This window comes from Papilio machaon, chromosome 16 (assembly GCF_912999745.1).
Source record: "Papilio machaon chromosome 16, ilPapMach1.1, whole genome shotgun sequence".
NCBI lineage: Eukaryota > Metazoa > Arthropoda > Insecta > Lepidoptera > Papilionidae > Papilio > Papilio machaon.
In genome coordinates this window covers 4756805-4827928 of record NC_060001.1, presented here as the reverse complement: position 1 = coordinate 4827928, position 71124 = coordinate 4756805, and the positions used below count along the sequence as shown (strand labels likewise).

The 71124-nt window shown below is 33.9% G+C and overlaps 10 protein-coding genes and 1 non-coding gene across 11 annotated transcripts in view; 4 read left to right on the top strand and 7 right to left on the bottom strand.

The window, feature by feature from the left end:
- Window positions 1-5005, bottom strand: part of LOC106711162 (growth arrest-specific protein 1) — a 13619-nt gene extending 8614 nt beyond the window's left edge. The window contains exon 1 of the mRNA XM_014503402.2: window positions 4763-5005. The gene's annotated coding sequence lies outside the window, so the exon portion shown is untranslated. The remainder of the gene's footprint in view (window positions 1-4762) is intronic.
- A 2481-nt stretch (window positions 5006-7486) lies between these two features.
- Window positions 7487-8557, top strand: LOC106711178. The gene is made up of 2 exons (XM_014503421.2): window positions 7487-7726; window positions 8059-8557. The coding sequence occupies exons 1-2, from the start codon at window positions 7531-7533 to the stop codon at window positions 8229-8231; spliced, it is 369 nt and encodes a 122-aa protein (XP_014358907.2). The 5' UTR covers window positions 7487-7530; the 3' UTR covers window positions 8232-8557.
- Window positions 8558-9608: 1051 nt separating this feature from the next.
- Window positions 9609-17627, bottom strand: LOC123721804 (peroxisomal multifunctional enzyme type 2-like). Its single transcript, XM_045681651.1, has 8 exons — window positions 17471-17627; window positions 16898-17073; window positions 12977-13103; window positions 11936-12119; window positions 11375-11497; window positions 10631-10788; window positions 10176-10382; window positions 9609-9852 (listed from the first exon to the last, which is right to left on the bottom strand). Exons 1-8 carry the CDS (start codon window positions 17625-17627, stop codon window positions 9638-9640), a joined length of 1347 nt encoding a protein of 448 aa, XP_045537607.1. The 3' UTR covers window positions 9609-9637.
- Window positions 17628-23199: 5572 nt separating this feature from the next.
- Window positions 23200-26985, bottom strand: LOC106711197 (peroxisomal multifunctional enzyme type 2). Its single transcript, XM_045681650.1, has 8 exons — window positions 26957-26985; window positions 26565-26757; window positions 25163-25308; window positions 24551-24702; window positions 24145-24316; window positions 23790-23896; window positions 23258-23403; window positions 23200-23204 (listed from the first exon to the last, which is right to left on the bottom strand). Exons 2-8 carry the CDS (start codon window positions 26752-26754, stop codon window positions 23200-23202), a joined length of 918 nt encoding a protein of 305 aa, XP_045537606.1. The 5' UTR covers window positions 26755-26757; window positions 26957-26985.
- A 1420-nt stretch (window positions 26986-28405) lies between these two features.
- Window positions 28406-30062, top strand: LOC106713621 (the record flags this gene model as incomplete). Its single annotated transcript, XM_045681649.1, has 4 exons — window positions 28406-28627; window positions 28941-29144; window positions 29559-29710; window positions 29807-30062. Coding segments are annotated over 4 exons (834 nt in total), but the record flags the coding sequence as incomplete, so codon positions are not given.
- A 1441-nt stretch (window positions 30063-31503) lies between these two features.
- LOC106713594 (ras-related protein Rab-2A) lies at window positions 31504-34455 on the bottom strand. The gene is made up of 6 exons (XM_045681461.1): window positions 34262-34455; window positions 33662-33821; window positions 32586-32741; window positions 32234-32414; window positions 31938-32089; window positions 31504-31701 (listed from the first exon to the last, which is right to left on the bottom strand). Exons 1-5 carry the CDS (start codon window positions 34305-34307, stop codon window positions 31994-31996), a joined length of 639 nt encoding a protein of 212 aa, XP_045537417.1. The 5' UTR covers window positions 34308-34455; the 3' UTR covers window positions 31504-31701; window positions 31938-31993.
- A 715-nt stretch (window positions 34456-35170) lies between these two features.
- LOC106713597 lies at window positions 35171-40323 on the top strand. The gene is made up of 7 exons (XR_006756312.1): window positions 35171-36603; window positions 36834-37031; window positions 37321-37457; window positions 37779-37864; window positions 38947-39104; window positions 39426-39704; window positions 40139-40323. It is a non-coding gene; the product is annotated as an uncharacterized LOC106713597 (transcript).
- A 4643-nt stretch (window positions 40324-44966) lies between these two features.
- Window positions 44967-48440, bottom strand: LOC106713608 (farnesyl pyrophosphate synthase 2). The gene is made up of 6 exons (XM_045681647.1): window positions 48364-48440; window positions 47931-48072; window positions 46842-46979; window positions 46512-46712; window positions 45875-46108; window positions 44967-45590 (listed from the first exon to the last, which is right to left on the bottom strand). Exons 1-6 carry the CDS (start codon window positions 48411-48413, stop codon window positions 45222-45224), a joined length of 1134 nt encoding a protein of 377 aa, XP_045537603.1. The 5' UTR covers window positions 48414-48440; the 3' UTR covers window positions 44967-45221.
- A 1550-nt stretch (window positions 48441-49990) lies between these two features.
- LOC106713623 (farnesyl pyrophosphate synthase 2-like) lies at window positions 49991-53588 on the bottom strand. The gene is made up of 6 exons (XM_045681646.1): window positions 53513-53588; window positions 52988-53129; window positions 52407-52547; window positions 51992-52192; window positions 51508-51741; window positions 49991-50359 (listed from the first exon to the last, which is right to left on the bottom strand). The coding sequence occupies exons 1-6, from the start codon at window positions 53560-53562 to the stop codon at window positions 49991-49993; spliced, it is 1137 nt and encodes a 378-aa protein (XP_045537602.1). The 5' UTR covers window positions 53563-53588.
- Window positions 53589-55742: 2154 nt separating this feature from the next.
- On the bottom strand, window positions 55743-60572 carry LOC123721802 (farnesyl pyrophosphate synthase 2-like). Its single transcript, XM_045681645.1, has 5 exons — window positions 60564-60572; window positions 59992-60132; window positions 59553-59753; window positions 59134-59367; window positions 55743-56111 (listed from the first exon to the last, which is right to left on the bottom strand). The coding sequence occupies exons 1-5, from the start codon at window positions 60570-60572 to the stop codon at window positions 55743-55745; spliced, it is 954 nt and encodes a 317-aa protein (XP_045537601.1).
- A 9168-nt stretch (window positions 60573-69740) lies between these two features.
- On the top strand, window positions 69741-70804 carry LOC106713575 (farnesyl pyrophosphate synthase). Its single transcript, XM_014506404.2, has 3 exons — window positions 69741-69899; window positions 70151-70384; window positions 70459-70804. Exons 2-3 carry the CDS (start codon window positions 70274-70276, stop codon window positions 70795-70797), a joined length of 450 nt encoding a protein of 149 aa, XP_014361890.2. The 5' UTR covers window positions 69741-69899; window positions 70151-70273; the 3' UTR covers window positions 70798-70804.
- Window positions 70805-71124: the final 320 nt, after the last annotated feature.

The following is a 71124-nucleotide window of genomic DNA, read 5'->3' as shown; positions in this document are numbered from 1 at the left end:
ATTCAAATGATATTGTTATTGCAGTTTTTTTAATAAGAGTGACAGAGTGACGATAATGGAGTTTTACTTCCTTTGTTTATTTTTTACTTTTCACCATTACAAAAATAACATTTCGAATTTAAATTGAAACTGAATTAAATTTGAAAATAGAAGAAAAGTTTAATTAAGTGCTCGTACAAAGCTGTGCAGTAAATAAAATGTTACTGCAAGCCGTTCTGCATTTCTGAGTAATAATATAGCGACATAAATACGATGGCCGTGACAGTGGAATGTCGCCTAACTTCAGAGAACCAGTGCATCGGAACAGGACACCGGATTTAATTGTCTTCATACTCTTATTCTTTTAAACAAACCATACGATAGTTTCTATAACCACTTTAATTGTGATTAAAAGTTTCTCTTAAATTTTTAATTTAAACAATCTTCAAAGAATATTAGAAGGTAATGTATTTGCAATTTATTTATACTCGTATACGCGATAAGTATGTAAAGAAAACGAAGACTTCAACAAGTAATCTACGTGGAATTCAACAAAACGAAGTTGATTGAAAAGATTAGTTTAAAATACTTTAAAAGATTAGTTTATAAATCGGCATAAAAATCGGTAAAAAGTAAATCTAAAAAAATATTATCCTTGAAAATCTGATGATCTGATGATGAAGCAAACATATCGAGTTTATACAATTAGCGTGTAAATAGTCATAATCTACTTAACGTATTTTTACGTTATACGACTTTGTGACAACATCACCATCTTTTATTCAGTTCACGTACAGAGTATCTCACTTGAGCAATTGACCACACTTCGAGATTTTTAAACAACAAAAACTCATGCGGGTTACTGCGAAGAATTTTAAACTTCCCATACGTCTCGGATTCCTTCGCGTGTTTGAGTTTTTTTTAATGCTGAAGTGACGATGTAATTTAAAGAAAATATTATACCGTTTGTCCTGTGAGCAAGTCAAATTTAATTTCAATTTTATTTTGAAAAAATATATGTATATTATTTAACAACATACGTTAATTGATAAAAGTAATTATGAATACAGCCTTGAGTTTTAGGGCCAGTGGTATTGGATAATAATGGCAAATTTTATATTACTTGGTTTTAAAATTACATTTGTTTTTAATAATTTATTACTAAAATGTAATAACATTTATCGTGTTACGATGTTTTGCTATCGAGAATCGCGATCAGTCCTTAGGCCATCATTATCAGTTTACATCAATTATCCCAAACACAAACATTCACCTAAATATCTCTTCAGCACTCTTCAAATCTCAATTCAACACATAGAAATAATTCTGTAAATACGACCTTAATTTCTACTCTTCTAATTCAAGGGTTTTCTTTTTTTACTGTACCTTTAAAACCGATGACATTATATGAAGTGGTTTCAAAACACATAATTCAAGTCCAACAAAAAAACAACGGTCATGCATCAAGAAAAGATTTGGGGAGACAAATTTTGACGCACATGGCACGCAGATGCAAGCCACACTTTGAACGCTACACATTTTTCAAACATTCTCAATAAATCGTGACATATTTGTTTTTTTTTTCACCGAATGTTACGATGTATTCGTGCAGTTCTAAGCTATAATTTGATATTTTAATTTTTAATGCTAATAAGGTCAAATAAAAGTAAAGAAAAATAACTAATTGTAAAAACAATAAACCGGACTGACTGCAACGCTATACTACGATGAAAAATACGCATCGAATGGAATACATAAAAATACATACCCGGGAAAGACATATCAGTTAAGCTACTTCTCAGTCGGGCAAACATAGATAAGTATTAGTGCAGATTGTAATATTAATTCTAGAGTAACTAAGTGTACAAAGTTGTTATAATTATTACATATTAACTCATAACTATAATGGTAGTATTTAATTTCTCAAAAGCCAATTGTGCTGAACAGGAAAGCAGTATCCCGAACGCGTGACCGAAATCAAAACATGCACGGATTTAGGCATCACGATGAATTTCGGCGGCACCCTCCGTAAACTGTCCATAAAAATTTAACAAAGGAATTGCCATTATTATGGCACCCCATAAAATACGCTCATAATCTTTAGGCGTATTAAAAAACATTTTCCATTGCAATAAAATGAATTTATATCCAGAACTATGTACATAATTCTGAATAAATTCCAACCAATTTTTCGATCCGGTACAAAATATTTTTATAACCTCTAAATAATTTCGTTAAACTGAAGTTCTTACAATAGTATCGGGGCCGTTGCAAATTTTAAAGACAAAAAGTCAAAAAGAAACTTTTCCCTGTAAAGTTTTTGTGACAACCGAAACTTGAGTTTCGCAAAACGATTACAGAGCGGAAAATTATGCTAATTTGAGTTACAATTCTTAGTAAATACGAAGGAAGACAACCGTTTCGAGTGGATCTATTTTAATGTAACTGTATCGAAATAGTTCTTGATTTGATTCAATCCGTGTTACGCGTGTATCTTTGCAGCTCTTAAGCTTTTTAGTCTTGACTACTATTTGATATCAACTTGTATAAGTAACAAGTATATTAAATATCCTTACATTTTGTTAAGTGTTTGGGTGCGTTTTAACGCATTATAATTTACGCTTGTAAAAATAGCAGTTGACGTAATTTATCTATTTGTAAATTGTTTGTTATTCAATAAACGTCTGTAACTATGGTTTCTACGTCAGTAGAAGTACTTACGAAGTGAGAATAACAACATTACTATGGGCAGCGTGATGTTATTAATCATTTTTAGTCTATGACTACAGTTTATGAATAATACGTGCAACCACTGGAATGGTGGAAAGATTGCGAATACGCGTGCCATAAAACTCACCAAAACTTCTAGACCTTCCTTTTTTTTATTGTGCGGCGCTATGCCGCCCTCTCGTTCTCCCCTGGCGTGTTTTGGCCAAAGACCTTATCTAGACTTCTCTACTTCTTTTACTATCTCCGTCTACTCTAGTCCTTCCTTGCACAATAAAAGTATTAGTATTTTTTATACGAAAAGCAGCCAAACGTGCAGTGGGTCGCATAATGTAAAAGTTATCCTACGCCCATTGACATCTGCAACACCACAGGGAGCGCAGATGCCTTGTGTGCCTTTAACAATGTGCATAGATTTACTTTAAGCTTTCTTTTAACTGTGAATCAATTATTTCACATTTTAACGTGTGTTTATGACTAAACTATAATTATTGAAGATAATCTAAGTGGTTGTTAAAATGAACAATATAGCAATGTAACAATTAGTTCATCATTCGTTGAAAGAAACTCCATTAGTTATATAATTTTTTCATGTAACTCATATTAGAACTATTCATTAGAATTGGAAATTTTAAGCGATTGTAATCTTAAGATGCATTTAACGTCTCAAGTAATGGCCGGCGATATATTTACGTCAGACAGTTAACAGCCAGTCTCATTATTTCTAAGCACGTCTTCGCAACAGTTAAGGACACGTTAAAGCGTACACAATACTGTGTTACCGTCTTAATCAATGTAACCATTTCTATGCACGATCCTATGAATAGAAATAGGAATTCGCAACATTCGCCAATAGTTGTCTAGAATATTAACTGGAATAAACGGCTAGAAAAACACTTCAGCCGATGTCTAGCTTTTTTTGTGTTTTGGCGTAATGCCGAATCTTATTCTTGTAAATGCAAATGTTTGGATGTATGGATGCACGTTTGTTAGAAGGTATCTCCAGAATGGTTGCATGGATCTCGCTGAAATTCGGCATAGATGTAGAACATAGCCTGGAAGAAAACAAAGGCAACTAATTAAGTTTTCTTTTGTAATTCTATTAATATCATAAAAGTTAACGTTTAAGGTATTTCACAGTCTTGTCCATGGGACATTTTAGTACCAGTTTGGAAGACGATCGCTTATCTTATTAAGAGTGGTTCTTTGCTTTGACACACTGTATTTCTCACAGCGGATCAGCTAAGCGCAGGGAATAGTGTATCGACAAAAATTAAAAAATGGATCTGGTACAGGTATCTGTTCAAAATATGAATAAAGTAATGTTTCTTACTTTTGTTCCTTTTGTTTTGTAATTTTAAATTAAAGCTATGAGAACATAGCATCTCTAATCATAAGAGGTTTTACCCAACCGATGGGAGAATTATGATTGGCAGTCGACTCGATTTAAAAAAATTATCGCACTATAAGATTTAATATAATATTATAATTAAACCTTATACCGGTTTTTTATCTTGAATTTCCACTGCCGGAACTACTTGGCAAAGTATGTTGTTATTTCGTTGTTTTTAAAATAAAATGAGAAGGATGCCTATACGTCTTTAACAGCAGTCAAAAACAACAGTTAACGATAGCTTTTATATATTTTATTACATTGAAATTCCACGGATTGTGATAAACTTTGAAATAAGTAACTATTAATTAGTTTTTGCTAACCTTACTAATATTGTAAACACAAATGTTTGGTTGTCTGTTAGAAGGTATCTCTAGAACGGCTACATGGCTCACGATGAAATTTGACTTATGTATATATAGAACATAGTCTGGTAGAACACATAGGCTACTAATTAAGTTTTATTTAGTCTGCTAGTTATGTATATTTACCTTATTTTGACAAGCAATAAGATAATACTAACTTTAATTATTACCTACTTAAGTAACAATTAAGTTACCCCTAACTCTACACGTAAACTTAACTTATTAGTTTATGAATTACATCGACATCTATTTTCACTTTTATTAGAATACAAGTTTAAAATAAGATAAATCTACGTACTTTTACTGGTCCGCTCTCGCTGTGGTCACATGGCTTGTTGTGTTCATTGGAAAGTTATTTTTTATTAACAAGTTCTTATAAAATACACTAAATCATCACTATATCAATGCAAAAAATAACCATCACGATACAACTGTAACTTAACAACTTTTGTTTACAGTTTACACTATGTTTTTGTTTTGAATTTTGCCTCGTTTTACGGAACAGAGAAACGACACATAAAAGACGTGCGTTTAGGTCGCACGCGCGCTTACGATTGAGTAAAATTAAGTTGTGTAGTGTGTACCGTGAGCAACACAACACACACACTTCTTCGTTCGTTGGGATGACAGCTCGGATGTCTTCTTTTCTTGTAGACCGTACGCCCAACCGATGCAATGTAGAGTCTGGCATAATCAGAGCCCCGCGTAATAGACTTGTCGGTGATTTTGTTTTTGTTTTAGCGTTCAACAACCGGTCCGGACGTACCGAATGGAGATTGTTCTCGGGTCGCGAGATCTAAATCAAAATAAATTACTATATTACGGATTAAATTTCTTTGAACTTTTCGAAATTCTTATCAAGTAATAAATTACATATCTCTGAAATAACTGAATCAATGGAATGTAACAAATATTCCTTTCAATGTAGAGATTTTTTTAATATAAATTCTAGTCTTTTTATTTCTATCCACTCCTGTTGAACTCTGACGCGACGAATGACCTCGCTGTTGAGAATCATATCTTGTGATCATCTTATATTGTAACTCTTAACCTACTTACCTACTATCTTAATAATATTATAAATGCGAATGTTTGGATGGATGGATGTTTGTTTGAAGGTATCTGCAGAACGCCTTAAGGGATCTCTATGAAATTTGCATAGATGTAAAACATAGTCTGAAAGAACACATAGGCTACATAATAAGTTTTTTTTAATGCCGCGCGGACAGAGTCGCGGGCGACAGCTAGTACTTTAAAAAAGTGATCCTACATGTAATCTTACAATTGTTTAGCAAGATTTCTTTTAATTTTTTAAATATCCCTGATTTATTTATAATGTTTTCTTTTCTGTAGCAAACTCTGAGAACATAATTATACAGATCTCATATCGGCCGACGAATATTTTTTGTGGAGCGCGGCCGGACTTTAAGTACTTATTGTAATAAAAAAACTTTATCTAAAAGTTGCGTTGATTGAGTTGTTACGCGGGAGCCGGAATGATTTCATGCTCTCGCTCACGGCAACCGCTCATGGCCGGCAGGCGGTGTTTTATGGTCTTATAGATTATTACGTTCCAAAAATGGTACCGTTGGAAGGATTTTTTTTTAAGTTGAATAAGCCAGCGTTTCACTACGAACCTTTTGTTGAGCATAACACGCTCAATGAAAGCTTATATTGAAATTACTACTCTGGTATTTTAGATTAAAGCTAAATAAATTACTATATTAATTAAACGACAAACTAACTAAATGACTAAAAAAGCTATATTGAGATATATTCAGCTTCACTTTAATAGCTCTATAATGTACCTACTCACAATAAAAAACATGATCATAATAACTTAATAACAAACAAAATACTTAAATGTCTACAATCCCTACAAATCCATGGAGATAACTCAAAAACTACTTGTCAGTATTTCATTAAAAAATAGACCCATGTTGAATAAACATTCCCTTTGGAATTAACAAAAAGATTTTCAACTACTAGCCACCACCGCAGCCGATCTAACTTAGACCATCGGCTAGCATAGCCCTTGAGTGTAAGCTAGTTCAAAGTTGTGTGCAGTCCCATCGTCTGTTAGTAATATTCATTTCTTTATTAAGTCCGTGAATTGTAAGCAAGAATGTGCACGTTAATGACCTCGATCTATCGAAAAGCCGTTGGAAAAGTATACATTTTTATAATTGCATGCTCATATTTTAAAAAAATAAAATAATTATGCCAAAAAATGGGTTTTGTGCATATTAGAGGATTGCAAGGTTATCGGACCAGGTGCGTAGTGCAGATTGTGAAAAATCTAAATGTAAAACCTACTTAGGCATAGATGAAGACAATAAGTTATATAGGGATGTTACAAGGCTACGGTATACCCGTTAAAGACCTTGCAGTTTTTTGACATTGGGCGTCTATAACTTAAAAGGGTTACAAGTAAGCAAAAATTTCCTGACTTCTATCGAAAGTCATCCATATTGCAACTGTTACTGAAATGCAACTTATGTCATTAGATTTTGTTATATCTTTATGGAATTTCTAAATCATGAAAATGGCAATATTAAACTGCTGCTACATCGTTGGTCGACGCTGTCAAAAAGTCAAGATGAGTTTTCCGACTGACAAAAGATCCTTGTTGATCAATCAATTTCTTTTATAACGGCGGTCCTTTTTTACTTTGCCAAAATCCAATTTATAGCTTTATAGAGCTTTGTCTGAACCTTGTTGAATCGTGGAATAATTTTTAAGACATTGACAGTTGACAGGGGGCGCAGATAGCTTTGTCGGTCTCTAAATATTCTAAAAGTGAATTCATTTCTATCAAACGATGTTACTATTTGATTTTTACTTACCGCTAAAAAAAATATAAAAAAAATGTCTACCATGTAATAAAATTTATCGGTACGATGACAGCTGTGAAATTGTCAAGGCAAGGGAAAGAATTTACGAACGAAACTGTTTTTAAAACCGTTCATGGTTCCGTTTCCACTTTGCTTACTGTCAAAAGTTCGAGATTTGTTTACCTATTTATTCTATTGCACTTTATACTTAATATATTTAATGTAAAACACTATGGCTGTAAATCCCATAAAATATTTAAGTAAGGATTTAATTGATAAACCAATACCTCTGGACGTGTGGCTGCAAGGAACAATTGAACAAGTTGTAGGAAATAACATATTAATAATCTCAGATAACTTTGGAAAAGTGAAAATAACAAAATTGGAATCAGCTGATGGGGTCGTGGATACCAAGAGTTTATGCAAAGGTAAGTAAAATGTAGCAAACCAGTTTAAGAACATTACGACTTAGAAACATGGGACTCATACATCGTCGATCTCATCACATCACTGATGCATGTGTCCGTCAGTATTTTCAGTCAGCAGTGCTTATCTCTATCTATATATATAAAAGAAAGTCGTGTTAGTTACACTATTTATAACTCAAGAATGGCTGATTCGATTTGACTGAAAATTGGTGGGCAGGTAGCTTAGAACCAGGAAAAGGACATAGAATAATTTTTAATCCGTTTTCTATTTTTTATTCCGCACGGACGGAGTCGCGGGTAAAAACTAGTAATTTATATATTTCTATCTGCAGGTACATATTGTTGCATAATAGGTGTGGCAGTAAACACTAAAGGTCTTCCAGAAGTTCAGGCCACTAAATTTATAGACCTGAGCATGCAGCCTCAAATGAAAATGACTTGGGAGACTGAAGTACAAGAAGCACAATTATTACTACAAGGAAAAATATTACCAACAATCAAATAAAAAGGTTACATGATTAAAAAAGGTGGATTAAGATGTTAAGATGACTAAAGTGAGAGAAGATAGGTTGATCTGGAGAATGAAAAATTGGTTCGCGGAACCTACATGATTGTTATAAGGACAGGGAGATGATCAAATGAAAAAACATTATATTTATAAAACAGTCTATTTTTCCCCAACCTCTACAAATATAATCTGGAATGAAGTATAAAAAATATAATGATGGCTCCTACATATACTATAGTATGTTTCAAATGCAAATTTTGCAAGACAAAACTTTAAACATCAATACAATTAATTATGCTGTCTCAAACATATATTAGACAACATCTACAATTCTTTCCGATGTTACATTTAAATTTACACCGTATCTATAAAGTTTTTTAAAAAAAATATAAAACAGGGGTTAAATTGCAGCATAGTCTACGTAGGAGCTATCGATTTATTTGTAATTTAAAGTTCGGACTGTGTATACATTCACATAAATCACATAATCTGTATATGTCCATAATTTTAAAAGAAATATTTAAATAATGATTTAGTTACGGTTTTATGTGAATGTACAAAAAGTACAAACTCATTGTAACAAATATATGTTACCGTGAACAGTAAACTTCTTGCATGTTAACTCATAAAAATCTAGCAACATCAATTTTCTCTAAATATAAAGTGTTTATAAAATCAAATATATTTGTAACATCATTATTAAAAACAAAATAAAATATATTTGCAATATAAATTTCGAATAACCAACAAAATTATTAATTAATAAATAAAATGTAAAACGGCTTGACTTTATCACATGCACCATACAATAGACATTGAAATTGAAATTATATGAATGAAAATCAAATTCAACATCAACTTATTGCAAACTACAACAGTTTGTAAAACTATAAGTCACAAAATTGTAAAGTACAATAGGGAAACTTGGCGGTGTTCCACTTTTAAAGCTAGTTGTTTCAACGTTTTGTTTGATGCAGCTTTTAAATGTGTCTATACTAAAAAAGTCTAATCATTGTTACATGGCTGATTGCTTTTTATTATTATCTCGTCGTTTGCGTAACTCACTGCTACCTAATTTTTTATTTGTAAGAAAAGGCCGAGTTTGTATTGTTGCAAGGAATGTTTTTCTGTAAGCGGAACACTGCGGATTTCCGTGCCTGTGCATATTCATGATTTATTCATTTTGTAGACTTTATAATGTCTATATTCTAATTTCGTCTGACGTAATATTGTTTTATTTATTTGGCCTTGCCAACAAAATATGTTACGAGTTTTACATGCATTTTATATTTTAGTGATACCACACCAATATACCTATATAATAACCGAAATAACATAATCCATTTACCTTAAATTGTTACATTTTGAATACAAATATTGGAAGTAACAACCCATATATATATTTATAGTTTGGATCCGGATTTTAAAAGAGGTTGGAGTTTCTGAGCGAGCATCATATTCCCGGCAATCTTCAGCTTGCCTTTCAAAAATGCAGTTTGTGGGTTGAGACTACCGGATGCTAAGGCTATGAGGTCTTCATCCGATAATGTCATAGTTGTATCCGGTTTACCACTTTTCGGTGCACCTTCATGAACTGACCCGGTCTTGAGGTCCAAGGCTTAATGAAAGAAACAATTTAATTAGTTAATTTACAATAAAAATTTGGCTTATTTAAATTAAAGGTCACCAGTTATAAGTAAAATTACGATATGCCTACTGCCCTGAGATAACTGCAATAAGACAAAAGGTTGCAGATTATCTTTAATAGACAGAAATGTTGTTGATTTTCAAAAAAGGGTAAACTTTTCCTTGTTCTATACATCCTCTGCCAAATAAATTTCTTTTTCCTACCTTTTCTTATCAGGAAATGTCTGCGAGAAGACCATAATTGTATGAAAGACTGGTTGATTAATTTTTATAAATATTAATTTGAATACTCACTCCATTGCTTGACTGTCTTTCCGTTCTCAGTAATATTGTAGAGATAGACAGCTCCAATAGATTTAGCCAGTGACGGATTGGCTTTGACTTGTTCATCAATCTTTGCAAACAGTCCATCACTCTTTAAGGATGATGATGATTGCTGACTTGGTGCAGAAGATGCTGCGGTACCACTCTTGACAACTTTCTTAAGATCAACGAAAGCACCTGTATAAAATAAATTATATCAATATTTGTGTTAGAATTAAAGTTTTTTTTTTTGCTATATTTCAAAATTCTGTTATATAGTAGTTAGTTAGTTTAGTAATTTCAAGTAGTGAGGAAAAGTCACAATAATGAAAACTAAAAAAATTACATAAATTTTTAACATAAAAACAGGTACCTTATGGTATTTAATGTATTTGTTTTTGAGAAAGTGTATCACTATTCGAAATGCCATGAAATTTAAAATTGACCTGAAATAACAATATTGCCGGTTTCCTTCGTCTTGGTCTGGAAATGTACCCGTGTACCCTCCACCCACATCTCAGTGGCGAGAGTTTGTCCCGGCAGCACTGGCTTGGCGAAACGCGCCTTCACAGCCTTCACCAAAGATGCATCATTACCGCCATATCTACACAGAATTAAAAACAATATGTAGGTTTTATTCCAACACATTAACTGCCACTATACTTGTTCTTGAAGTTTACTTAAATATAATAGTAGTACTGAAAATGTTAAACATTAACAATTGTTCTGGATTTTATCTCGTTGCTTGGAACTTGGCAATTATTCTGTAATTGGAGCACAGCGAAGGGCCCTGACTGTACGTGAAATGCATAGTCGCAACCTACTCATTTTTATTTTTCAATCGCATGTATGATTGTGCTGACCTAGTAATTTGTTAATTATATGAAAGGCAAGCAGCCACCTGAATTCGCCGAAATGGCGAAGCAACCGCTGCCCATAGACGCCCGAAATTGCAGATGCGTTGCCTACCTACCTTGTATCGACGGAGGAGGAGACGCACAGAAAGAAAATATTGCGCCTTCTTATGCATCCCCTCCTCCATCAAATCCATTTCCCGTTCCCAAGCTTTCCTTATAAGGAAAGGATGGGAAGGGAAAGAAGACTAAAATTAGGTCTACGGTCCGCATATTTCACAAGTGAATTATTGACAGGGTCATAAAGTAAAAATAAATGATTATCAATACACTTACTTGGCTAGAACATGTCTTACGGAAAATCCGAGTGAAGCCAGGCCGTGGAGGATTGGCTTCTGATGACCAGCAGCTGTCGCTACGTTGGGGTCAATGTGTAACGGGTTCAGATCACCGGACAATCTGAAAAGAAATATTTTTAGCCGACTTCAAAAAGAAGGAGGTTATCAATTCGACTGTATTTTTTTTTCTATGTGTGTTATCGCGAAACTCCGTCCTTGGTGGTCCGATTTTGATAATAATTACTTTAATCGAAAGGAAGTGCTTGCAGTTGGGTCCCATTTTTTTTGTATTGGTGTAGTACTCAAAAGTACACAGACAGACACTTCATGTATATAATTTTTTTATTCGATATTGAATACAGACCTTTCAATTTTGATATTTATAGATTAAAAATTATATGGAATTAAAGAAACATACTAAGTAGTAAATGTGTTCTTCCAGACTATGATCTACATATATGCTAAATCATCGAGATCCGTTAAGCCGTTCCGGAGATACCTTCAAACAAACATCCATCCATCCATCTAAACATTCGCATTTATAATATGTAATATTAACCTGTAGAGTGCCGCTTGGTCTTCGCTGGTCTTCTGCTCAACGACAGCATCAGGCGCTCGTTTGGGCGCAGCGGCAACATTCACCGCCTTGCTGCTGTTGCGAGGTCCACCGAAACCACCCTGACCCAGCACGAACACGTGCTGCTGAGTACGAAATACCAAACTCTTGTTCTGGTATATCTCACCTAAGGAAAATATGAAAATATTGTTAAACATATATGTTTAAATTAACAGTCCCCCGCGACTTCGTCAGCGCAGAATTAAAAAAATAAATAAAAAGGTATGCCCACACACATTTGCCCATCCGACGGACAGACAGACCAATAGAAAGATACAAACATTTTAAAATATAATTTTTATATAGTTTTTATTATTATTATTATAAAGCATCACGTACACGAAATATGTTTTTTTTTTTATTTTTTATATTACATAAAGACACGCCAATTCTATTTTATGTTTAGTTAAACTTTTACACAAGAAAAAGAACACAAACTCAACCTCAGTGAAAAAAAAAATACTTCACTATTTTTAATGAAAAATGACATAAGGTAATTATTACACAGATATCTTTGAATTACTTAACTTCGTTGAAATTCGAAGTTTGTGACATTTATTTGTAACATTGATTAGATTTTTACAAGATGGGAAACGAGCAAGCGGTCACATGAAATGGCGAAACGACTGCTGTCCATAGACACTCGCAATTGCAGATGCGTTACCTACCCTCAATCGACAAAGGAGAAGACGCACATAAAGAGAATATTTAACCTTCTTATGCATCTCCTCCTCCATTAAATCCAGCTCCTCTTTCCATCCTGTCCTTATAAGAAAAGGGGTAGGAAGGGTAAGAGGACTAAAATTAGTCCTCCAGCACACACACTCATAAGACGAAACGCGGAATTACTTCCACTTGACGTCTGTCTTCTGTGTGGTCGTGGTATTTCACTGAGCGAGCCGGACAATTCGTGCTACTGATGTTGTTGCTGGCTTCTACCACTGTTGGTAATGTAAATGTGAAATATTTATAAATAATACTGACTGTTAACAATGGCCACCGCACTGGATCCCTTGTCCAGGATATCTACCACGTAGTTACGTATCGTGAATTCGCCCTCGGTGCCGGGGAAGTCGCTCACAAACTCTATATATTGTTCTCCGTGAAGGATCTGAAACAATAGTAATCAAACTGTTACTGTTTTGTCAAAGATAACGCTTTGTTGGAAAAAAAAATAGCCTATGTGTGCTTCCAGACTATGTTCTACAGCTATGCCAAATTTTAGCGAGATCCATGCAGCCGTTGTGGAGATACCTTCAAACAAACATCCATCTATCCATACATTTGAACATTCGCATTTATAATATTACTAAGATAAACCATAGTCTGTGCCCATTCGAGACTATACTCTTGATTCATTTAGTAGTTACCTACATAGAATGGATACAGTAGACATACATATAGATAGTATTTTTTCTTCCTCAAAATACCCTAAATTGTCAAGTCTAATTTCAAAAGAGGGCTAGTATTTGACATCCAGGAATTATTTTTGTAATAATTTTATAAAAGGTAGTTTTAGTTTTCTTAGATGGCAGCACTGCTCGACCCCGCCACTCTTTTGTGACAACTTCCGGCGAATGGATTGAGAGTGGTGGGGTTGAAACAGCGTTTGATTATTGAGTCAGGAGCTCGGCCAGTCGTTGGATATCCGTCGATGTGATAAGTCGTCTAGTGGAAAGACAGTCGTCTAGTAGAATTGACCGTTAGAAATGTTGAAAATGGAATAAAAGTATTCACTGTGCAATGAATTGGAGTTTTTCTTGACATTTCAGAAGTGGGATATAAAAATCCAGGTATGAACGCCCTCAGAATTTTAAATACTAATTTACATTAAAAAAAAAAAAAAATTACTTTAAAGTACAAAGTAGCTATAACGCTTGTTAATTTTTTTTTTTTTTTTTTATTATTTTATTTTACTTTCGATACTGCACAAATATGACACTGTCATACTGCATTTGATCACGAATATTTTCCAAAAATACAAATTATGCATATCTTCTATCTATCTATATATTTATAAGAAAGTCGTGTTAATTACACCATTTATAACTCAAGAACGGCTGAACCGATTTGACTGAACCAGGAATAGGATATAGGATAATTTTTACCCCGTTTTCTTTCTTTTTTTTTTAATTCTTCGCGGACGGAGTCGCGGGTAAAAGCTAGTATATATATAAAAGAAAGTTGTGTTAGTTACACTATTTATAACTCGAGAACGGCTGAATCGATTTGACTGAAAATTGGTGGGCAGGTAGCTTAGAACCAGGAATAGGACATAGGATAATTTTTACCCCGTTTTCTCTTTTTTATTCCGCGCGGACGGAGTCGCGGGTAAAAGCTAGTGTTACAAAGACTTTTTATTGAGATCATTATTTACGTCATTATAAAAAAATATTTATTTAATGTCTTATTGATTTGTAAGTATCGAATGTGATTTTAACTCGTATTTTCACTTTTCTTTATTTATATTTATGCTACCTATTTTGAATTCTTTAGAATTTTAAACGTTTTACGGGATATTTGGAAATTGAATATGGGTAATGATTTCATAGTTATACAAGCGAGACCCCCCAACAGGGAAATAAATAATAGAGGTTTCTATTTTATTATGTATGAAACTTTATTTGTGTGTGAATCATTTACTTACTTTTTATTTTTTTGTATTTATGTCTATTGAAATTACTCGCTTCGAACGATTAAACAGTGGAGAAATATCATGTTTTTGGGATACCGATTGAGCGAACAATGAACGTTCGCTGGATAATGATTGAGCGAACAATGATGTACGCTGGATAATGATTGAGCGAACAATGAATGTTCGCTGGATAATGATTGAGCGAACAATGATGTACGCTGGATATTGATTGAGTGAGCAATGATGCTCGCTGGACCGTAGGAAACGAATGACTTTAAATTTGACTGAGACTGAACTTTGATGTAAATAAGAGAGATTGAGACATGATTCCAGGGATTTAATACATTTAGATATGACGTATTGAGATATGATATGATTTATTTCTCAAAACTGATAGATTAAATTGAAATTTTTCGATTATTTGATCAAAAACTCTTAAAATCGGTATACATGAAAGTTTGATGATGAATATCTTTTGAACGCTTAATTTAATCGCCAAAACATAAGATACCATTTTTATAGAGCAGTTAATTTGCTACAAAAATTTCAATTGCGCATTCAATAATAGCCATTTCTTGTCGAGTTATAAAATTCATAAACAAAAGTGACATTTGACTTAAAATAATCAATCTTAAATCTTCAATATTAGTGAAATGGTGAGGTTTACGGAAAAAACATAAGATACCTTTTTTGTAGAGCATTAAATTTCCTACAAAATTCTTAAAAAAAAAAAAATTTCTGTACGACCAATTAATGATGAGGAATGAATTATTTTCTATTGGACTGAGAAAAAAATGAAAAACTGCGACGCGGAGGATCTTCCTATTAAAATTAAGAGTGTATTATATATAATTTGTATCAAGGATTAAAAGGTTCTATACAATTAAATCAATGAGTATAATATGAAATAATATCATTTGCATTTGAAAGAGGTAAGATTGGGCTTAAGAAGTATGAAAATTTTCCGGAAAACGTAGTATGAACTCTTGGCACTTCACATATATTATGTGCGGAGCGTTGAATGAAGATTAGCTCGTGATTGTATGTAATTGATGAGTGATGATGAAGGATAAGAGCCGGTATATATAGTTGCCTTACTGTAAGAACTTTACATTCCCTGTACAGGTTAGCTGTTGGATATCTGTATGGGCGGTTTGTGCTGCATTTTAGTATACCGCGTTGGGCTCTCTCGAGTGGAAAAAGGTTTATTTTATTTGAACCTCCCCAAGACGAAATACAATAACTTAGCACAGACTGACATAGGGAGTAATATAACATTTTAATGATGTCTTTTATATGCACAAACCCTGATGTTTTGAAAACTGCAGTTAATTTTCTGATTCCCTGAGTTAATTGATTACGCTAAGATATCTAATTGAGGTAACATTTTTGTATGGTCTGGCATTTACACATGATATTCGGGAACCTGTTTTGGCAGGTAGATGAGGTGTGTGCAAGTAGAAAGAGGGACTCGAAATTCTGCGGGTTCTCAATGGAAAATGTTACATGCTTTGTTTTTCTATATTTAATGTTAATCTATTATTTCTGAGCCACATTGAGATGTTGTTAAACGCTCCCTGGGCTGATGCAAAAGTCTCAGGCCAGGTGTCTCCTTGGACAACTAAAACTGTATCATCAGCATAAGTGATAATGATACCGCGATCGACTGGGAGGTTGCAAAGCTCGTTTATATAAACTAGAAAGAGGGTAGGCCCTAGTATACTGTCCTGCGGAACACCACAGCTAACAGTTAAGGAGTCACTTATATGAGGTCCTATCTTTATGCTCTGTGTCCTATCCGAGAGGTAGTCTTTGAAAAGGTTAAGTTGAACATTTTTGATTCCTTGTTTTTAAGACCTTCTAACTTGTTTAAAAGTAGCGGTATTGGCACAGTGTCAAAGGCCTTTGCAAGATTTAGAAATAGAGCAATACTCTTTTTTCTGATAGTTTTTGGCGACATATTCTGTTAATGTTAGTACAGCATTTGAAGTCGACCTATTTCTTCGGAAGCCAAATGGATTTTTAGAGAACATGTTGTTGTGTTCTAGATAACTGACCAATCTATTGTTAATTATCTTTTCAAAAACCTTCGATAAATATGTTAATATGGAATTGGGCCTGTAGTTACCAACAATCATTTTATCATCACTTTTGTGCATAGGTATTTTTTTGCCATGTTTAAGAGATTTAGGAAAGACTCTTGACTGTAGGGAAAGATTAACAATGTGTGTTATGACTGGTGCAAGTAAGTAACTATTTTGGCGTAGTACAGCGGAGGGAATATTGTCCCAGCCCATGGAGCTATCGATTTTTAACGCGTTAATGGTGTTCAGAATTTCAGGTATATCGGCATCTGTTAGGATCACGGAATTTAGTATTGTATTAGTTGGCTGTAGACTATTACTTATATCAGTGTCGGGAGCAATATTTTCTGCGAGAGCTTTACCTATATTAACAAAATAACTATTCACATCGTTGACTGCTTTTTTTTTATAGTTGGTTATTTTCTAGAAGATCTTGTGATACCTTGGGAATTGTTTTAAAATGTGTAATTTCGTTTATGATTCGCCACGTTATTTTCATATTTTTCGCTTTACTAGCTTCCCTCAGACGTTCTATTTCATAATTGGCTTTTGCTTTTCTAAGAAGGGTTTTACAGTGATTTCTATAACGTTTATATGTCTCAATAAAAATAACATTAACAGGTTGATTTCGTAATTTCATATGCATTCGATCTCTATTTTTCATGCACCTTAATAGTCCTGTCAAGATCCAGAGTTTTTTTTAGTGTCTGGTAATTGGTTTAGATATATTATCTAAAAGATAGTTTGTGGCCAAGTTACAATCAGCAGTAATAAATATTTTTGAGAGGTCTGATGCTTTGATTGTTTCAGAAACTTCTTTGTAATTAGTCTTGGTAACAGTGATAGTGAAAAAGGGTTTTGTTTGGTTAGTATCCATGACTAGGAAGGAATATGGTATCGTGGTCGGTGAGAGCATTTTGAACATTATGTTCATATCACCTGTTATTACGATGTTTTTTTTTTTATATAATTCTTAGATGAGATTAATAGTTCTTCTAATGATTTAAGGAATGGTATTACATTATGAAATGATTGCGATCTGTTAATGGACTTTAGGATAATACCATTTTTTTATTTGTTATAATACAGGTAGCATCTGAAAGTTTATGTTCAGAGGAATCACAGTGTAAATAGTTTTTAGTATATATATCATTATGCCATCGTTTTAGTTTTTTTAAAAAAATTCTAGACTACTAGTATTGTACCCCTTTATTTAAGGGATACATAAATTGTTAAGCCAGCATTCTAATAAAATAATGGTGCCAGGACTTATTGCTATTCTGGAAAGAAGTAATAGGAAACCGTTAAAATTGCACAATATACTCTTTATATTCTGTGTTAGAATCTTTAGTTTATGTGTTGGTGATTTTATTAATGAGTTGAATTCTTCAGATGTGCAGGTTTGTGACTTAGTTGGTACAATGTTGTCGATGTTATCATTAATTATTGAGATTTTGTGGTACATTATTTGTATGTCGGATATAATTAAGGGTACATTAGTACTCCTACCAAAAAAATGAATGGATATAAGTACTACGTTTAGGGCTGTTTGTTTTGTAAAACATCAGAGTGCCTTAGTATGTGTATACATAATACGACATATTAATAGAGGTTTAAATTGATAAAACGTATGTTTTGATTTTGTAAACAAAATTCGTGCTTCGTTATTAAGTAACAATAACAGTTTTCATGAAGTTGATACTATTGGAGGAATGATGTTGTATTTTTATTGTCATGAGTTTTAATAATGTTAGTTGATAGTGTGAAATTGATATTTATATCATTGTATATAAGATATTGTAGATTAGTAATATGACACGTATATTGCAACTTTTATTGTAACTTTTCATAAATTTAGTGTACATGAGTAATATATAATGTTCTCGAATGGTAGTAGTAATAGGCCGTACAGTGTGTTGATGTTTACACAGTACCAGTATTTACAAATTAAGCAACCGTAATATGGAACATTAATTTCAAGGTTAGCATACTTGTAAGATAAACAAATTGGGGAACTAATGTGAATTTTATAAGTATGCCTGGCATTGTACACTTCTATGATGCGGTGGTAGTATGTGTGATAAGAGTAAGTTGATTGTTGGCAGTTAATTGTATTATTTTGGGAGTGTTGATTTTTATGTTTTAGTAAAGTGTGTCTACATATTACATTTATAAAATGAACAAGCAAGATAACATTATGGACGGTATATGTTATACAAATGTGTTCAAATATTGTACTACGTAGAATATTTTATTTTGTGTCCGTAATGAATGTAGTTGATCTTCGTTTTTAATGACAATGCCCCTTCTGTTTTTCGTAAAAGTATTTTACCATTTTTAACCCAGCTGTGAGCGTATTTTTCTGCCTTTGCTAATTCTCTGGCGAGAAAATGTACTCTTCTAATATTTGTTAATCTCTTTTAATCTTTATAACATGTAAACTGGAATGACTTCTCCGACGAAAGGAAGTTGCTTGGAGTTTAGTTCGTCAGTTCTGTTTTTTCTGTGCTTTTGACAGACGCTAGCACATCCATTTCAGTCCAAGTATTGGTAAATTCGACAACGACTGTAGACGTTGTGGAGTCGGCTCATTCTTCTCAATTTGAACATCCAAAGTATTAGTTAGGCGCTCAAAAGTTTGTAGGAGATTGGATTTGGATTCTGCTTGTTTACCAGGGACGTTTCTTATTTCAACGGCTGTTTTAAGAGGAAAACGTTCCAAAGTATCTAATCGCTGTCTCTAATAATTATTACATAGGTTGAATACTTTTATGAGGAAAATAGATACTTTTATACCGTTTTATAATATTGTATTATAGTTATATTGTTAAATTAAATTAAGATTTTATTATATTGGCTTCAAAATTATAATAAGTAACTTAAGTTAGTAAGTAATTAATTGGCAGAGTTCCTGATGTTTTAGTGTGCCAGGAGGCTACACATTTCGTAGGATGGCCGAATGTAATAATTTTATAAAAGGTAGTTTTAGTTTTCTTAGATGGCAGCACTGCTCGACCCCGCCACTCTTTTGTGACAACTTCCGGCGAATGGATTGAGAGTGGTGGGGTTGAAACAGCGTTTGATTATTGAGTCAGGAGCTCGGCCAGTCGTTGGATATCCGTCGATGTGATAAGTCGTCTAGTGGAAAGACAGTCGTCTAGTAGAATTGACCGTTAGAAATGTTGAAAATGGAATAAAAGTATTCACTGTGCAATGAATTGGAGTTTTTCTTGACATTTTGTTTAAAATTATTTCTTGTTACTTACGTTTGTAAAATCTGCATGTTTTCCAGGCGGCATTGACTTGCCGACGATCGGGGACTCCATAACCATCCCCGGTAATATAAAGAAGGTCGGCAGTGCGGAGAAGTCTTCATGGCTCTCGTACAAGAATTTCAAATCGCTAGCATTGACGACAGAAGCTCCAACTGTAAAAAAAATGTATTATATAATGTATAGTTCTTTTCAAATAACTTGGCGGTCCAAGATCATGGTCTCCCCGCATCCCGCTACGCACAAACACACCTAACATTTTGTACTGCTCAGCGACTCGCGCTAAGTTAATAACTTATTATCTGACAACTAATGTACGTACATAACACAACGAGGAAATTAAAAAATAAAAACACTTTTTGACATGAGTCGTAGTCGCCTGTAGCTCGCGACTCCGTCCGCGCGGAATTAAAAAAAAACTTTATAAGTAGTCTAATTGTTTTTCCAGACTATGTTCTACATCTGTGCCAAATTACATCGAGATCCGTTGAATCGTTCTGGAAATACCTTCTAACAAACATACATGCATTTAAACATTTACATCTATATATATAAAAGAAAGTCGTGTTAGTTACACTATTTATAACTCAAGAACGGCTGAATCGATTTGACTGAAAATTGGTGGGCAGGTAGCTTAGAACCAGGAAATGGACATAGGATAATTTTTACCCCGTTTTCTATTTTTTATTCCGCGCGGACGGAGTCGCGGGTAAAAGCTAGTTTATAATATTAGTAAGATTATATTGATACGTGACAAGACAAGATTATATTGTGTCAAAGGTGGACATTAACTCGTTAATCCGTTAATCATTAATTAACGAAGTTAACATTTTGCTTAACGGATTATCTTTTAAGTAAACTTTAAAAAATGTTAACGCTTTTGTTAACTTCCATTAAACTCAACTTCCGTTAAATTAGTCCTTTAAACGTTACATTAGAAACTTGGAGAACGACAATATGTATTAATCAAAGAGGAACTCTTCGAATTGACAAGTGCATGAGTAGTTGCAAACGGCGCGCCCGAAAACGTTATGCAAAATAAATTCTGGATACTAAGTGGAAATAGACCTTAACATTTGACCTTCGCTTTTCGTATCTATTTAAAAAAAAGACAAAGTACAACGACCTTGGATCCTCATATAATTTGTTTACACAACCATAAGTATTTTATCAATAAAGATTTGATAAGGTGTTTATTAGGTATTTAACAACAATGATATATTTACTAGCAGTTGCCCGCGACTTCGTCCGGGCGGAATAAAAAGAAATCTAGTAATAAGTGTAGCTTCTCAGCAGTGAATTTTTTTTAAATCTATTCAGTAGTTTCGGAGCCTACTCAATGCAAACAAACAAACTATCTAATATTTCCTGTTTATAACTTTCTTTCTTTCGAAGTGACATAAGCGAACACGTTCAGTGGTAGGTTTATGAATCACATTTACGGATAGTCGTTCCTTATGAATGTGCAAAATAATGGCGTTGGCTTATTTAAAAGTCTCGCATACTACTTTTACAGCAAAATTCACATTTCCGTAGTATAGACCGTACGCAAAATGTATGTCGGCGAACTCAAAAACAAACAGATACGAACTTTAACATCCTTTTTAGTCCTTTACAGGATACATATTAAAAAAAGCTTGAATGACATAGTAAATTATCTGTTCCCAGAAGTCTCTCAATAAAAACTTTGGACCCCCACTTTAGACCTTAGGAAGATGAATTGACAAAAATCTCTTATAGTATTGAACAACGAAGTAATAGAAACCCATATGCAAAATTTCAAATCTCTAGACTACGTATGTACGCTATTAAAAATATTAATAGATACGAACTTATATCTACATATTTAGACCTTTAGACTACACCCTGGACAAAGTACAATGTCCATTGATATAAATTGCTAACAAAGTATATTATCAAAGAAAATTTGATAACGTGTTTTATCAGGTATTAAACAACAATGATATATATTTATTTTATTTTTTTATGTAATGCAATAATATTTTTGTGACATTTTATTAAAAACTAGCTTTTACCCGCGACTCCGTCCGCTCGGAATAAAAAATAGAAAACGGGATAAAAATTATCCAATGTCCGTTTCCTGGTTCTAAGCTACCTGCCCACCAATTTTCAGTCAAATCGATTCAGCCGTTCTTGAGTTATAAATAGTGTAACTAACACGACTTTCTTTTATATATATAGATATATTCCTTATTCCAATTAAAGTCTTCGTTTAATTTTTTCATAAACAAACATAAATTAGCCTTAGGGGGCATAAAATACGTGAGATGTTTAAGGGGGGGTGGGGTCGAGTTAAATCTCACCTAATCTTACGTTGGAGGGAGGGGGGGGTCTCGGCAAATATCACATATTTTTTTTCTGAATGAAGCAAAAAAAAAAACAATTATACTATTTTGGTCCGTTTTGTTCCAAATTGAAGGAGCAGATGATTTTACTAATAATCTCTAAAATTTAAAAAAAAAACAGCTCACGTAATTTATAAACGCCCCCTTACATATTATACAATATCCAAAATTATGACACGGAACAAAATACACTGAAAAAAAATTAATAACGTAATGGCTACTATTTAAGAAAATTATAATTTCTTATCATTGTTCCAAATTAGACCTTAATTCATAATCAATTGATTTTTTTAAATTATTATGTTATATACTATTGTTTCACGTATCAATATAATCTTACTTATATTATAAATACGAATATTTTAATGGATGGATGTTTATTTAAAAGTGTCTCCGGAACGGTTCATCAGATCTTGATGTAATTTGGAACATAGCTTGGAGGAACACAACACTATTTATAAAGATTTTATTTAATTCCGCGAACGAAGTCGCGGGCGTCAGCTAGTATTAAGTAAAATTAAATAACACTCACATTAGAAAAAAAACTCTCGCTCAAAGGTCAACTATTAACTATTATATTGACGGAAGCAAATTTAATTGTTTAACATTTCCACATTGAAGATTTATAATACAATGGCTTATTATTATTATACTAGAATACAAACCGTAACGAAAAAAAAAAGTAAAAAAAAAACTTCCATTGGTTAATAAAACTTACTTCCAAGGGCATATAGAGCGAGGTCCTTAGCGTTGTAAGTGTAAGTTGACCAATAAGCTTCATTTGCACTGTCTAATTTACTTCGCTCTTCAAATTCCTGTGCACAAAAAGTTTTTTTTTAATTTTCCCTTTTTAACCTGTACATCCATTGACAAAATAAAAGAAAATTCAGCAACATATCCTAGAATACTATATCTAGCACTCACCTGTAACTTTTGCACCAACTCAACGGTGACTTCGGCTAGTTTCTCCTTGTGTTTAGCATTGTTCATGTTCACAACTTGAGGCCACGCCTCCTTCACAGATTCTATTGTCACTGGATCCGCTGGTTTCTTCCTGAAAGTATAAAAATATTAGTATCTATAACGTTTTTTATATCACCTATAATCGTCAGCGGAGGAGAAACATTTAATAGGGATATATCCCCTTCTCATGCGTCCTCTGCACCGTCCAATCCACTTCCACATCCCATTCCATCGCTATAAGAAATTGAAAAGGGAAAGGGGACCAAAACTAGACCTTTAACAACTTGACATAATTTCCAGAGAAGTTCCACATTTGCTCAGCAATTGTTTTCTTTAATTATGATTGGAACAGAAAAGATGACATTAAGTAATTCCACAAATCAGACAATGTTTATATTCTGTATTCTTAGCAAATAAATTAATTGAAGAAGGATTTTAATTCTATAGAAAAAAATTATAATAAATAAAGCCACTAACTTAAGAACGGCTCCTTCTGATCGCACAAGGTGCATTTTGGTGGCAAAACCCAAAGTAGAATCAACAACGCTGCCAGTGTCCGGGAAAGATTCATGCGCCATGTAAGCCTATAAACAAGTAAAAATGATTACTCTTAAAATCCTTATATTATAAATACAAAAGTATCTCCGACTGTCTGTCCCGCTCTCTGCTGAAAAATCGGTTGAAAGGGGCTGAAAGTGTGGGTGGAAATTTGTATGGAAGTATCCTCATTTTACAGTAGAATCTTATAACTTATATTTTAATCCGTTAATTTGATATAACATAACAACAAAAAATATGTAACTTTTCATTGGATGAGCAACTTTATACTTACCACAACGGGAGCGATGAGTTCAGGTTTCATAGCTTTGAACATCTCCGGAGGCAGGATGTCCTCGGTGAGACGAGAGGCGGCCGTGGGTACGATAGTGTTCACCTTGATGTTATATTTCGCACCTTCAATGGCCAGAGTATTCATAAGACCAACCAGGCCCATTTTTGCTGTACTGTTTGAAAATTTAACTTATTTTTACTTCGCACGGATATACAGTGAAAACTCTATATAACGTCATTCAAGTTACCGTTAACTTTATGTCGTTATATGGAGTGAAGTGAAATATATTATTTTTCTTTTCTGTAAATTATGGAACTCCGTCAAGCAATTTCGAAGTTACATGGAGTGACATTATGATGTATTTACATTTATTATGACTAGGAAATGCTTTCTATTGGTAATATACCTGTAGTTAGCCTGACCAAAGTTTCCGAAGAGACCGGCATTACTGGAGGTCATGATAATGCGGCCATACTTTTGCTTTCTGAATATTTCCCACGCAGCTTGAGTAGTTTTGAATGCACCTTTCACATGTACAGCTTGAATTAAATCCCAGTCCTTTATGAATAAAAATAAATAAATAATTATTTTTTTCTTTCAAGTACAAAGATCTGATTCATTGTTTTAGATGTGCATGTATTTATTGTTTACTTTGACTTTAGTTTTTATAAAAATGCATAAAATATATTTGTTAGAATTTCAAGACAGAAACAATGTGTGATAAGGACAGACAGATGATGATAAATTATATGGTCCTTTTCAAATATCTTGGCAGCCCAAGGTCATCACAAACAGCTAAAACTGGGTTCTGCGCAACGACTCGGGCGAAGTTAGGAGTGTGATCAAATGTGTAAAACAGTAATTACGTTATCATTGTCGGTTATTGTTTACGATTCATACATCCATCTCTAATTTGTCAGTAATGTAAATGTACTCAATTATTTACGCAATTAACAAAAATAATTAAGTGTATTTTAGGCATTTCAGAAGAGTTATAATTATAAAAACGTATTATCACCTGTTCGGACATTTTTGGGAAACTTTTATCTCTAAGTATACCGGCATTGTTGATTATGATATCAACACGTCCAAATTTATCTATAGCTGTTTTTATTATCTTCTCTCCATCCACAACGGAGTTATAATCAGCAACCGCTTCACCACCTACAGACAAACAAGATTATCATAAACATCATAAAGATAAAAAACATCACAGTAGAAGAAGGCTAATGAGCAGCAAATTTTCTAATATTAATTGATCCGACTCCCATGTGGATGTCCATTGACATCAGTACCAGAGGAACTGCTTTGTCAACCCTTAAATGATCTACACTCCCATAGATTTTTGTACTCTACCCTTCCCTAATGGAAAATGTAAATTAAATATGCTAAAACAACTCCTAAACTATAGTACTACTACAAAAAAAATATTGCCATATAATTTTTTTTATATACATACATCCTTCTGACTATATATAACATAAATATCAACTAATCATATATTTGGTTAATGTGTTATTCTGTTATAATAGTATTCTGCTAGATATCATAGCTAGCTAGTAAAATAATATACATATAAAAGCATACTATAAATTATATTAAGATCGGTGTCAGTCATTGACTTGACCTTTGACTCAACAACACAATACAACAAGTCTGCAGTGTACTAACAAGTTATAAAATTAAAAAATCTTTAACACACTTATTTATGATTTACAATATCTCTAAAACAAAATTATTTTAAATAAGTAATTTAAAAATAAAAATTGGTAATTTCCTAATTTGCATAAATATTATTATATAATGACTATAATAGTTCATTTGAATGATATTGTAATAAAATAGAGTATTTCCTTAAGATGTATTTACTGTAACAGGATGAAATAAGTGTTTACCTTATGTGTTTAAGTAGTTATTGGAATTCGATCTATGTACCTACTGATCCATACTGATCTGGTCTTATTTATGAATTTATTCAAAGACTAGCTTTTACCCGCGACTCCGTCCGCGCAGAATAAAAAAAAATAGAAAACGGGAACGGGTAAAAATTATACTCAGCCATTCTTGAGTTATAAATAGTGTAACTAACACGACTTTACGACTTACGAATATATATTATAGTAACAACAAGAATATAAGTTATAGTTACAATTCAAGTTGTTTGAACAAATAAATGAATTATCAAAGAAATTCTTAATACATTTTGCAACATTAATATGTATATAACAGATAAGAGCTGCATGTAAATAATCTACTGCATAATGAAAAATATTGTAACAAGTATTGTTCTTTTATATAAAAGTTTTATATGTTATTATACGTTTAAAGTTTTATATAGTCAATGACTGTCATTGTGTTGGTTGCAATTGATTTATATGTATTGAAGACTAAATTTATTTGATTCTTAAAAAGATGTATACCTTTGCTTTTGATTTCTTGAACAACAGCATCCGCAAAAGTTGACTTTCCACTGCCATCCCTGCCCCCACCAAGATCATTGACTACCACTTTAGCTCCTCTTGATGCTAAAAGTAATGCGTAGGCCTTGCCTAGTCCTCCACCGGCTCCGGTAACCACGGCTACACGACCGTCAAAGCGAAGTTGCTCCATTGTCTACGAATATATTTAATGTAAATACAACGATTACAACGCAAAGATTCAAAGTTTACTTTTTACTATGTTACTTTACTTTTACGTTACTTGTACTGTTTTAATAATCAATACAAAAGGTGCAAAGTCCAACTTGTTTAATGCGAAAATGAACTTGCACTTTAAGAAACTAAATAAAAATTATCACACCAGACTACATTACCTATTCGAAAATAATAAAAAGTATGTATAAAAATTTAAAACTGTAAAGGAAACCAGGGCGGCAAACCTTTGCAATGTAAATGGTAAACTAAACTGGCTGAATGGCAGAACTGGCTTATTAAAAGTCCTCAACAATCTTATCGCCTCTTCAATGATAAATGCAAAATGATAAAATGTAGTGATGTTAAAAATAATCGATTGTGAAAAAAATCGATTATTTTACGATTTTTATGGAACGATTATTTATTTTACAAAAATCGATTATATAATTTATTCGATTTTTCAAAAAGCGCTATCGATGAGATATTTCACGACCTGTGACATGTAATAAGTTCAATAAAAATTTCTGTAAATGAACGAGTCAGTTTTATATATTTTTATATTCTAATTCTTATGCCTCCTAATATTAAATTAAATGAGAGAACAACTCTCCCTGTCTCACTTTCATGCTAAAACTACTGAACCGATTTAAATGAAATTTGGTACAAAGATAATCTAGATCTAGAGCAGAGCAGATCTCTCGAGGCCTAAATTTACAACACGCAGGCACTTAGACGTTTCAAATTTTCAAATCAATTTGTTTTATTTTGTAGATGGAAAATGGTTAGAGAGTTGTTGAGATAAAAGAGAAATCGTTTGAGAGTTAATACTTTTTCTGAAATAAATATTTCAGTTTCGGAATCAAAAGTTACAAATATATTTATATCAGAGTAAAGGAAAATCGATCTGTAACTTTCGATTCCGAAATTGAAATATTCATTTCAGAAAAAGTAGTGAAGAAGTATTAACTCTCAAACGATTTCTCTTTTCCCTCAATTACTCTCTAACCATTTTCCATCTACAAAATAAATTTGAAACGTCTAAGTGCATGATTGCCATATTTAATTCGGAAAAAAAGGAAAATCGATTTGTAACTTTCGATTCCGAAATTAAAAATTTATTACAGAAAAAGTAAAAACTCTTAGACGATATTTCTTTTCTTTCAATGTCTCTCAAACGACTCTTTAACTAGTCGCATTGAAAAAATAAAAATAAAAAATAAAGTGAGGGGCCAACTTCACACAAAAATTCGAAATTGTTTTAACAGAGAAAGTAGGAACTCTCAAACGATATTTCTTTTCTCTCAAACCCTGTCAAACGATTTGCGTAAAAAAATGAAGTGAGGGGGCCAACTTCACGGAGGTACAGGATTTGACAGCATTATTGATAAACGTTATTTTAAATCGAAGCACGACAGTAAGGAAGCTTCATTAAAAATATTGATGCTGTTGTTGTATAAGTTTGGAGACCGAACATAAGACTAATTTTCACTAAAATTTATTATAATCATAAAAGAAGGAGATTACACTATGAATATACACAACAATCATGTTATAAATGATCCTTTATCTAGTTAGTATCGACTTAAATGTTATGATGTTATTAATAAATTAATGTTGTTAATCATATAATTCTGTTTTTAGTTATCTATAACGAAGGCCACTGGCGACTAAGTAAAGTATCTCCTTTGTTTAACATACAATCAAATGCAATTAAATTTAAACAATATGCATCAAAGATTCGTCAAGGTATAATTACTGCAATTCCAGCTAAGCCTGGTATAAAATTTTCGGTACTTATAGAGGCACAGCCATACCTGAAATACAGTGAAGATGATGCTGAAGCTTTTATGGTATGCATATCTGTATTATTCAGTTTTTAAGTTAATAGTTTTCAGTACATAAATGTGCCACCAACTGGTTTGAGCCTACCCTAAGTTTGACCAAGTGCAGATTGGTTGACTTCATACATATATTTTTGCAGATATGTGAAGTTAAGACACTTTCTTTCACATTATTTGAATATCGAACAGAATATAAAACACATTGTTACATTACATTGACCTGTGAACCTCCAGATTGCAAATCCTTTGCTTAACCCACTGTACCAACAATGCCTAGTATAATTTATAGAAATTTATCCTAACTAATTTGTACTATTAATAGATCACTGTGACATCTCCAGAAAGTAATAAATCTAAATTGGTATATACCTGTATTCTTCTCTCATGGGGAGTTTCTATGAAAGTGCCAGAAAGTATACATCTACCTTTCATGTTGGAACATGGTGAGAAAAAGATTGGAGCATCAGTAAAGACTACATTACAAAATTTGTTTGACTGCACAATTAAACAGTTTTATTTTTCACAGGTATTGTTTAGTTTTGTAAAACAATTGTGTCAATTTTGTAGTAAACAGTAAACCATAGTGAATTTATTTGCATTGTTAAAGAATTCTCCATATGCAGAACAAGCTGTCGCCCGCGAATCCGTCCACGCCGAATTAAAAAAACTTAATCAGTAGCCTATGTCTGCTTCCAGACTATGTTGTACTTGTGTCAAATTTCATCAAGATCCATTCAGCCGATCCAGATACCTTCAAACAAACATTCATCCATCTAAACATTCTCATTTATAATATTGTTATTACGCACGCGAGTCTCGCACCACAACCATACAATATTAGTTTTGGCGATTTACATTGCCTTGTGTATGAGGGGCTTTACAAGTAAAATGTAATTTTACATCAAGTTATTCAATTTCTTAACACAATTTTAATTTGTAGCATCAACTCTTACGATTGGGCTTTGGGTTTGTTGAAAATGATACGTCACGTAGCACCGATCCATTCACATTATGCTACACAGTAGTAGCCGATCACAAAAATAAGCTGAGCTTATCATTTGAAGTTGGGGATGTGAATATGATTTGGCACCGGTAAATATATTTATAGTAACAGATTACATAAACTTAGTAATTCTTATTTTATCTTCTTGCAGTAGAAGTGTATTAATTATTCTTTCAATATTTTAGAGCAAAGGGTGATTCCACAGCATCATCAAAGACAGATAAATTGGCTTATCAGATATTGCAGAATCAGATATTCTTCTCAATGCAGTTAGACGTGACACCTCTAGATCTATGTGAAATAAATCTCACCAAAGCTGAAGTGAAATCAGACGGTACCGTCAAAATGAAAACTCCAGAACTTGTGAATTGCGTATTTACGATGTTGAATGAATTCATCAGTTCACAAACTGTGGCAAGTAATAATACAGTTGATATATAGCATATATTTTATGTTCAATATTATAAAAATGTCATAAATCATGAATTTGAACAAGCTGGTTATTTATATGTAAGAAAGAATGTTTTATGTTTGTTGTTAAGTGAAAAATAATTTTTCTTTTACTGGAAAACTGCAATGTTCTGTGCATGTGAAAATAATGTGTGTACATCTAAAAAATACAAGTCTGAGTAAATTAAGAGATATAATAGTAATATTTTACCTTAATTTAAAAATATACTGAAAAGTAAATTTGTATTTTAAATAAAGTTGGTACAAAATAAATACACAATTTGAATTTTATAACATTTACTTTAATGGATTACGCTTTACAAATGTGTGTTGCATAATATAACCTTATATAATTATTTTACTACATTACATGTGCTAAACTTAAATATAAACAATTTCTTGTAATCATGTCCTTCTGTTGAATTGCAAGCAGTCCTTTTTCAGCGATCAATTTGCCTTTGTTCTTGTGCAAAAGATCTGTAGGCCTTCACAAGTTTCTGTCATGTTATATTGAGAATAAATACAATTATAGCAAGGTTCATTATTTTATTAAATAAGGTACTAAAAAGGTAAAGTATGTTAGTACATTAACTTTTATGTAATCTGGAATTACATAATGTCATCACAGAAATTTCATTTTGTGTTGTTATAACTTAAAACTATAAAAGTATAGTGTCTCTTGACCCAAAATTTATGTGTAAAAATTAATCTGTAATTTATATAATACACATAAATTAAATTATTCCGTAGAACACATTAGCTTTCTTGGAATTATGTTATTTTATTCCTTCCCTTTTAAAATTTCAAATATATTAAAAACATAAAATGTTGACTGTTTCAATGTATACATTAAATGAAATTACAAACACAAATTCTGTATTTAAAGTATTAAATAAAATATTGCACTTCATTAATGAAAAATAGTATTGATAAATGCCCAAACAAAAACACAATTAGAGATTTCACAGGCATGTTTTATTATCTGTGAACATTTAAACATAATATAAACATCTGGTTTGGCATATTTTGTATTGTATTTGAATTTCAAATATATGTATATATATTTATGACAAAGATTTATAATATAACATATAGTACGTAAGCATACAAGACTTAAAAGCATTTTAAAACAACATATACAGGTCAATAATTTTCCACTCCTGGTCAAACGTTAATATTTTTTTATATAATTTTACTTGTAGAATTACACAATATGATTTGAAACTTATGTCTTAACATTTATATCTTACCATTATGTACTATATAAGATGAGAAACTGCATCTACAATGTAAATAAACACTTATAAAGGTATGATAAGACTGTATTTAATTTTGAATCCATCTATATTTGTCTGTAAATAACTATTTAAAATGAGGAGAAATAGAAAACTGCATAAGTTTTTTTAAGGTACTATTCAAACTACCAGTTGTATATAAAAACTAGTTTTTAATACTAAAGTCGCGTTATAAGCACATATGAAATGATTTTACTAAACAATGTCTTGCCAAAGTGGCATTACTAAAATTATTATAGTGAATGCAACATATACCATAGCGTACATACTATCCTAATAAATCCGGCACACGGTAAGTTTCCGACCATAGTTTGTTGCACACAGCTGCACTCCCCCTGTAAACATTTTATAAATGGATGTAAAATAAGTTCAAGGTCAAGGGGTTAGTGTCAACTCCCCTAAAGAGAAGAAAGACTAAGACTTCTTACAGTAAGTCATTGCTTTAGAAAGCTGGTTAGAACCATGGGTAGCCACCATTAAATCTTTACATTATATTCCATAATTTCGTCAGTGAAAACCCGGTTATTCTAACTATGCGGGTACAGATATAGGCTGACAATGAGTGTCATACCTTTGCTGAGCCCGCTAGGAGCCAACCTGTCCGCCTCAGTGTGTGCAGTGCAGCACCTAACAGCAGCCGCCGCCCGCTGCGCCCGCGCCTGCGCCCCCTGCGCTGCCCGCACCACCCGTCGAGTGCTGCGGGCCGATCTTGATGCCATTTGCCTACAAAATTATAATTATATGGTAATGATGTTTTAATGTGTTTGTAATATTTAAATTGGCAGGTTTAATATGAGATAATAAATATATATAAAAGCATCATTAACATTCTTGAATTAACAAGAAGTGTAAATGAACTGCACTTACCTCATTGTTGATATCAAAAACGCCTTCTTGTATTTTCTCATAAATTTCTTTTGCAGTATTAATAAAGGCCTCTTCAACATTTGCTGCGGTCTTGGCCGATGTCTCCATGAACACCAGACCATGTTCACGTGCAAAAGCTTCCCCTTCCTCTTTCTTTACTTCACGTCGAGATTCCAGATCACTGTAAATATGAACTTTAATTGAAAATACACACAAGAGTTAATAAATGAGTATCTATAAGTTTATTTCACACATTCAGTGCCTTGCTTGGCAAGTTCACCTTCATGTATTGGAAACATAATGAAATGGAATATTTTAATGGATTAATATCCATTTAAAAATGTATAATTACCTCTTGTTACCAATTAACATGATGACCATATTGGAGTTGGAATGCTGCCGGGCATCTTCAAGCCAAGTTGTCAAATGGTTGAATGTATCCCGTCTTGTGATGTCATAAACTAGAAGTGCACCCGCTGCACCTCTATAGTATGATCGAGTTATTGACCTATAAATGTTAAATTATATGGTTTTTAACAGTGAATAAGACCTGATGATATGTAGTGATGTTGCTAAAAGATGGTACATGCTAGCTTAGTACACCCAGAGCGCTGGTAATGCAAAAACCAGCACTGGTTTTTGCATTACCAGCGCTCTGGGTGAGATTTCTAACGCCCCTTTTTTATCCATGCCTTAAGGAAAAGGGGCTTATATGAGACTGAGCACTATGTGGTTGCCTAACCACAGCCTACACTAACTCTAGTACTATATTCACCCTACTCTTGAAGGTATCCACATCAAAATGGAAAAACTAACAATGACAACTTGTTCCAATCCTTATTGTGTGTTATACTATCCACAGATGGAAATAAGTAAGAAAATTCTCACATACATAATTTGCAAATTATGAATGTGAAATTAATATCTCAGTTTACTCTGTTCACAATGGATACATAGATGGATAATAAATAAATAAACTTGATTAGATATTTTAAATGTTAAAACAAAACATTGTGCTCATATCAATAATTAACAAAAATAACACAACTATAAATATTTTATGCATAGATTTTATGTTTGTTTCTGCATATTTCATTTGTGTTACACAAGAATACCATAAAGTATAAGGATAGAACTATGTAACTTGTAATGGAAAGTGGAAAATTTACATCAAAATATATTATATATAACATAACTTTATATTTTTAAACCAGAGATAGAGAGAGGTTGAGACAGAGAAAACATGTGCTTTATGTGAATTTTGGGCATCATTGCAAAATCATTGAAAATTTAAAAAAGCAATCTTTGTTATAAACAAGACAGAAATAAAATGTAATCTTAAAGCAGAGAATAAAACAATAATTAGGTCAATGGATTCTTATCAATAATTTGTTTACATGTAACTCTAGTAAGTCTTTGTCTGACTACCTGAATGCCTCCTGGCCAGCAGTGTCCCAGATCTGTAGCTTGATTTGTTTACCATCAATTGTAATCATACGGGCACCAAATTCCACACCAATAGTGAGATCATGTACTGGTTGGAATCTCTTGTCTGTGAACTGCAGCAGTAAACATGACTTGCCCACACCTACAGACATAGTTTACGTAATTTAAGTGCTTTATTAAATATAACATGTTTAATTTGTGGTTTTCATATGACTAAAAAAATTGTCTGTGTATTTAGTAAAAAAAATAGTGCAATCAAGTTACCCAACAAATTCTTGAATGATATAACACAAAGAATACCCTTGAACAATAAAGGAATAAGGTCAAAATAAGTTAACATTTATTTGCGCAACGTTTTTCGTTCGATTTGATGAAAAGATTATAGATGAGCGTAGGCGGAACACAAAAGGTTTTACAATGGCCAATCATCCCTTTAATAATGTAATTCTTTATTTTATAATCTAAATGACGGCTTTTACTTTGACAAGAGCATGAATAATGTAAAGTAGAGCTTTTTCTGTTTACCGAATCAAAAAGCAAAAATGACAATGAAGAAAAAATTTCAGGAAATAAAATCAATACCTGTGTCGCCAATGATGATGTATTTAAACAAGTAGGCGTATGCCATTTTCTTCTGGTTTTACTATAATTATTACAAAGAAAATGTAAATTTAGTATATATAACACTCTCAACACCGAATATTACAATTACGATACGACGCAATTTTTATTAATCTCACAGCTGGGTTGATTCAGTATGTCATTGTAAAATTTGTTAAAACCTGTTAAAACTGACAATGAGACAATGAGTGAGCAGAGCAGACCATAGATTTAAGGATAAAATAAAATGGCATTGCTTGACTACTGTTTGGAAATGCCAATTTTTTATTACCAGTAAAATTTGAATTACTATTATCGCTTTTCATTTGACTTTACACAATCTTTATCGTATTCCCAAATTTAAATTCTATGATTTCAACTTTTTCTGTGTTGTTAAAAACCTTTGACCATAAGAAAGCGGACTATGTAAAGATCCGCCTCGGTTGTTCTAAATATAATGGATTTATTCAGAGGGTATAAAGATAAATTTAAATACGATTATGCTGACACATATATAAAATTTAAACTTCTTTATGAATTAATTACTAGATCAAAAATTAACGCACTTTCACTTAACGAGCACATAAGCAAGCAACTTCAATTCGTTTTTATTTGACAAAGAGAATGCGCGCGTTTTACAAGTTATCTTACCAGAGGTAAATCCTGTATAGTAATCGATATAACTAATTAACCGCATCAACGAGATTAGCACAACAGAAAAATTCGCAGACGGACAAACAAACAGCTTGTTATAGATTTATAATAAGTATTGTGTATGTATATATGTAGATAGTTAGTCTATTTTACGATGATTAGTTTGTCAACTATAACTATGTATACTCTGCGTATTATTAATTATTATGTTAATTTTCGTCTATGGTGATAGTTGCTAGCTGTCAATTATTGTTCTTCAATAGGTTTGTTTTTATTTAATGAAATTGATTCCAAACAGTCTTAGTGGCAGTTAAATGAAAAGTGATAGAGATAAAAATGTAAAATCGTATTAAACCGTGTCTGTTTTTCTTTTAAAGCATTTAAAAGTGCCATCATTTGTTAACCTAAAATTTACAATGCCGACAAATAACAAGTTGTGTTTGTAATAATGGATTCTTCGAATGAGGCAGCGTCTGTTCGAAATCCTATTAAAGAAGGACGTGAGAAAGAGGAAAGTAAGGATAATAAAGGTATAGATAGGCCGGTGAGCCAATTCGTTGGGATTGAAAATGTGTTTACATCAATGTCACAAGAACGAAGTTCTAGTTTTGCCCCAGTAAATGGTTCTCGACCTTGGTCGAATGATGATTCTGAACAAAGGGTTAACCGAACAAAGGAAAGTAATTTAGTAAATGACACCATTGGAAATACATTTGACGATAATCAAAAGCAAATGGCCAGTAATGAAACAAATAAGAAAATGCACAGTATTGAAAGTCCAAGTAAAGTTGAATCAGCTTGTGATAAAACACTCGATTCCAACAGTGAGAAAGCATGTCAGAGATACAAGATGTATGCAGATAAATTAGGCAACACTAGCTGTGTGAATGGTCCTTCAACAAGTGGCATAAATAATTCCTTTGATAATACTGAAAGTGGTAGCATTCGAGAAAATAGAAAACGGCCTTCAACCCTCAAGCTAGATAGACCAAACATAGATGACAATGATAGTTCAAGTGACACTGGTAATGATGATTACTCATTGGGTTCTGAAGATGGCTGTATTTACACATACAGGGGAGGTGAACACTTGGCAGACTTACCAAGTTCCTTTTTTAGCCTTGACATGGGCTTGCCCTTAGATAGGCATCTCCCATTGCTTCCTAATTATCCAGTCCCTCAGCAGGGGCCAGCTAATGCCAGGGAACAAGGCTCAAGAGCATCCAGCCCGGATATGGACTTTTTAGAGATGGATTTCGATCCTGGGCCTTCTTGTGAAGTTGATACAGATGATGAATCAAGCCCTGATGCTGATTTAGAAGTGGCAAACAGTTTGCCAGAAGAAATTGAACCGGTAATTAGGGGTACCACACCTGAATATTTGCCTAATCCTGTGGTAAATCCTCAACCATCTACTAGTTCAGCACATAATGACATTGAAACACATAGTCTTAGTATCCCCTCTACAAGTTGTGGACAGGATTTGCCCCAAAGAAATTCAGAAGAAAAAGTAACAAGTGATCAAGAGTATGGACCATATATTACACATGTGAACTTTAGGGGTGAGCAGTTTTTAGTCAGAAGGACCATGTCAAGTTGGCCAAGTAATACTTTGTCTGGCTTACATGTGTCTAATGGAGATTTGGTATCCCCAAGAGAAGTATTAAATTGTGAGTAACATTTTTAATTAGCTCTTTAAATATTTATACTACCTTCATATATTATTTCAACCACTTTTAAACCAACTTTCCTTTCTCCACTTTACCTTTCATGTAAGAGGTTCGTATAATTAATAATTTACCTTTAAAATGCAAATAGACCTGATATTTCCATTTTGATCAGAATCTGTGTATTCAAACAAGTAAATGTTTTTAATTGATATGTTTTTGTGTTTTTTTAGATGAAGAAGATCATCATGATGGAGCACATACTTATGAAATCAATAAAGGAGAAAGACCAACTGGAGATTCAGTAAATATTCCAACAGCCCTTTACCATATCACAATGGCTAAGAGGCTTATAATTCAGAAGACTTGCTCTGATGTTGAATGTCATGATGAACATGATGTGGTAAGTATAACACACAGTTTAGAGAAATGTCTATATGTCGGAAGGGTAGAAAATGTCCGGAACTTTCTGGATCTTTCTATAAAAAGCAATCATCATATTATAATGTTGAGATTACCATCTCTAATAGACATTTACATTAATCAAATTATTTTGAAAGAATAAAAAGAAATATTTTAAAACCTAAAAAAAAAAAATTTTATTAAATGAATCAAACATTCTATGTTCATTTGCATTGATAATATAAATTTTGGATGGTCTGAATTTGATGATATAAAACCTATGTCCCTGGGAATTGTAGAGTCGAGATCAAGGTGCAGGATGCAGCAGTGATGGCGACACAGGATGTGTGGAGCCCCCTCAGTGCATGGTGTGGTCGGAGCGCGAGGCTTGTGAACGACAGGTCACTCAGATCGGCACATCTGCTTGTGGGGCAACCGCAGTTGTAAACGTTTTTGTGAGTAATATTTGACGCACGTGTATTTGAATGAAATCAATAGCATATAATTATTTGTTGCTTTAATTAAAATAATATGCTAATAATGCCAATAAGATAATTTTTAGAAAATAGTGTCTAAGGGACAACGATTAATGTTGAATTTTGATGGTTGAATTTATTAATTAAATTACAGGTCACGGAAACAATTATTACCACATTCAAAAAACTCTTCGCAAAGACATAATTTACTGCATTAGAACTTCACATTGAGATAATGAGTGAAAATGTTTTCCCTTAAATTTTCTGAGCAAATTCATAAGTAGAATTTATTATTTCTAGATTGCTCTCGGTGTGCCTGTGAACATTGAACGAATTAATGCAGCGGTGGGAACGAGACTAAGGGCGAATAATGCGCCTATACCCAGGTAATGTATGTATACAGCAGGTCCAGTCTCTACAACATCTCATATGTAATTTTATCTTTCTAAAATAATATTGTAACAAAATTCTACTATATACTATGTGATGAACCAACATAATGTCAAGTAAAGTCCTGGAGTAAGCAAAGTAACTTTAACAATGGTAGATACCAATAACAACAACTATTGCAATGTGTTGGCTCGTCCGAAGCAATGACACAACCACACACCTCTTTTCCTTCCCATCTTTTACTTATAAGGAGAAGAAAGGAAGGGAAAGTGGATATGACGGAGTATTATATGCATAGGAAGGGGAAATATTTTCTTACTATGCGTCCATATCTTCATCGATAAAACGTAAGCGACGCATCTGCAATTGCACATGTCTATGAATAAAAAAAAAGTTCTATTTGAAACGAAAATCTTTTTAGGATGCACTACGATCTCAGAAACTCTTGTCTGCTTGGGTACGCATTTATTTTCAGAAAATATTTGCACGTGGAACCAAGTGAATGACGTATCTTTGATGTCAAACATACCTAAAAGTTTAATTTTTGGTTTGACGTCTTAGACACGTTAGGGGAAAAAACTGAATGACGTTTCTCAGACGTCAAATGTACCCAAGGTTAATTAAGTTTGATCAGAAAAATTCCGATGGTTCTGGGACACATAGAGGACAAGCATGTAGGCTTGTCCTCATTTATTTAGTTTATTTACATAGAATTTTGATACAAATTCATTGACTTTAATTGGACATACTCATTTTATGTTCAAATGCTTAAAGCAATTTTATTTTTTATTGTGTTGAGTTCGTAGAGTTCATTGAGTTGGTAGATTTGTTGGCTACAGATAGTTGGTTAAAATAAATTATTCTAAATATAAATAACTAGCAGTTGCACGCAATTCCTTCAACACGAAACAAAAAAATAAAACAGTTAATATTGCCTATGTTACTTTGGGATAGTGTAGCTTCCTAACAGCGAAAGGCTATTTCAAATTGCTTGAGTTGAAATGCAAACAAACAATTAAATCATTCCTCTTTATAATATTGGTACAGATATAAAGAAGAGATTATATTATTTACTTAGATATTTGCTGTCGCGCGCCGTCGCGGGTTGTACTGCGGCTGACTTGGTGACAGGAATACAGAGAGCTTCTGATGGGTTGGTGACCGCTCGGTTCTTTCCTATGTATCCAGAACGTGCCATGTCCCTATCCCATTGGCTCGCTGACTGGATATCTCTTGGTTAGTTAAGATAATACATAATAATTCTTATATTTTAAATAGATTATTTAGTTGCATGCCTAAATAACTGACTCTTGTACTGTGTGTTTAAAATAATGATGAGTGGGTAAAAGACTTGAAGTTTTGAGTAAAAAATGTTTGGGTAAATATTTTTTTCTGTATTTAGAAAAGATTTAAAATAAATGTATTATTATTTTAACATATTTTTTATACAGGTTTTTTTTTTCAGTTTGTGAATAATACGTTTCAAATAATCTTGTGGTAGGGCTTTTTTATTTTTATTGAATCTCAAAAAAATTGAAACTGTTTTTTTCTTTGTAGGTGCAGTACCAATATTGACATTAAATCTTCAAGCGGGATGCGAAGGGGAAATTCCCGATGCATGGCATCATCAAATGGTGTTCGGTGTATCTCCTCGTGGTATATATCTCTGCAACCCTTGTGAATGTGTCCCAGAGAGGGCGCTGTGGCCGCGTCTCACCTCGCCCTCGGTGTTGCTAGTGCGGGCCAGAGACATCATTGCCAGATTAACTCCGAATATGGATTTAAGTGTGCTCATGGCCGTACCGGATAGAAGGTTTCATACTTTTAATGTGCTCGGTAAGTTTACAATTTTTGGTGTACAATTTTATTACATAGTTATTTCTTGTTCTGTTCTCTTTTTATTTGACAAAAATGAAAAAATCTCCTTATAGTTTATTAACAATGTTCGCCTTCATGACAAATCAAAAACTCAACGAAAGTGTAGATTTAAAATAAAAATCTTAAGAAAACCTGATTTACTGTCCATTTTTTGCTGTTAGCGGTAGTAACACACTTTAGATCTAAGTTATCAAACTTAAATTTGCAGATGGCCTTTATTTAAATTTCTTTTATATTTATCTGGGTCAGATTGAAAAAAAAAATGAATTATTACAACATTATTATTATTAGAATCGAATAAAGTGTAGAAGCTCTAAAAAACATGACTCTTCTTTCTGTGATCGCGGGTCGTATGTTTGTCATGACTGCTGTATATAATGAACGTATTGTAGGTCAAGTGGCGAGTGTGATCCGCGAGTGTCGTGCGCGCGGGTGGACGGAGCAGGGTGCGCGGACTAGACATGTGCGACTGCCGGCGTCTTACCAGGCCGGTGTCACCGTCGCCGCCCTCACCGGCACCGAGGCTCATCGCCGGCTCGTACACGCCCCTCTACCACCACAATGCCGACCTTACTAGGTAATTTTTTTTTCGGGGGGAAATCTTCAAAAGATACCTTACCTTGAGGAAGAAAGACAGGGTTATCCGGACTTGACTCACCAAAATCTCCTGGTTGATCATCCTCAAGTTCAACCGGTGAGAGTTCCGGAATCTCCAAAAGAACACACCGGGTAGTTAACACTCGTCTTAGGAAAATACCATCCGTACTAGGTACGTACAGCTCGTACTAGGTACGTACAGCTCGTACTAGGTACGTACAGCTCGTACTAGGTACGTACAGCTCGTACTAGGTACGTACAGCTCGTACTAGGTACGTACAGCTCGTACTAGGTACGTACAGCTCGTACTAGGTACGTACAGCTCGTACTAGGTACGTACAGCTCGTACTAGGTACGTACAGCTCGTACTAGGTACGTACAGCTCGTACTAGGTACGTACAGCTCGTACTAGGTACGTACAGCTCGTACTAGGTACGTACAGCTCGTACTAGGTACGTACAGCTCGTACTAAGTTCGTACCGCTCGTACTAGGTACGTTTAACTCCATCATAGGTACAGTCAAGGTGGAAACATTCTTCACGTTAAAAGCTTCCAATTTTTGAATACCTTTAAATTTGATATGGAAAGTAAGAATTTGTTTAATTTTATCACTGCCTCAGTGTTACAACATTAATTAGACGTAATATTAATTTAACAAATTAATTGAACAAAATAACTGAAGATCTTACGTTACTTTGTTCTATTACGTAATTTGAGTCAAGATAAAAAAAGTACATTTGTCATAAAAATATTGATGGGTCCTGCGAATAAGGGCCAATGTGCAAATTGACAACTTTCAGAAACGGATCTCAAAGATAAAGCCATATAGGAAAGTAGGCCGCTTAGGCAATTATCCTATAGCAAAAAGTTACATTTACACCTGTACATATGTATTTTGTTTAGCATGCTGGTAACTAAACTTGGTGTTCCCGCTGCTCGTTTGCCCCCTTCTCTTATATATATATAAAAAAAACTAAACTCAGGTGTAACTTTTAACATGTGAAAATAAAAATCATCAATTTGTTACTTTGGCCCATATACATAAGACCCATTGATATACTAATTCAATTACATTGCACGCGTGTTACGGTTATGTTATTTTGCTTCCAAGAAATATTAGTAAAACTTATTAATTAATAAACAATATTAATAAAAATTCCTTTTAACAGGTACTCGAAAAGTATCGGACGGATATCGAACAGCGCAATAATTTTCTCTCGCAATTTGAATCGCGATTGAACAGTAACCATATTTAGAATACCACCGAATTAAAAATTAAAAACTCATATTTCTGTTATAAATCTATTTAGCTTACATTTTTATTAATTGCTACTAATGCTAATGACCTATATTTGTACTTGAAATCTATTATTGCGCGTAAAAATTCTCACAAAATTTACGAAAAAAATATACATGTCTATGGTTGGCTGTCAAAGTATACGGATTGAGCGAGACGAACGTATACCCGAGCGCCGGAGGTGCGACAAAGACAACATCTATTTTGTTCGCGTTACTTATTGCCAACTTTAGAAACGTAAATATTTTTGGACAGTTTTTGTGAGTGTAATAAATATAATAGCTTTTGTCACATGTAATATTATTGTGTGGTTAAATATTTTATATGTATACACTTTGACAGCTTTTAATATGTCAATATTATAGCTTAATTTTTAATATGGTGATCGGATGTTGAATTTTATATGTTACAGAAAAAAATATATCTTTCCTTTTTATTTCATTAATTTTAAGTGATTCAGGAAATAATTATGACAAAAACATTTTATCACAAGAGTTCATAACTGCTATAACCAGTGCCTGTGCCGCTACTAGAACCCTGGGTGTAATTTCTACGACAAACCTTTTTTATTATTAATTTTGGTAAGGGATTTGTCAGAGTTATGTTAGACTGTGTAATTGTGCGGTCGACCAACCGCACCCTAGTACAACGCCGGCACTGGCTATGGCATATTCATATTTGATTAATATTCACACTCACAGTTTTATGGTCCCTAAGGGAGACTTGAGTTACGAAAAATCTGTATCGAGGAACTGCTTAAATTACAGACTTTAACTCTAAGTATAGTACTCAGTATTTGTTTTGGCACTTCAGGAACATGAAGGTGACTCTAAAATTGAATTAACAATCGATTTTATGGCGTCAGTTCATATGTTATATTCCCAATGAGGAATTAGAAGTCTGCCCAAATTGGGCGTAACTATGTCATTGACAACCACGCTGGCCCTGTGCGGGTTAACTTCACACATATCTTTGAATTTCTTCGCATAAATGTGCAGATTGAATCACGATGTTATTCTTCACAGTAAGAACATCAGATAAATGTACATATGAAATTCGAAAATCAATAAACATATTGGTACATGACGGGATTCGATATTTGACGTATAGATATCGGTCCGGTGAGGTCACGGTTTTAATATTATTTGCTATTAAATTTATTTGCTACGCAATGTGTGACAGAGACAAAACCGAAATCTGATTTTCACTTCTGATGTCAACCCTTACATTCTCTTTGAAAAATAGACGGAACAATATGTCACTGTCAATCAATGCAGTCGATACCTAGTAAGTGTTGTGCCCGAGGTATGATGTATCAAATCAAATGCCGCGTACTGTAGTTTTTATTTGTCTATAATTTAGATCATTTAAATTATAACTATTGTATTAACTTCGAACGTTATTTTTCATTAAGGCTTGTATTATTTTTTATTAGATTCGCTCAAAAGTTTATTCGTTTATTGTATGTGTTTGGTTGTAGTTTTGTTATTGGCTAAATTCTCTTAGCCATAAAATAATTATAATTTGTACATAATTTTTGCTAAGGAATAATATATTAGTCAATTGGTGCTTACTAGTCAAAATTATTATAGCACGACCATTTTTATTAATATGAAAGAATATAACTCGCCCTTAATTTTGGTACTGAAATGCGCTACCGTGAAATTCAATTACCGTGACAGTGGAGAGAAAAACTGAAAGCTCTAAGTAGGTGGCGCTAGAGCCAAGAATCGGCTGACATCTGTCATTTGTCAAAGTTTTGAATTCTAGAGATAAAAAAATCTAGTCCTTTTTGACTGGACTGGAATTAAAAAGAACTCCAAAGCCGGAATTCATCCACAACTGGAAAGCAATGGATTAAAATTATGAGCTATCTTTAATTTTTTTAGTGAAATTTATCGGAAGTAGTTACTATGACTGCAATCCACAGAGTACTTTTAACCATACTGTGGAAAAGACAGTTTTTCTCCCCATTGACTTTGATGACAATTGTGTCATATTGTCATTGTTAACACATTGTTGACCGGTCACGAGATAACACGTGATGCGCTTTTTTTCGCATCGCTGTTGTTTTCTCTGTTGGCGAGCGAGCATACAGTGCTATTGTTAGTCAGTATAACACAAGCTATTTCTCTCCCTTATAAAACCCGCCAAATCTTTTGTTGTAAAAAATGTTTTTTCTTCTTGTAATTAATAGTGGACCCCATCGTTTTTATTTCGATGAATAAAAAATGAGTAAAAAATGTTTAATAATTAAAAAAATTATATATACATTACACCAAACTTCATAACATGGTGACAAAATTGCCGGTCAACAATGTGTTAAAAATAAAAAGACGGAAGGTATGTGTGTTTAAAGGGTTTGGAAACCTATAGTTATAACATTTATTTTTATTGGCACATCCAAAAACTTAAATGTAAGAAGTCATTTTTACATTCGACATTGCAGTGTTAGTTCAAGCTGAGATAAAAAAGTAAGCGTTTTTGAAGTGTTATAAAAAACGGGTCTATCGTAGAAACACCTTTAAAACATTTCATATTGCAACGTCTTCCCTAATTACACAATAAAACTGTAGAAGAAACATTTCTTGATGTACCTTTACTTAGAAGGTGTCGTGCGATTTATTTAAGATCTAAGGACGTAGACGTGACGTAGCTATTAAAAAAAGCATTGTATATATTATATTATATTTTTGGATTATACGATGATAGAATAACATTTTTTTTTCTTATCCCATTCCTTTTAAGGACTTCTGATGAATTCAGACATTTAACAGTGGTAGACGCCAGCAACAACATCGATTGCACGAATGAGACGGCTCGCTTCGTGCAATACCTTGACCAAACAGAAGAGAGGCATCAATTGGAAGCAATTCCGCGTACAGCCCCTGATGAGCGTGTGCTGCAGGCCTAATTTTAGTCATCTACCCCTTCCCACCCTTTTCTTATAAGGTAAGATTGGGAAGAGGAAATATATTCTTTCTGTGCGTCCTTCGTCGATTAAAGGTTGGCAACGCATCTGCAATTGGGGATGACTATGGGCAGCAATTGCTTCGCTATTTCGGCGAATTCAGGAGGCTGCTTGCTCGTTTGCCGCCTTATGATGTAAAAAAACATAGAAACAAAAAAAGCTGCGCTTAACATTGGCAAATAAAAAAGTGATAAAAAGAGTGATAATAAGTGATACGAAACCATTCCCATTACTTATATTTATATACTTATATTCGATACATTAGATTTTAAACTTTATAAAATGGCACCTTTTTAAAAACAGTCTGATTGGATTTTGGAAATTTTGTTGAAGTTGAAGAACTTAATTGGTTTGCGAAATGTTGAAATAGATTTATAAAAAGTTCAATTGTTTTGTTGAAATCAATAATTGACTGAGATCGATTGGAAAATTATTTTAATTACTTTGTATGAAACGTGATACGAAATTATTCGATCACGTTTCTCGTTATTTCGACAGTGGTTCTTCAGTTTACATCGGATAAATTAGATGAATTTTGAAATTGTGAAAAATACGGCGGATAAGCAAAAAAATAGTTCTATTAATATTTGATTTTGACCATGTTGTTGGTTTAATTATTTCGATTAAACGCTTTTCCACAAGCGACATTCGGATAGTAAGCGTCAACCACTGTTTTAAAAAATTCAGCCGATGGCAGGGCATTCGCGGGAAGCGATTCAATTTTCTTTATGATTCTATCATAGGTGGCTTTTTCCTCTCTGTAGTAAATGCCGACGATGCCAAGTTGTTGGTAGATATCACGGATCCGCGCCACGTGGTCCGGCTGCCAGCTGCCGTAGTGAGCGTAGAATTCCTCTCTCTGGGCGGGTGAGCAGCGCTGAAGGGCGGTCACCGCCAGCCACGTGCATTTGCCCGCTTGGATGTCAGACCCCGTTTTACCAGTTTGCTCGTCGTCATCATAATAGTCAGTGAAGTCGTTCTAAAAATCATAAACATTGATTTTTCCTTAATCTCGACCATAGTTTTTGATCTATCGTCAATTTCGAGTATATGTACCCAAATATAAATAATGAAATTGCAATAAAGTGCGATACTAATATATTAGAAGTCTTAAAAAAGCAAAAAAGTTGCAAGTTTGTTTGTTGACTTCGTTAGTAAATAATATGAGCTTAAGAACTATCAAAAAAAGTATGAACTAAACGAATCATTTTTTATAACTACACGAAATGCAACAAAGTAGAGGAAGACAAAAAATGGTCTTACATTTATTTGGCTCCAAATTCCAACGTCTGTTAAGATATCATCCACATATCGACATGTATCCTTGTTATAATTCTTTGACAGCACCAGAGCGGACAGTATGGGAAACTTGACAGAATAGTATGCGTATTTGTACAAGGCTATGTTTTTGTACAAATCCATTGTGAAGTTTTTGTAATTGCGTTGTTTTGATGTTATAGCATCCAAATATTGACCAACGTTACAAGTGAAAAAGGCCTGTGAAAATAAAATAAGAATAAATCTATAACGCTTTTCGTGCGTAATAAGTTCCATTGTGTCTATCTGTAGCCTGAAACACGCAAAGCCCATTGGGACGAGTACCTTACTCATCCGTTTTTTTAATTAATATTGGTTTCGTACACGTGGAAGTTCACGGTTAGTCAATATTACTATTATTATAAATGCGAAAGTCTAGATGGATGGATGTTTGTTAGAAGGTATATCAGGTATATCCGGAAGCTTAACGGATCTTGGATGAAAATGGCACAGATGTAGAGCATAGTTTAGAAGAACACATAGGCCAATTATTATGTTTTTTTTTTTTCAATTCTCGAGGATGGAGTCGCGGGCGACAGCTAGTCAAACATAACTAGGATTGAGGGAAATTGTGAGTAATGACCTCGTTGAAGAGTTTAGCAAAGTCAACAAAGAGCTGTGAGGAGAAGTTGATGTGTAGCAATTGCATGATGAAGCTGCGGAGCATGCTGGCGTCATTGCCGGCCAGCGAACCCACGTCCGCCAACATGTGCCAGCATGGTTTCCCATTGCGGAACGTCGCACCGTCCTCGATGTCGTCCAATATAAGAATATATGACATCAACTGAAAATTTTATGTATCGATATAAAAAACTGAATAGTAGTGAAATCGATAACTTCATGTTAGAAAACAATAACATCTTATTATTATTAGTAATATAATAATAATTATATTAATAATATCTAAACATACCAATTCAACGCACCAAGCTAAAACATATTGTTGATTTTTCAAATCGCCTTTTATTTTTTCAGATTCTAGTAGTTCATGGCCAAGTATAGTCAATTCACCTTGAATTGTTTTTCGTCCGCGCATGTAGTATTCTGTAATCTAGAATTTTAATTGTCTTATTATTTCAACTCTTAATTATATTCACCAACAATGTTATGGTAACTAATAAATAAGTTGCAGTTCATTTCTGAGATTGTGAGTAGCCACTGTTGTAACACATGTATAAAACAAACCTTTTTCTCTGTTTTTGGAACGAAGTTCCTTATCGCGCGTTGTGTAAGGGGGCTAGACGGAAAAAATTCTTACGAAAAGTTGTCACGACACTTTTTGCTAGCCATTCAAAGGGGGAACGCTGCCAGTATCTTCGGAACCTTGCCTAAAGGGACACCTTTTAATGATATATTTTAGTTTTTATGTATTATATTTAATCTAATATTTTAATTTTCTATATATATTAAAAGACATTCACTTTGTGGTATGTGGCTTTTTGCTATAGTAAGTATGTTAACGACGAATGAGCGCTACTTCACCATGGCAACGACGTGACAATATATAACGAAAATTCATAGAAACAAAATGTACTTCTTGTGAAGACTTAAGTTTTTTATTCATAGAATAAACATTGGTTCCTTCACTAATTAATCGAAAGGAACTTCGTTCCATCCGGGTGTCCCTTGACACCTCTCAAGTTTTTTTAATTATTTTAATAAACAATAACAAAAGCTTGTTATTAAAATTGTTACATATATGCCTACAAGGAAGATCGTCGACGCAGCAGTGCGTTGACTTCGCCGCGACCCACTTAAGTGGACACGAGGCGCTGAGGCAGCATTGGCACCGATATTTCATAATTATTAATTGTAATAGATTAAGCAATTCCAATCCTGACTTCGGAGGGAACATAGCATAGTTAGTAATAAGTTTTAATTCGTAATTTTTTATAATTAAATTAGTTAGTTTAAGTTAGTTTTTATAAGAATCAATCTCGGTTTTTTTTAATAATAATAAAAGAGACGGCAATAGCGGAAACTCTCCGTAATAAACACTTACTCTTTTCATTCTATCACGTAATTCATCATTCTCCAAGTACTTAGTCTGCTGAACTCCTTTGTCTATTATAACGGGCAGAGAGTTAATAAAGCTACTGTATTCCTCCTGAGACAATATTTTTTTCTGCTTTTGAGGAGGACGCCTGAGGAAGAAAATACATGCTTTTTTATTACTTCTGCTAAAAACAATAGCCGTGGAGAAGCTGCCCGTAATTTCAAGTAACCTATAGGGCAGTGATTGTCAAACTTATTTCTTTCACCCCTTATCGCCCCCTCCAAGATTTAAAACGCCCCCAAGGGGCCGTTATCGCCCACTTTTGGAAACACTATTGTAATTGATCCTAGGTTAATATGAGTGATGTCTTTAATAATTTTTTTAAGTGAAAGCGAAAGGAATTTATTATATGTAAAGTAAGAATTGTAAGGGAACATACCACTTGCAGCAATTCCTGGAGATATTCAGCAACCATTTAGTCGGTACCATATTAATTGGGAATACAGGATGTAACAAAATATACGTGTAGCTCACAGCTCCAAATGAATATGTAATCTGTCTGTTTTAACTAAATTTATGTAACATTTATAAAACAAATTGCTGTATTGCAAACGATAAATCTTTTTTTTATTTTCGTTCACGATGCCGGTTTTTTGTTAATTAAAAACGTAACTATTTTCCTCAAAACAAAACCGGTATTTGTTAAATTCTTTTTGTATAGTTTTTATTAACATACAAAAATGTTAATCAATTAATAGAATACAAAGAAACTTCGACTGATCTGGTTGATTAATATGTCACTGCTTGCAACTGCTAAGTTCAACTATATATACTATTGACCTTAGAATCTGCACGAGCACATTATGAAACCTGTATTGCAAATTAACTAGTTTTATCCAGTTAATGCTGACTAAACCACATCGCCGATGATGGTTCCGCTTAGGCATGTATCGTAGACGGGCTTGGTGACAATGAAACGTAACGTTAATTTTTATTTTTCAAGTAATCGATTGATTATTTATTATTATTATTAGGACCAGGGATTAGTAGGTAAAAAATACGTCAAATTCAAAAAGTTGTTAAATTAATGGCCAGCGCTTGATACGTTAAAAAGGTTGATCAACAGTTGATTCAAAAGTTGGTTGGTAAAAGACGGAGATGCCGTTGTCAAAATATGTGTTAAAAGTTGAACGTGTAGTAAGTCTCGTAATAGTGTTGATGCTGTACACCGGGTCGTGAAGTAGGAGTGTTTGCGTTAAGCGTTATCCTCTTCCTATACTTCTCCTCCCCCATCAAACCCACTTCTTCTCATCCTTTCCATGTACTAAAAAGGTGAAAATAGAATGAGATATAGAATTTGGCCTCTGCGCATACATATTCATCAGACGAAAAGCGGAAACATTTCACGCACTCCTTATAATTATTAAATTAACATCAATCGACCATGTTAAAATTCGGTTTAAAAGAGCCAACTTCTAGCTTGACTCAGTATAGAACACGAACAATTTAAGAAAAACTACAACAACGGTGACAACATGAACATTAATTATTTATTTAATAAAATTTTACTTTAATTTTACATTCATCATTAATTTTATCATTCGAACTTGTTAAAAAAGTACGGTTATTAAAATAGGTATGAGATACAATTTTAATTTAGCAGTTAGCAGAAATAGAACACGGGACTACCAAGGCAGAGCTTGCCTTTAAGTGAAAATAGAAAGTAATAACAATTATGTTATAAGATAGGAATAGGGTAGGTAGAAGGAATTCGCGGAAATAGCAAAGCGACCGATGCCTGCAATTACAGATGTCTTGCCTACCTTTGAACTACGAAGGTAGGATTGCACAGAAAGGGAATATATCATTTTCCTATGTGTCCCCTTCTCCGTTACGTCCATTAACCATTCCCAATCGATGATTACGTAGTTAATTACCCAAACAAGTTCCATTTAAGTTTCGGCCATCTTGTTCATAAAGTTAACAATAAAGCCGTTAATCAGATGAGAAGTTAATAAACATAACAATATTATTATATAAATAACACATTAGATGAATAAACTTTGCTACTTTCCTAATGTCAACGATATTCCACAAGTGACATTGGGATAGTAAGCGTCAACCACTGTTTTAAAGAAATCAGCCGATGGCACGGCATTCGCGGGAAGCGATTCAATTTTCTTTATAATTCTATCATAAGTGGCTTGTTCCTCTCTGAAATAAATATCGACGATGCCGAGTTGTTGATAGATATTACGGATACGTGCCACGTGGTCTAGCTGCCAGCTGCCGTAGTGAACGGCGAACTCCTCCCTCTGGGCGGGCGAGCAGCGCTGTAGGGCTGTCACCGCCAGCCACGTGCATTTTCCCGCTTGGATGTCGGAGCCCGTTTTACCAGTTTGCTCGTCGTCGTCGTAATAGTCAGTGAAGTCGTTCTGAAAAACATAACAGGAATATTGATCATTTTTTATCCCTCATCTCGACCATCGTTTTTGATCTATCATCAATTTCGAGGATAAACTCAAATTTGTATGTATAAAGAAAATACAAGGGTGAATATATGTATTAGAAGTCAAAAAGAAGCAAAAATTTGCATATTATGAGAAAGAATTGCATGTGTACCTTTAGTGTAGGCCTAGGAATAGATGGATGGATTACGTGAAAGGCGACATTCAGGAAGGAAGGTGAAGACTGTTAGGGCGCCTGAGAATTAAGATTATTATTGTGCACTTGTCGTCGATTGAGTGGGATAGAGATATTAAGTTAGCAAACTGATACATCGTCCCCGCTACTTAATAACCGTTTATTAATTTATAACGTATCATTGTGAAAAAAATAAAGATTAGTTTTTTATAAGCACCAAGTTATCGATTTGTTAATATAAAATATTTATCCATTTTATTAAATTAATTGGCCACGCGATAAAAGATACATATGTTATTCGTTTAAAATATGGTTTTTGATATATTTAATTGTAAATATTCTAATTACAGCATTTAAAAATTTTAAAATTTCTTTACCTTTTTTTTTCCACAAATATTCAAAATATTGTCAGCAAAAATAATTAGCTTTTATACGTATCATTTTGAGGTTTAGGGTTGCAATTATAAGTACTGCTTGTACTTTAGTTAGATGATGATTAAGTGGCTGATCGACGAATTATAGAAAACAGATTAAAACTGACGTTTGATAGACGAGAAAACTGTGAACGACCCCTATCACTACCACGTCAGAGGCGTCGCGCTTTGCGTCTAGTTTGACCGCACTTAAAGGTGGATCTACGCTAGAGGAAAAGATCACGAGCTAAGCATAAGCTGTGCCCCTCTACTCGCAATGTCTAGACGAAGAACTAGCCATACAATAAGCCTAATGCAAAATTATTTGTGTTCGTGAATAAAAGACCTGCGGGGAGCACAGACCAGCAGGATTCGAGCGCTCGAAGCGTGATCTAGAAGACGAACACATAGAGTAGGATAGGGACAGGGAGGTGATTATGTATGACGAAATTAACTCTATATACTCGAGCTACATAATTAACAATATGAATTACAGTTTTATAGTAGACAAAAATTGGGTTCCTTACATATATTTGGCTCCAAATTCCGACGTCAGTTAATATATTGTCCACAAGTTGACGTGTATCCTTGTTGTATTTGTTGGAGAGAATCAGCGCACACAGTACGGGAAAGTTTATAGAGCCGACAGCAAATTTATAAAAGGCAATATTTTTGTAATATTCCATTGTAAAATTATCATAATTTCGATTTTTAGATGTCGTGGCGTCCAAATACTGTCCAACATTGCAGATAAAAAAAACCTGAGAATAAATTTCTAATAAATTTTTTCTTTAGCTTTACTTTGTTATGCAAATTTGATATGTAAAAATCTAAAAAGAATTTGATATGTAAAAATTTGATATTTGATGTAGAAAAGCCATTAGGCCAAAACGCCGAATTTCAGCAGCGAAAGGCGAATTTGATTTCTTAAAGTTCGAATTTGTTTCGTAGTCTAGCAGTCAGTCAAATACATATAAGTACGATGTATTGTGAATCGATGTGAGTAATGACCTCGTTGAAGAGTTTAGCGAAGTCTACAAAGAGCTGTGAGGAGAAGTTGATGTGTAGCAATTGCATGATGAAACTGCGGAGCATGCTGGCGTCGTTGCCGGCCATCGAGCCCACGTCCGCCAACAGGTGCCAGCATTGCTGCCCGTTGCGGGTTGACGCACCGTCCTCGATGTCGTCAACAATGAGAAAGTATGATAGTATCTAAAAGAAGTAAAGACCGGTTTGAATGACTCAGTTTAAAATAATAATTCACGACACTTTTACCCCCACAATTCAAGATTATACTAAAACAATTGAATATTTCGCTCCAACTTTACCTTTACTTTACATTACCTTGACCTATTTTTTTATTCATAAATAACTATACATATCAGACATTTAAAAAAGTCCTTATGAAATGTTGACTTTAACTTACCAATTCAGTGCACCAGGCTAAAACATATTGTTGGTTTTTTAATTCACCTTCGATTTTCTTGGGCTTTCTTAGTAGTTCATGGGCGTAAACCGTCACTTCACCGTGTATTGTTTTACGTCCGCGCAAATAATATTCTGCAATCTAAATATTTATATACATTTTCATTTCATAGGAATTTAATTTATTAATTTTGACAAAACAAACCCTAACAACTATTTTACACATATCACATATTACTAATAATAATCTTTAATAATAAAAAAATATAATCATCAATTTTCGAGTCCAATTTAGTGAGACATTACAATGAGGGAGAAGATTTATTTAGTAACGGTACAATATTAATTGTGAAGCTTCACAGATTAACAATAATCAACTCACTACCGTTCCATCCACCTTACCCGGTGGAAGCATCGAATTTGATGTTCGAACATAGACCACATAGTCTAATACCTGACATAAATTACATGAAATGCCTACATAGCTAGTGATGATATCCAATCCAATGACTCAGATGAAGGTACAATAGCACCATCTATTATTATTTACTGCTAAGTTTCTGGAATTAATAATTTACTTACTCTTTTCATTCGGTTACGCAATTCATCTGTTTCCAAATATCGTGTTTCTCGTACCCCTTTATCTATTATAACGGGTAGCGAATTAATAAAGTCACTGTAAGCTACTTCTGACAATATTTTTTTTTGCGTTTGCGGAGGACACCTGGAACAAAAGACCTTTATCAAGGATATAATTAAGCTTCTAAAGATAGGCTTCTGATTTGAACGTAGATGTGCTACCAACTTTAATGAAATCCACGATACGTTACACATCTGAATCTAAGTCGCATATTGGGCTATGGATAGAGCGCGGTGTTTCTCTTTTTCTCTCGTACTCAAAGTGTTCCAGGTGGAACCCTCAGAGGTCGTGCTCTAGTGGGGGATAAATTTAAGTGTTCACGAATTGAAGAATAAGTATTTCAGCATTCAACCACTAGCACACATTAACATTTTTGTTCTAACGTTCAATATCAAAGTGAATATGAAAATATATAACATAAAATAAATTTTTGAAAATGTGTATAAAGTAAATTAAAAGAAACGTACCACTTTGAGTAATTCCTGGCTAAATTCAACAACCCTTTACACGAAACCATTTCGTGTACTGACTTTTAGTTAACCGAACATGGTATTTATGAGCAAAAGCCGGTTTTCTGTGATTAAGATGTTTGCTTAGAAAAAAAATAATATGCAAATACCCTAATTATTTATTTTGATCATGAAATAATTAAGATCGTTAAACTTAACATATTGTATGTATGTCATCGTGTTTACTTAATGGTTGTGTTGTTTTACATTATTACAGTCCAGAATGCAATGTATGGGTTTACATTTTATTTTATTTGTAATCCAGTGCTTATTTCGATCGCTGGACTGGAATACTATAAACTAGACATTATATAGTATAGTAAGGACTTTCGTACACAAGGCAATGTAAATCGTCGAAACTAATATTGTATGGTTGCGCCGAGAGAATCGCGTTGCGCGTGCTCTATACAATCCTCGCTTCATGAATCGTCAAAGCGCGTCACCTATTCGGTCAGTACTGGACTACCGATTACATGTCAAATTGATAGATTTGCTCCGCCACCTTGAAAATCGCGACAACTTTTCTCACGAAGATCTTGATAAACAGGTAGCGATCAACTGGCTTTGGCGATGACTGATAGAAATGTAAGCGACGTGCGTTGTGTAACATTGTATTGCCTAAGTCGCTTAACGACTAAAATCGCCGAGTTTCGAAGATGAATGGCCGGTGAAGTACACACTTTTTCAACAACAACAACAACGACAAAATAACTCACGCCCGTAACCAAGAGTTGTAAGAAGAGACTCCGGACCTTTATTTGGCGTGGTCCTGACCCATCTATTTCGCTTCTTCTACATTCATCCATGCACGTCGGTTGCGGGTGCTCTTAATACCGCCCTTCTTAAGTATTTCATCAATCTGGACGGTATAAGTTCGACTGAGAGGGCCCCGACCAACACTGCCGCTTAATTTCGCGCCAAAAATTTCCTTCATTATTCTCCGTTTCAACGTGTCCGCAGAAGGCGACCGGAATACCCACTAAAACCAGACTGCCCTCTCACGCGTTACGGCGGGGCCACGGGAAACGCGTTAGCTTACTTCCGTGACCCCGCCTGCGTTTGGCCCTTAGGGGCCCTCAAATTTGAGGCGTGGGGAGAAGGGCAGCAGCGAATTGCCGCCTCCTTTTCCCCACTCTTCTCTGTCGGAGCGGGGGCGCTAGGGGATCCCCTTCGCGCTCCCGCTCCCTCTCCTCCTTTTGCGAGATGACGGTTTCGTAGAAGGAGGAGACCGCGTTCCAAGACCTCTCACTTCCCAACATGGCGCGCACGACGCCGGGAAGTGAGAGGTCGCCGCCTATCGCCGCCACCAGGGTGCGGCGCTCTTCTGTCCAGGCGCAGCACACTTCGAGTGTGTGCTGCGCCTGCGCAAGAGTGCTTGCGTTAAGCGTTAACCTCTTCCTATACTTCCCCTCCCCCATCAAACCCACTTCTTCTCATCCTTTCCATGTACTAAAAAGGTGAAAAACGGATAAGATATAGAATTTGGCCTCTGCGCATACATATTGATCAGACGAAAAGCGGAAACATTTCACGCACTCCTTATAATTATTAAATTAACATAAATCGACCATGTTAAAATTCGGTTTAAAAGAGCCAACTTCTAGCTTGATTAGTACAGAACACGCTCAGTTTAAGAAAAACTACAAAAACGACGATGACGACATGAGCATTAATAATTTATTTATTTAATAAAGTTACATTTCAATAAATGATTCGACCTTATTAAAAAAGTACAGTTATTAAAATAGGTATCAGATACAATTTTAGGTTAGCGGTTAGCAGAAATGGAACACGAGCCTACCAACGCTAAGCTTGCCTTTAAGTGAAAATAGACAGTAATAACAATTATGCTGTAAGATGGTAAAAAGCAAGCGGCCAACTTAATTCGCCGAAATAGAAAAGCGACCGCTGCCTGCAATTGCAGATGCCGTGTCTACCTTTGATTACGAAGGTAGCATCGCACAGAAAGGGAATATATCATTTTCCTATGAGTCCCCCGCCATATTAAGTCCACAAACCATTCCCAACCAATAATTACGTAGTTAATTACCCAGAAAAAAGTTAAATTTAAGATTTGGTCATCTTGTTCATAATGTTAACAATGAAGTCGTTAATCAGATGGGCAGTTAATAAACATGACAATATTATTTCGTAAATAACACATTAGCAGTTAACTCAATAGATTTAGCTATTTTCCTAATGTCAACGATTTTCCACAAGTGATATTGGGATAGTAAGCGTCAACCATTGTTTTAAAGAAATCTGCCGATGGCACAACATTCGCCGGAAGCGATTCAATTTTCTTTATAACTCTATTATAAGTGGCTTGTTCCTCTCTGAAGTAAATATCGACGATGCCAAGTTCTTGGTAGATATCACGGATGCGTGTCACGTGGTCCGGCTGCCAGCTGCCATAGTGAGCGACGAACTCCTCTCTCTGGGCGGGTGAGCAGCGTTGCAGGGCTGTCACCGCCAGCCACGTGCATTTGCCCGCTTGGATGTCGGAGCCTGTTTTACCAGTTTGCTCGTCGTCGTCGTAATAGCCAGTGAAGTCATTCTAAAAACATAACAGAAATATTGGTCATTTTTATTTTATTGGAACGAAGTTCCTTATCGCGCGTTGTGAAAGGGGGCTAGATGGAAAAAAATCTTACGAAAAGTTGTCACGACACTTTTTGCTATAGTAAGTACGTTAACGACGAATGAGCGCTACTTCACCATGGTAACGACATGACAATATATAACGAAAATTCATAGAAATAAAATGTACTTCTTGTGAAGACTTAAGTTTTTTATTCATAGAATAAACATTGGTTCCTTCCCTAATTAATAGAAAGGAACTTCGTTCCATCCGGGTGTCCCTTGACACCTCTTAAGTTTTTTTTTTTATCCCTCATCTCGACCATCGTTTTTGATCTATCATCAATTTCGAGGATAAACTCGGAGGATGAACTCAAATATGTATAACAAAATTACAAAGGCGAGAATCTAATATTAGAAGTCAAAAAAGAAGCAAACGGTTGGATGTTATGAGAAAGAATTGCATGTGCAACTTTCTAGGGTAGACCTAGGAATAGATGGATGGATTACGTGAAAGGCGACATTCAAGAATGAAGGTAAACCCTGTGATGGCGCCTGAGACTTAAGATTATTGTGCATTTATCGTCGATTGAGTGGGATGAAGATATAAAAGAAGCAAACTAATAAGTCATTCTTGCTAGTTAATTAATCGTTTATAAACTTATAACATATCACTGGGAAAAAATACAAATACTAATATACTTTATTGTGCACTATCATGGAGTTACAAAAAAAAAGTACAACAGGATTTTCACAAAAGGCGGTCTTATCGCTAAGCAGCGATCTCTGCCAGACAACTACTTACTACCTTTGAGTAGAAATTAAGCTAAGTAAATCAAATCAGTAGGGTGCACACGAACAGTGATAAGAAATATAAATAAAAACAATAGAAATATTAATAAGAGAAAATAAAATAATACAATATTTCAGCAATATATAGCCAAATTAGAGCTGCAGATAGTGATCTTTGACATGTTTTTTAAACGATATAATACTTTTACTGCATCTAATAGAGAGAGGTAAGGAGTTCCATAGTTTCACAGCGTAAACCGTAACCGTGAACGATTTTGAGTACAAAGAAGAAGTGTGTGAAGGAGTAAGAAGAGAAAAGTTTGTACTAGAACGCAAGGTGTGCTCATGAGTGAGGTATGTAAACTTAAAACGTTCTTTCAAATAATGTGGAGCAAGTGGATTGAACAGTATATTACAGTATATTAAAATAAAGATTGTTTTCAATTCGACCCCTCCCATGGTGGTCCGATTTTGATAAAAATTATTTTAATCGAAAGGAAGTGCTTGCAGATGGGTCCCTTTTTTTTAAATAACGATAAGACTAGTAGATTTTGAATTTAGCTTCAAAATGTTTTGCGAACATTAGGGACATTTTTGCTTTTAGCGCTTACGTAGGCTAAATTATAGGACCTACATAAAATGATGTATTGAAGAATTGTAGCTCTTTAAATGTGCTAAATAAAAGTCCGGGATAGCATATATCTATCTTTTATGGTTTTCTCACAATAACCATTTTTTTTATTCAGAAACATCAATTAAATTCATGCCCTATTTCTGACGCGATTATTCGAGTTCAGAATAAACCCTTATGTAAATAAATATATTCATTATGAAGAGAATTTAATGTAGATTGTATTTGCCCATGAAACTATCATTCTGTCTAATAGTTTAGGAGAAATCGAAAGAATAAAATTGCTACTGCGGCGCGCGGCTGTATAAAATTAAAGGCACGCTACGATGTATTAGCTCGTTAATTTTCAATTTGTATACCGATTTTGACAATTATTTCTTTGTTTAAAGGATAAGAGGTTATCTGCTGCATTCTAAATTAGTTTTTGAATTAAAGTACACACATATTAAATAGGAAATTCCTTTTCTTTTTTTTTTATTTGTCTTATTTCCGTCCTCCGTATTAATGAAATTTGTAATCGAACTTCAAATTCACTGAAAATTGAGAAAAAAAATAAAGAAGAAAAAAATAGTCGACTTCATAAAAAAACAATCTTAAATACACTAAAAAGTAACAAAATAATGTCATGAAAACCCTCTAAAGAAAGTTCTCTTCTTTCTTGTAACATGTCTATATTGTTTAATTATTGTTATTTTGGAGTCGGTTTCGGCCTAAGTAGGGACATAAACGTAATTATGTCTAAGACATCTCAAATATAAAATGTCACCTATTTACTTCGGCCGACACCGACTGCGATATAACAATAATTATACAATATAGACATGTTACAAGAAAGTAGAGCACTTTCTTTAGAGGGTTTTCATGACATTATTTTGTTACTTTTTAGTGCATTTTGTTTGAGATTGTATTTTTATTTGATATGTTTAATTGTAAATATTTTAATTACAAAATGAATAAAAAATCTTAAGTAGTTTTTCTTTTGATCACAAATATATAAAATATTATCCATGAAAAATTAATAAAAACAATTAGCTTTTAACCCTATCATTTTGAATTTTAGGGGTCACTCACGCAATTATAAGTACTTCCTGTACTTCAGCTAGTTGATGCGATTAACTGGCTGATCGATGAACTGTGACGAGAAAACTGTGATTGACTTATCACAACCCCGCGTGAGTCGTCGCTTCTTGCGTCTCTCGTTTGACCGCACTTAAAGGTGGGTCTACGCTAAAGGAACCGAGCACAAACTGAGCCCCTCTACTCGCGATGTGTAGACGTAGAACTAGTCATACTATGAGCTTAATGCAAAATTATTTGTGTTCGTGAATAAACCGACCTAAGGAAAGCACAGTCCAGCAAGATCCAAGAGCTCGTTTGAGGCCGGAAAGCCGGTATATGCCACATGAATTTGTGCCCGGCTTGTGCTGGGTTCGTTTAGTTCGATCTATAAGACGAATACATAGAGAGGGATAAAGACAGGGAGGTGATTATGTACGAAATTAACTCTAATTATATACTCGAGCTAATTAATAATATGAATTACAGTTTTATAGTAGATAAAAATTGGGTTCCTTACATTTATTTGGCACCAAATTCCGATGTCATTTAATATATTTTCCACAAGTTGACGTGTATCCTTGTTGTATTTGTTGGAGAGAATCAGCGCACACAGTATAGGAAAGTTTATAGAGCCGACACCAAATTTATACAAGGCAATATTTTTGTAATTTTCCATTGTAAAATTATCATAACTTCGATTTTTTGATATCGTGGCGTCCATATGCTGTCCAACATTGCAGATAAAAAAAACCTGCGAATAAATTTCTAATAAGTTATTTCCTTAGCTTTACTTTGATATGCGTAGATCTGAATTTGATATGTAAAAATCTGGGTTTGATATAGAAAAGCCGAATTTGATTTCTAAAAGTTCGAATTTGTTTCGCAGTCAAGTAGTCAGTCAAATACATATAAGTACGAAGTATTGTGAGTAATGACCTCGTTGAAGAGTTTAGCGAAGTCAACAAAGAGCTGTGAGGAGAAGTTGATGTGTAGCAATTGCATGATGAAGCTGCGGAGCATGCTGGCGTCGTTGCCGGCCAGCGAGCCCACGTCTGCCAACATGTGCCAGCATGGCTGCCCATTGCGGCTTGACGCACCGTCTTCGATGTCATCAACAATGACAAAGTATGAGAATATCTGAAAGAAGAAGTAAAGACCAATTTGAAAGACTCAGTTAAAAAATTATTTTATTAATAACAGACCAATTTTACCTACACAATTCAACATTATACTTAAACAATTGAATAGTGGAAGAATCGAAATTTGCATTTTACTTTTTACCTGGACCTATATTTTCTTTACTTATTTATTCACAAAAAATGTATATATATCAGATAATTAAAACAGTCCATATGAAATATTGGCTTTAACTTACCAATTCAGCGCACCAGGCTAAAACATATTGCTGGTTTTTTAAATCACCTTCAATTTTCTCGGGCTTCCTAAGTAGTTCATGGGCGTAAATCGTCACTTCACCGTGTACTGTTTTACGTCCGTGTAAATAGTATTCTGCAATCTTAATATTTATTTACATTTTCATTTCATAAGAATTTCATTTATTAATTTTGAAAAAAACCCTAACAACTATTTTACAAGCTTTTTTTACCTTTATCTTTAATAATAAAAAATAAATATCGTCATCGATTTTCGAGGCGAATTTAATGATACATTACAATGAGGGAGAAGATTTATTTAGTAACCGTATCAATATTAATTGTGAAGCTTCACAGATTAACAATAATCAACTCACTACCGTTCCATCCACCTTAACCGGAAGCAACGAATTTGATGTTCGAACAAAGACCACAGAGTCTAATACCTGACATAAATTACATGAAATGCCTACATAGCTAGTGATGATATCCAATCCAATGACTCACATGAAGGTACAATAGCACCATCTATTATTATTTACTGCTAAGTTTCTGGGATTAATAATTTACTTACTCTTTTCATTCGGTTACGCAATTCATCTGTTTCCAAATATCGTGTTTCTCGTAACCCTTTATCTATTATAACGGGTAGCGAATTAATAAAGTCACTGTAAGCTACTTCTGACAATATTTTTTTTTGCGTTTGCGGCGGACACCTGGAACAAAAGACGTTTATACAATCAAGGATATAATTAAGCTTCTAAAGATAGGCTTCTGATCTGAACGTGGATGTGCTACCAACTTTTAATGAAATCCACGATACGTTACACATCTGAATCTGAGTCGCATAGTGGGCAATGGATAAAGCGCGATGTTTCTCTTTTTCTGTCATTCTCAAAGTGTTCCAGGTGGAACCCTCTGAGGTCGTGCTCTAGTGGGGGATAAATTTAAGTGTTCACAAATTGAAGTTTGTTCTAACGTCCCATTTCAAAGTGAGTATGAAAATATATAACATAAAATAAATTTTTGAAAATATGTATTAAGTAAATTAAAGGAAACGTACCACTTTGAGTAATTCCTTACTAAATTCAACAACCCTTTATACGAAGCCATTTCGTGTACTGACTTTTAGTTAACTGAACGTGGTATATTTATGCGCAAAACCCGGTTTTCTGTGATTAACATGTTTGCTTAGATAAAAAAATTATATACAAATACCCTAATTATTTATTTTGGTCATGAACTAATTAAAATTTGTAAACTTAACATATTGTATATAAAATACATATAATATGTTAAGTTTAAAAATATTATCGTGTTTACTTAATGGTTGGTTTACATTATTACAGTCCAGAATGCAATGTGTGGGTTTACATTTTATTTTATTTGTAATCCAGTGCTTATTTCGATCGCTGGACTGGAATACTATAAACTAGACATTATATAGTATAGTAAGGACTTTCGTACACAAGGCAATGTAAATCGTCGAAACTAATATTGTATGGTTGCGCCGAGAGAATCGCGTTGCGCGTGCTCTATACAATCCTCGCTTCATGAATCGTCAAAGCGCGTCACCTATTCGGTCAGTACTGGACTACCGATTACATGTCAAATTGATAGATTTGCTCCGCCACCTTGAAAATCGCGACAATTTTTCTCACGAACATCTTGACAAACAGGTTCCGAGCTGGCTTTGGCGATGACTGATAGAAATGTAAGCCATGCACGCTGTGTACGAATCTCTATAACATTGTATTACCCAAGTCGCTTAACGACTAAAATCGCCGAGTTTCGAAGATTTCTTTGCCTTGTGAGCGAAGGGCCTTACTTGAAAAGGAGCTGGGCGGCAGAGACTTCAAAATGAATGGCTGGTGAAGTACACACTTTTTCAACAACAACAACAACGACAAAATAACTCACGCCCGTAACCAAGAGTTGTAAGAAGAGACTCCGGACCTTTATTTGGCGTGGTCCTGACCCATCTATTTCGCTTCTTCTTCATTCATACATGCACGTGGTTGCGGGTGCTCTTAATATCGTCCTTCTTAAGTATTTCATCAATCTGGACGGTATAAGTTCATCTGGGAGGGCCCCAACCAACACTGTCGCTCACTTTCGCGCCATGAATTTCCTCCTCTCAACTTCGAATTAATCTCCTTTCAACGTGCCCAAACCCACCAAGCATAACTTGTAAAAGTGGATGTTTTGAGTAGAGTTGAAACTCTACTCAAAACATCCACTTTTTTACTTCCTTCTTTTACACCACATTCTTCCCTTATAGCATTATTCCTGATCCTATCATTCAGAGTCACTCATCAGTCTTTTGATCGCATTTCCACTGCATTAATTTTACTCTCATCCCTATTCTGATAAACCCAACTCTCACTTCCTTACATTAATGTAGGAACTGATACCGCATTATGAATCGCCAGACGTACATAAACACATTTTGACTTTAAGTAACGTACCAAAAGCTTCGCTTCTTTTCGCTATCTTTGCTTTTATTTTCATCTCAAACAAACTATGATGAAACTATGATATGATGGCATACTAGCATTTTAGAATCTAGATGAGTTGCGCAAACTTCATTACATGCCGTGGTACTCTCGACATTTTTTTACATGTTAGAATTTAAAATTTGGTTAAATGATTTGAAAACTTCAAAAAAACAGTCAAAGTAATTTCTTTTTGTACTTAAAGTATGGACGTTTTGGTCCTATTTAACTGCAATTAATAGCTATGTTACTTTGGTAGTTAAAAAAAAAAGCATTTTGTATTAACTACCAATTGCAGGGATTATGTTGATATTTGTAACCACAGTGTCTAATCATATGGTGTTGGGTATCAAAAAGAGTTGTTTTTTTTAAATATTTTTCTTCATTTAGTTATCGACTTGGCCGTGCACCGGCTTATAGTTGAATTTTTGGTCTCGTTGTACTATTGAGTGATTTAAAATTTATTTAACTATACAAGACAACGCAAATGACATTCTTTGTATTTTAATTAGAATATTATTTAATGACACCATTAAGGCGGAGTGCAAACTTTCCTGCAAAAATAAAATAATAACATTAAAAAAATATGGACACAATTACTATTCAATACTAGCCTTTTCCCGCGACTCCGTCCGCGCGGAATAAAAAAAAAAAGAAAACGGGGTAAAAATTATCCTATGTCCGTTTCCTGGTTCTAAGTTACCTGCCCACCAATTTTCAGTCAAATCGATTCAGCCGTTCTTGAGTTATAAATGGTGTAACTAACACGACTTTCTTTTATATATATAGATTTACATGGAAAAAAATCCTCCTTCAGTAAAATAGAGAAGATTCTATTTAAAGATATTCCCAAGTAGGGTTGGTGAAAGGCAGGCGGCAGGCCGTAAAAAATGAAGCCAAATCTTTTAGGTTTATAAAACCTTGTACGCAGACCCCAGACTTGTGAGTGGGATAAGGTCAGGGAAATTATTTAGTTTTATATGTCTAATATTTTCTTATTTAAGTCTAAGTATTTCGACGTTTGTAATTCTTCTACCGGTAGTGGACGAAATTGTTTGGCAAATAAAAGGTTTTGGCGTAGTGTGTGAACTTAAAGTAGGAAAAAACTACATGTCATGCGAATTTTGACTTAAGTTTAGAATTATTAAATTAAATTCAAACCGTCTGTTATCTGATCATTTTATAAACAAATATTCGTTTATTTTATATTCATTAAAAGACTGCCATTGTCATAATTGACCTTTGTAATGAATAATGTCAAATCAGCTCGCAATGATTTAATTAAACACATTCAACGTAAATTATGTATCGATAGACAGGACTTCAGGAACCAAAATGAAATCCACTACTTGGTACTACCATTTAATAAGTTCAGTTGACACGCCAGCATATAAAGTAGCAATTGTTTGTCCTTAGTCAAACGGGTCGTTATCACGAAGCACGATGATCTCTCTAAAAACAATAGTATTAACTCTATCTTATAGCACTTTTTCTAATATTGACTAGGGGGCGCTAATGTTGTATTGTAATGTTTTAATGTTGTATTGTATTGTATTGTATTGTATGTAAGTTTCCGTGACTATAAAATGTTACATTACAGTTACTCAATTTACTTTACATTGTAAATTTTTAACTCGTTAAAAATTGCTGTTAGTTAATTTATTTCTTATATTTACTACTAGCTTTTACCCGCGACTCCGTCCGCGCGGAATAAAAAATAGAAAACGGGGTAAAAATTATCCTATGTCCGTTTCCTGGTTCTAAGCTACCTGCCCACCAATTTTCAGCCAAATCGATTCAGCCGTTCTTGAGTTATAAATAGTGTAACTAACACGACTGTCTTTTATATATATAGACTAGCTGTCGCCCGCGACACCGTCCGCGCGCAGTTAAAAAAAAAAATGAAAAATAGATGTTGGCCGATTCTCAGACCTATTGAATATGCTCACAAAATTTCATGAGAATCGGTCAAGCCGTTTCGGAGGAGTACGGGAACGAAAACTGTGACACGAGAATTTTATATATTAGATAATGGATAAGCAAGGATATTCGACAAAAGTTACTGCTATATTAACTTTGCTAAAATGACAAATATTCCGACTAGAGCAGATTTGGCTTTGAATTTCATCTCATTTTCTTTTATATTGCGGTCCGAACATCTGTGGTCATTGAGTTTGTTGAATTATTTTTAAGGCTCTGCTTAAGATTGTATTTCGTTCTAACTATGACAACGTTCAATAAAATATTTTTATCTCAAACCAAATTGAAAAAAACATTATCTTCAAAAAAGAGTTAATATGGAGATGAAGTGCATAAAGCTGATTTAATTAAAAAGCAAAAATTTACATCATTCGCTAGCGACTTCATTAGCGCAGAAAAAAACCCTATAATATGACCCGCGTGTGCATTAGCTACCGTCCCTTCAAAATCAGTCCAGCCGTTCCGAACATTAACCGAAACAAACGTAGCCTTCACATACACACAAACATGTTAATAAATACATTTTTGTTATAACCTACGCAATAACATCATGGTGTACGAGATATTTATTTTCGATACTACATGCAGACACTTTCCAATTTGATTAATATGCATAGATTATGGTTGAATTTCGTACAATGGCGACCACTATGTATTATAAATACATTACAATTATGCTATTTCTTACCACGTTGTTGTACTTATTTATATATTCCTCCATTCATTGTTATATTGTTATATTATAGTCTTGAGGGCAAAAACCTCATATTTATTTATATCAAATCAGCAGCCTAAAAAATAAGTGTCACGATTCTAACTGTAAAAATAATGATAATTTCATACAAATGTCCACCCCCCAATTTTAACCCCTTGCAACCCTTTTTACGCGTTAAAAAAGTAGCCTTTGTCATTTCTCGGGCTCTAGACTAAATATTGATAAGGTAACAGCAAAACATATAAAACAAAATATTCATCAAAATCCCCCAAATAAAATTTTATCCCCTCTTATTTAGCACTCTTGCGGGTAAATTTTTTACAAAAAAAATATTTAAAAATTATTTACATCAAATTAGCAGCCTTAAAAATAAGACAGAGTTACTTTCGCATTCATAATTTTAAGTAAGGATTGTTTCATTAATTGTTTTTTTTTACAACTTCCTGCTTGCTTTGTAAACCAAACCGTAAATTGTCTTTCATTTTTAATATGTGAAAGATCGTATTTTTTTATCAGAATTCATATGGATGTAAATTATTTACTTTTCGTGCTTTGTGATTATTACCTTTTGTGAAATAATCCTCTTTAACTAAATGAGTGCCTATGAATATATAAGATAAGGTTCTTCGTACACAAAGGAACGTTAATCTTTGAAGTCCAGCAAGTTCAGTCGCTAAGCGACTTAGGCAATACAATGTTATAGAGGTTCGTATACAGCGTGCGTTGCCGATATTATTATCTGTCATCGCCAAAGACAGTTGCTCGCAACCTGTTTAAGATCGTCTTGAGAAACGTTGCTGCGATTTTTCAAGATAGCAAATCTATATGATCCAGACTTCTGTGTCTGGTTTACTGGCGATACTCTGAGGACTACGACGTAGAGTACTAAAGGACTCTTAGTTTTAACGGAAGACCCCAATCCCCAAAACTTCGAAACGCAGCGATTTTACTCCCGAGTCCCATAGTACAATATTATAGAGGTTCTTACTCAGCTACTCTACAGCTAGCTACAGCGTACTCGACATTTTATTCTTGTCGCCAAAACCAGTTGCTCGCTACCAATTTTTCAAAATCCGCTTGAGAAAAGCCGCTGTGATAATCAAGATCGCGGACCAAATCTACACAGTTAACATTTTGTAAATTCGTGTTAGCCGTATAGTCGCTATGCCTGTATTGGCTGAATACACGACTCGAATCAACGATTCAACGTTGTGTGTATGAAGCGCCGTACATCGCGATACTTGCGACGCAAACATACAATGTAAGTTTCAAAGATTAACGCTTCCTTGTGTATAAAGGACCTAATATGTGCACTTTATAAGTAGATACTTATATGTGAGTGTCAGTTGTTTCCGCCCAAACAGTTTCTGCACTCAAAACGATCAACAAGTCGTCCAAATTAAGTTTTATTTATTTATTTAATTTTATTTATTTGAAATATGTTACTAAGTAAATGGTTAATACGAGGTTTTAGAAGTTCTGCTATTTGGTATGTGATTTTTTTATCTATATCTATACAATTAATAATATTGGATTCCATCGTAATATCCAAAAATAAATATTTCTTAAATACTTGCTTTTATTTTAACGAAAACCATTTTTTTATGTCTGTTTGTCCGTCTGTCTGAAATCCGTGTTTGTTATGGTTAAATTCCGAAACGATTGGACTGATTTTGATGGTTCATTTACTAGAAGGTAGCTTATGTGTTCGGGATTAAATAGTTTTTTTTTCTCCCCGCTGACGAAGTCGCGAAAAATTGCTAGCATTAACTAAACATGCAAGTGAACATTTGGTTTTCAATTGATGAAAAAATATTAAAAAAATTATCCATTTTCACGTTGCGGCTTACAAACCCCCCAAGTTGTCCTGTTTCTTCCGACTCTCATAAAAATTGCAACAGTATCTGGTCACTGATAATGATTTGTACCCGGAAAAAAAATTATGTAAATAGGAAATTTTATTTTATTTATGACACTAACCTAAGATCATACTTAGTTTAATCTTTAGAGAAAAATTAAGTAATAAAAATAATAAATTAAATAAGAATTAATTAATTATTGTTATTAACTAATTACATAAATTTTTCTCAAATCGAAATATTCGTTATAAGTTTTCATTAATATTTGTTATCTTTTTTTGGACCAACTTATTCGAAATATTTATCTATTCGATATTTTTACTAGATAATGTTTTTAAACTGTTTTCTATTTAGGTACGTATAGGTAAATAAATAATTTTATATTCTGGCCCTAGTCCATCTTGTTACTTTTGTATTTTTTGTTTTATTTGAGTAGCAATTTTAAGGAATAAAATTAATATATGGGTATATATGAGTTACTACCTGTCGCCCGCGACTCCGTCCGCGCTTAATTAAAAAAAAAAACTTAATAAGTAGCCTAAGTATGTGTTCTTCCAGGCCATGTTCTACATCTCTGCCAAATTTCATCAAGATCCGTTGAGCCGTTCCGGAGATACTTTCAATCAAACATCTATCCATCCATCCATCCATCTAAACATTCGCATTTATTATATTGGTAACATAGTAATAAATATATTTCGTTACAGCCGAGCTTCAAAAGCTGAGAGTATGTTGCAAAATGGGGATTATTTTAACAACACGCTCTCAAAAATTGTCGCAGACGGATTGAATGGCAGTGAGTTTTCGAAGACACCGTCACTTATCAATAGAATAAGCAAGGTAAGACAAATATTACTATTATTATAAATGTTAAGATGGATGGATGTTTATTAGAAGGTATATCCGGGTGGGCTCAACCGATCTGGATGAAATTTGGCACATTTGTAGAACTAGCTATCGCCCGCGACTCTGTCCGCGCAGCATTAAAAAAACTGAATAAGTAGCCTACGTGTTCTTCCAGACTATGTTCTACATCTGGCAAATTTCATCAAGATCCGTTGAGCCGTTCCCGAGATACAATTCAAACAAACATCCATCCATCCATCCTTCCATCCATCTAAGCATTCGCATTTATAATATTAGTAAGATGTAGGAAAAAATCTGTTATTAGTAGAATCTCAAGTAGTTACGAATCTCAAGCAATAACGAGTTTCTAGCAAATGGTCATCATGATGTTGACATCTTTTGGGACTCCATGCCGCGATTTTTGGCCTCAATCGACAAAAGGGATCTCGGTTTAATCTACCACCAATGATACATGTACTTTTATTGTTTTATTTCTCTTTTGTTCTTTTTTATTTTTTTATCTTAGCTACAAGTTGCTAACTACATAGTAGCCATATACATTTTTGGATACAATCTTTTTATCTAAAACTTGTCTTGTGAATGCTGTGTACGCCTGTTATCTGTATGTTCCTCTGTTTTTATTGTCTGTGTGTTATTTGTACCTGTTCGTGTTTGTTGAACATGCAATTGGTGTACCTCTTTAATAAATAAATAAAATATAGTCTGGAAAAACACATAGCTAGTAATCAATATTCGATTGTGCCTTTTTATAGAATTTGTTTAAATTATTCTTTTTAATTATTTATTAATAATAATAAATTTGTATATTTTCAGATGACGGAGTACTATACGGCTGAGAGAATACCTCTTCAGGGTCACATGACGCTAATCGCCTACGAAATGTTAGAGAAATCGGAAAACATTACTGAAAAATCGATGTATCAAGCGGAAACTGTTGCTTGCGCAATGGAATTGGTAAAATAATTACTTAACAATATCTATAATCTATAAGTAACAGAATGATTGGTAAATCGACAATTTTTAATCTTACAAGTAATATGTGACCGTAATTAATTATCTAGTTAAAAAACATGTACTTGCTCACATGAATAACAATGTAAACTTTTGGCCTACCATACACAAGGAAACGTAAATCTTTAAAACTAATGTTGTATACTTGTGACGCGAGTGTGGCGTAGCGCGCGCTCCGTACACCCAACATTACACACAAGAAAGCGGAGATTTCGGTATTTACTTGAGCATGGCAGTTAATAAAGGGGATCTTGCACCCAATCAAGTACACCCACCGCACATAGTACTTTCCATATGAGTGTTGAGTACAGTCGATGAGGCTACTAAATAAAAAAAAAAAAATTACAAAAGCGAAATATATTGTTTGCCAACCAGGCGGAACCGAGACAGGTCTCTTGTTAAATCGGAAATCTAGATCATAATGTTAAAATAGCTTAAATAAAATTATTTTTTTACTAAAAAAAAAAAACGACGTAGTGCATCTCCGACATCAAAATAGCTGAAATTTTACATGCTATTTTTGCCACTGGATACAACACGTCTTCTAATTCGGTTAACTTCTTTCTGATTTAACAGCATTTTTACCTTTCTATTGTAAAAGGTTTAGTTTAAATTTATTTAACGGATGGTTAGATTTTTGTTAGAAGGTATCTCCGGAACGGCTCAACGGATCTTGATGAAATTTGGCACAGAAGTCTGGAAGAACACCTAGAGTACTTATTAACTTTTTTTTAATTTCGCGCGGACGGAGTCGCGGGCTAGTAATTTATAATTTCTTTCAGTTACAGTCGTATTTCCTTATCATGGACGACATAGAGGACGGAGCGACGTCACGACACGGGAAGACTTGTTGGCATTTACTACCCGACGTTAAGACATTGGCTCTGAACGATTCAAGCATATTTCGGAGCACTATACATGAAATATTGAAAAAATCGTTTAAAGGACCTCTTTACATTAAACTAGTGGATATATTTAACGATGTATGATTTTTAAATATTACTTTTTAAAAATAACAAACTTTAAGGTTTATAAAACCTTGTGTGCCGACCTCACGTGAACAGGATAAGGCCAAGGAGATGATGACTTTTTATTATTACTAATAAAATAACTTTCTTTCGTCTGACTTCATATATTAAGCTTGATTAAAAGTAGACAATTTTGTTGGGAGTTGTGATGTGACAAAAAGGTAGTCGATAAACAATTAAATATATTTGCTAAATTATTTTTTCAGGCGTTTATACACGTAGCTATTGGACAGCATTTGGACGCAATTCTCTCTAGATCCAAAGATTATTCATTGTTTACTCAAGAAAACTACGATAATGTAGTCAAATATAAGTGCACATACTACACAATGAAGTTACCATTGATGCTAGCAATGATACTGGCCGATAGAGCGGACGATGCATCTTACGAACTCGCCGAAAATCTATGCCGAGACGTCGGCGCTTTATTCCAAATGAAAGTAAGTTTCCAACAACGTTTTTATATTGTTCATTTCAAGCAATTGATAGTAATAATATAACGTTTAATTTACAGAACGACTTCATGGACTGTTTTGATTTGGAGTCTGAAAGTGGTAAATCTGGTACCGACATACAAGAAGGAAAGTGCACATGGCTAGCTGTGAAATCTTTGGAGCGCGGTAACCCACAGCAAAGAAAAACTTTCACAACTTGCTATGGCAGCTGGAATCCAGAGGATGTCGAAACAATAAAAAGTCTATATAAAGATTTGGATCTTAAATCATTGTACGAAGAACAACAAATAATACGATACAAAATGTTCATGCAAAAAGTTCAAGAACTACCATCAAATGCTACGCCTACACCTCAATTGTTTTTGAAGTTGCTTCAAATGGCTCAGGGTGGACAATGAGAGAACAGCCACGATCTTCCTATATACAATCTTTACTTAAGTCGTTATTATTAGATATGGAATTATTATAACAGTAATAATGCAATAATATATGGTTCCAGTTAAAATTGAATTTTAATTTACGTAACATCTGCATTACAACAAAATTTCAACGCTCAATCGGCGGCGTCGATTTTTCTCACGACCTTTTTGTCTGATTCGGCTGTGTATCACTAGTTAGGGGGTGGCACTACGTACCGCTTCCTGGCATATATTACACATAGTAACATGCTACCCGATTCGGTATTCTTTTCTTTAATCAAAAGAAGGCAAATGAGCTAATGGCCA

Coding starts and splice junctions, on each gene's coding strand:
- LOC106713594 (XM_045681461.1), bottom strand. CDS start 34,307: ATGGCATACGCCTACTTGTTTAAATACATCATCATTGGCGACACAG. Junction 33,822..34,261: donor CATCATCATTGGCGACACAG/GTATTGATTTTA, acceptor CTATGTCTGTAG/GTGTGGGCAAGTCATGTTTA. Junction 32,415..32,585: donor ATGTTAATTGGTAACAAGAG/GTAATTATACAT, acceptor TCATATTTACAG/TGATCTGGAATCTCGACGTG.
- LOC106713608 (XM_045681647.1), bottom strand. CDS start 48,413: ATGGTACCGACTAAATGGTTGCTGAATATCTCCAGGAATTGCTGCAAG. Junction 48,073..48,363: donor TCCAGGAATTGCTGCAAGTG/GTATGTTCCCTT, acceptor TTTCTTCCTCAG/GCGTCCTCCTCAAAAGCAGA. Junction 45,591..45,874: donor GAATTTGGAGCCAAATAAAT/GTAAGACCATTT, acceptor TATGATTTTTAG/AACGACTTCACTGACTATTA.
- LOC106713575 (XM_014506404.2), top strand. CDS start 70,274: ATGAAGTTACCATTGATGCTAGCAATGATACTGGCCGATAGAGCGGAC. Junction 70,385..70,458: donor GCGCTTTATTCCAAATGAAA/GTAAGTTTCCAA, acceptor TTTAATTTACAG/AACGACTTCATGGACTGTTT.
- LOC123721802 (XM_045681645.1), bottom strand. Junction 59,754..59,991: donor TAGCCTGGTGCGCTGAATTG/GTAAGTTAAAGC, acceptor TTCTTCTTTCAG/ATATTCTCATACTTTGTCAT. Junction 56,112..59,133: donor GAATTTGGTGCCAAATAAAT/GTAAGGAACCCA, acceptor TTATGTTTTTAG/AATGACTTCACTGGCTATTA.
- LOC106711197 (XM_045681650.1), bottom strand. CDS start 26,754: ATGGAGCAACTTCGCTTTGACGGTCGTGTAGCCGTGGTTACCGGAGCC. Junction 25,309..26,564: donor TCAAGAAATCAAAAGCAAAG/GTATACATCTTT, acceptor GTTTGTCTGTAG/GTGGTGAAGCGGTTGCTGAT. Junction 24,317..24,550: donor TTTGGTCAGGCTAACTACAG/GTATATTACCAA, acceptor ATTTTCAAACAG/TACAGCAAAAATGGGCCTGG.
- LOC123721804 (XM_045681651.1), bottom strand. CDS start 17,627: ATGCTCTCACCGACCACGATACCATATTCCTTCCTAGTCATGGATACT. Junction 13,104..16,897: donor GGGACAATATTCCCTCCGCT/GTACTACGCCAA, acceptor CTATTGTTTCAG/ATCCTTCACGGAGAACAATA. Junction 10,789..11,374: donor GTAAGACATGTTCTAGCCAA/GTAAGTGTATTG, acceptor AATTCTGTGTAG/ATATGGCGGTAATGATGCAT.
- LOC106711178 (XM_014503421.2), top strand. CDS start 7,531: ATGGCTGTAAATCCCATAAAATATTTAAGTAAGGATTTAATTGATAAA. Junction 7,727..8,058: donor TACCAAGAGTTTATGCAAAG/GTAAGTAAAATG, acceptor TTCTATCTGCAG/GTACATATTGTTGCATAATA.
- LOC106713623 (XM_045681646.1), bottom strand. CDS start 53,562: ATGGTTTCGTGTAAAGGGTTGTTGAATTTAGCCAGGAATTACTCAAAG. Junction 52,193..52,406: donor TAGCCTGGTGCACTGAATTG/GTAAGTTAAAGT, acceptor TACTTCTTTTAG/ATACTATCATACTTTCTCAT. Junction 51,742..51,991: donor TCGCTAAACTCTTCAACGAG/GTCATTACTCAC, acceptor ATTTATTCTCAG/GTTTTTTTTATCTGCAATGT.